The sequence below is a fragment of the Haliotis cracherodii genome, unplaced genomic scaffold (assembly GCF_022045235.1).
Source record: "Haliotis cracherodii isolate W230 unplaced genomic scaffold, xgHalCrac1.p SCAF_1, whole genome shotgun sequence".
Lineage (NCBI taxonomy): Eukaryota > Metazoa > Mollusca > Gastropoda > Lepetellida > Haliotidae > Haliotis > Haliotis cracherodii.
Window position 1 is genome coordinate 72,625,240 of NW_027266264.1, and position 72,089 is coordinate 72,697,328.

Here is a 72,089-nt window from a genome sequence, read left to right on the forward strand (position 1 = left end):
CATCCCATTGTGCCCCTTGCCCCCCCCCCCCCCCCCCCCCCCCCCCCCCCCCACACACACACACACACACACACACCACCCCTCTCTCTCTCTCCCCCCTCAGGTGCACTGTCACCGCACGGTGTTCTCATGGCACCATGCCCCGTGTGGGTAAATTAGCTTCAACCCTGCCCCTGATATCCCCAATAACCCTAACCCCCCACCCACCCCACTCTCCCACCCCCACTCTCCTGCATTGTAACGTTCTCTGCGCGCAGGGTGAATGTGGTGTTGTTCCTGACGATGAGTGTGTGATAGTCGATCTCCCAGTAGCCGTCAGTGTTGATATATTAGAAAATATACTATATCGTGGTATCAGCAGTAGCAGTATAAAGTATAATAGTTTACTATTTGGAACGACTCGTCCCCTGGGTACAATTGTACAATACAATTTATGTTATCTAATCTATGGGTTTTCATGGTCAACTAAACTTATCTCGAATTTGTTGAGATTTATCTCCGTCACATTGATACGATCGAGATAAGAGAGGCCATTTGGAGGTGATAGTACTGACATGTATATATCTTGGTCTAGATTAAATTTTCCCGTTTATTTCAACCCTTATCTATTCTGATAGCTGCATGGTTTAAAAAGGGCGTCACACGCGGTGTGCAGAATCGACCAAGCTAGGAAAAATCTCACCAATTTCCCCATTATAATTCCATGATGGGGTGAGGAAACGCGTTTGCGGTATAGTGAGGGTTTATCGGACTTTAACTAATACCTTTTATCGATGGTTAACATAGAGCGTTTACATGACCATATCCCTTATCCTTTCAGAACTGGCCACTTGTGGACATACTCTTTCTTAATTTTATTATTGCCATTAATACCTTTAACCAACATTCCTTTATCCAGCTCGTAAGTGACCTCAATGTAACCTGCCACCAACCTCCCACAACCGCTCAAGTCCATCATTTCTAAACAGCATCCAGCCTCCGTGTATTATCTCAGGAATGTCACTTCATCCAGTGCTTCAGGACCTTCCTTTAATAAAACCATGCAAAGGCCCAACTCCCTGAGATGGCTCTCTCTGCCCCCTGAGCCCGCTTCTGGGGCCTCTCCCTCTCCCAAACCCTTTGGTTCTATTTCTGGGGTCACTGATCACAGAGCTCGCAATATAAAAAGGATCAACTTGTTCTGTTGTGTTTATCATTTTATTGCTAAGGGTATTTAGTCGTGATATTAACGAGGTGCCCCGGCCGCTTGAACTGCCTGGCGTTTCGAGAAGTAGGTTGTCCCTCAACACTCACCCGAATGTCGCCTCGGTAGTATTTACCTACAGCTTGGTCAGGTTTCCAATAAGAGTATTTGTCCACAGCCTCTGCGGGACCAGTTTGTCGAACCAACCGTCACTCGGATGTTTACCGAGGCGATTAAGAGAGTGTTGGTTGTTACAACACGAAGGCAGTGTGAGATCTCTTGGCATTAATTTGCGTCTTTGTTAAGACTGGTCACGCAACCGTAACGAACAGTTGACAAAATATTGTAAACGAACACTGCTTCTTGCGTCCAGAGAACAGATAACATGATAAGCGTTTTACGTATGTCACACTTTCTCACGAAATGAATATATAACCACATAAAAACAGAAAGTATTACGTTCTTATTTACACAAGACATGCAACACACTGTAAATGAAGCAATAATTTACCGACACAAGCTCCACATATCACATCTTATCAAAAGGTCAAATAATTTCCAGAATAGCACATAGTTTATCAACAGCTGTGACAAATGGACCTCATCTCCTTCACGTAATAAGGGATTATCTTTTCCCTCCACTAAGCTACTGGTGATATTCTTCCGCGTGGATACAGTGCGTTATGAGTTTGATGGATAGTTCTCTATATGTCCCCAGGCTTTCCCAGTAATACATCCGTCTCCGAAAAATGTCTGTTCTGATTGTCTGATTTGTGGAGGATGTTGTTTTAATGATTTAAACGATTGGTGCATAATTAGATCATATCATACAGATTCATAGGTTCAAGTTTCATGTAGTTAACATTTAAAGCGATACAACTTTCAGAATGACATTTAACGGAACGATGCGCAGAGTTATGAACGAATAAGTAAACACAATAACTGGCCTTTGTTCAGTTGATATTTTAATGTCTCGTGTTTATTAATTGTTGGTAAAAAAGACCAGATAAAGGCAGTAGCTTTCCTTGGTTCATCCCCAAGTTTTGTTCATCCGTTCTTCTCTTGTTTGTTTTTTTTAGCAAAGTGTAAAAATCATTATTCTCGCAATTTCAAAGTGTTTTGCTTTCAAAGAGAAGGCAACTACGAATTAGGCAACGATGAAGATCATGCCAATTCTCCTGTCTCTTTCCTACTGAAAAGCTCAAAGTCCACTCCAGCTGTATCACACAGATCATGCTCGATGCCCCGTGCTATAGCACCACCTGACATGTACAACAAGCAGATCGCTGTGTGTTCCATACACGTATCATTAATCAACGTCAATAGCGACACCCAGATCTCCGATCAGCATACAATAACACTGTATTAATGTCCTATCCTTCATAGCATTGAAAGTAATTGATTAGTATTTTAGCTTCTGTCATACATAATGCCTTTTGGAAGACACTTTTGTCACGTTACTTCATTGTTATTTCCAAACGGAAAGTGCAATAGTTGAGTCATGTCAAAGTTGAAATGAACATCATTTGTGTGAAACCTGACAACGGAACCAAAAATATTAATAGTTTACACATGCTTTTTTCCAAGGTTATAAGTTCATACTTTTACCGGTCTGAAGAATAGAACAGAATCGAAGTCTATTTACAGAACGTCCTCATAGGACAAGGAGTAATATAAATCTCAAGAATCAAGAATGTTTATTGTGTAGAACACCCTCGTAGGGCATGGTACAAACTATCTGCATTTGGGAATAAATAAAATTATAAACATAAGAGGTAGATGTACATAATGTACATTATATATATAGTTATTACATACTATTTTCATTCATAGTGTATAAATCATGAGGTGGCTGGCAGCGTATGCTTCAACTCAATGTCATTAGACATTTTCTCCTGTTGAAAACAACGCTTATGTGTAATTGTATTATTATTACTGTCATATGGGGTCATTATTGTCAATGGCGCTCTTCGGTCACGTTAGTTATTGTGATGAAGACATGACACATGTCATTGGCTACTTATGATTGTCCGTATTGTGCAGGGTCAACAAACGACCCCCTGTAGGTGAACAATTAGTTTGGTGTTCGGTCTCTCCTTCTCGACAATCAACCAAGGGGAAGTTTCTGGTTTCGGAGGACTCCGTTGGAGTTATAGAGATTAAAACCGTATTGATGTCCAGCTTTGCCCGTGTCACACCAAACAGCCATTGTTATTTGGTAGTTCAACCATGATATTTTATCCCCGGACAATAAGACTTTGAATTACCCGTCTCCCCCTTCCCGACAGCCAAGGGGTAGTAAATGGCCGGCTTAGTTTCGACGGATTCTAGAAGTGTATTTTATGACTTAGTCTAAATGACAGTGGATATTAACGGCCACTTGTTCCGACTCCTCGTGATGGAAATGCCCCGTTGGCCAATGGACGGCCGCAACAATGGTGTATTTACGTAGAGGTGTGATGAGCAGGAGTATTTTCCTCTTATCACATCTCGTAAACAAATGGCCACCGCCATCCTTGCCGTGTGCGAATCTGTGAATGTCGTAATTACAGAGCATCGTTCCAGATGCCCCTAGTTACGACATCTGAGTTTATCGGAGCGATTTGTCTTGCCTGCTTACGTTTGGAATGTGAAACTAAGGCTGATAAATCTTTACGGACAGACACATGAGAGAAACTTTGATAACTAGAGTGCATACGAGTTGCAAGTATATTATGAAAAAGTTAAGTAAATCTGTGCTAGGCGCTGCGATATTGACACAACAGACATGGCGAAGATTAGTCGTGATTTATCTGTTTATTCCGTTGATTAACTGTGCAAAATACAAATGTCTTCATATAAACATATTCTCGCTGTCTCGTTGAAGGCAGTGGAATAAATGAGCAACAGCGGCCATGAACGTTCAAGAAAAGTATGCTTGTTTAGGCTCCTCCGCGAGGGAACCTACTTATAGCTTGTAAATGCCTTCTTTTCTCTGAAAGATTGCAATATAAACATTTCAACATAGGATTGTGTTGTCAAATGTGTTGTCAGCTGTGTTGTAAATTAACCTGTTATGCGTGTCCGTGTTATAGCATTTGCACCTTCATTCATGGCGCAGATAGAGTAGGGAGAGGGGCGGGGGGGGGGGGGGGGGTGTACTTATACACACCCTTAAACCGAATAGTCCCTTTTTCAAAACTATTTGGCATTTCATTACATGAATGAAAAGTTTATGTATCTCATTTTCCCTCAGCAACCAGTGTCTATGGAATTATGTCAACTTTAGATATGACTGACATTTCTGTCATATAACATTAGACAGATCGACATTTTCAAAATGAACAAATAACTACAAGCTATCTATGACCCTCGCGTGTGTGTTTTCCAGATTTGGTATGTTTTATATTGCAAAGGCTGTTTCAGAGAGACTGATTTCAGATTAAAAGACATAAATAATGTTCCAGCTGTTTGTCACTTTTCAATATTTTGTTAGGAAACATTCATAAAGAAATACCCATTTTTGATTCACTTCTAAACTAAACTTCTAAAATATCTATTTAACTGGATACCTCATGCCAAGAGACCGATAGTTAGCAACTATATTATATAGAAATATGTTCAAATATGAACATACAAGTTTTTTAATTTCCTTCTCCCTGCCTTCAACTACCCCACTGATCTTTAGAGTGAGTCACTCTCACCCGGCCCTCTCCCTGGCTACGCAGATGTGGACAATAAACACCTCCCGGTCCGAAGGAAAACAGGTGCCCCCTAGATAAGGGGTTGGCAACCACTGAAGACGGGTAATAATAAAACCAAACAACTGGGTATTAGCATACGATTAAATTACTTCAAGGATATCTCGAGTAGGAACGGTTTACGGAGATCAAGAAATTGCATGCATTTGTTCTTATGTTCATTGCAACGGTATTAATATTGGTACATTCAGGTGAAGAATAAAAAAATAAGTTTATCTTCAACCTGCGTTTACCACTCCGACGTTTAAGTGGTACTGTTGACGAATGGTGTGTGAAATGGCTTCATCAGTTATCGAAGTCTGTCTCAAAGGTTAATGAGAGATAATTTCTCTCGCAAATAAGATTACTAACATCGTGAACTGCTTGAGAGCTTTACAGGAAATCCGATCAACACTAGATGCTAATCATGTATATTTTATTTCCGCAAACTACCTTGGATAATTTACACCAACAGGGAATAATACCATCAAATAACATCAAAATAGGCTTTGTGCAGAGTTAGTAAAAAGATGCGAGAAATCGGATAAGGCTGAGTTCACCGCTATTTATTGTTTAAACAGCAAAAGCCAATATACTTTCTTCTTCTAAGCTTAAAGCACGAGGTCGCACGTAAGACAAATTAGGACTAATCTTTCAAATGGTATAATCACCACGAAACATTGTATAGTAGAATGTAAGCCCGTATCAAGTTCGTGTTTAATGTCATTACAGCCGAATACCAGACCATACTGAACTAACCAAGCAGCATAGCAATCATGCTATCCTTTGTGAGTTTACCAAGCGTCAGCAATGGCCATGTTCTTTGAACTTGAACGAGAGGTATAGCTGAAGATTGCTTGACCCCTGAAGATTTCCGGCCCCCCCCCCCTCTCCCCCACCTAATACTCCCCCTAAGGCAAGAGGGAAACACATGCCTTCTCTGACTAGACCACGGTAGTGTGTTCCCAAATTGGGAACACGTTCTGAGAATCAATATTGACAAACGAGATGAGATGTGTTCATTGAATATTTGCTTTTGACATTTAAGTAAAGGGCAGAGAGGGGAAGATGCGATAGAGGTTCTTTTGCCTATCACGGAATTGTGTACTGGTCGTTCTATAGCGATGTTATGGCACATTTGTTGAACGCGTGTCTTGGTGTTAAAGTAGGTAATGAAAGCGTTAAATCGACGCATTGTTGCGTATCAACAATGGCATATCAAGCATCAATGAGTAGAAGAAGAAGACGAAGAAGAAGGAGGAAGAGGAGGAGAAAAAGAAGAAGAAATATAAACAAATCTGTATTTGCCTTGGACCATTAATACTGTGAAAAAAATAGACTAAATATTTCTGTGACATTAAGGCTTTCTAAATTATTATTTTGTATGGAAAGCTAATTAAACAGGGAGTGCCTTACATGTGACTATTTACAACAAGACATCGGACAGTGTTTTTCACCTTCAAGGACGGAGCAGAGACGTTCTTCCAAAGGTGTAGGGGGTCTTGTTCTTCTGCCCAGTTCGATTTTTAATCTGTGATCACTCAGCTTTAGCTGGGCGAAGTGGGTGTACGGTGTATAACAGCAACTATCAACATGGTATTGCAACTGTTCCCAACTGGAATATCATGGCAGCGGGTACCATCCTTGCATCTTATCTTATTTAAGAGCCTACTCATAGCACCAAGCACATTGTTGGACAAAGTCAATTTTCCCAAAGACCGTGAAATGATGTTGAAAAATAACAGTCGACGGATACTCTTTGTTAATTACAAGCTATCTGTTCTGATGAATAGAGATGCACACACGAAACCAGAATTTGTATCCAGCATCCCAATGTCTAACATATCATCACAGCTATCAAATCATTTATCGGTCTCTCATATCAAAATTTAATCAAACCGCAGTCATACTAATTAACATCATTTAAATACCAACTGAATTTGACCTCCCTCTGACCCGGAAGTAATTTGTCCACCTCTCTGCACGAGACCGTCAAACACACATTAGCAGTCTCATGGTGATGTCGTCTGCTAACGACATCAAAGATTTAATTACACCCTACCGTTCTGCTCACCCCTCCCCGCCCCCCTCCCCGCCCCCCTCCCCAGCGAGTCTGGGGGACACATGGGCAATGTGGCCATTATACCCAGGTCGGGAGGTTAAACTAATTGAGTCTGCCTCGATCCCACTGCTTCTGCCGAAATATCTTTGTCCTTGTGCACTGATCTGTCCATATCTAACTCAATATTCATTCTGCCACAAGCATAGCAGCCAGGGAAATGAACTCATTGTGTCGGAGTCATATCTCAAGGTTTCTAGCAACATCTATGCATCCGACCATTTGCCAGACCGAGACTAATAACTCAGTATCTGGACCGCCGTAAGAAATACAACCAGCCAAACCGACTTATGGTATTACAGCGAGGAGTGGTACCCTGGGGCAATGCAGGACTTTGGTCGATCTGACATTTTGATAAATCCTCGTGAAGTGATCATGTATTGAGAGTTCTTTTCAGTCTAACCACGAATAAGGGAACAATTCGTCTTCGAATGATTTTCTAAGTGTTTGAAATCATACCTCTTTCGCTAAACTAGTAAAGAGCGTTTATTTTTACTCAAGTGAAACTATCTCTTTTCAAAGCTAAACCAAGATAAATAATGCATTGCTTTTTATTATATTCCTTTGTGTCATGTATCTCAACGATAATGTGATGGTATTTATTAAAGTGGAGCTATCGTTCGTCCAAGCTGGTGTAAAATTAAATATTGATAGCTATATATAAATATCAATGACATTTACTTTAATACATTTTCTATAAGACATATCCGGACAATTCTAGGAAGTCAATGTGTATTTTTTATCGTAACTTTGCAAGAAACGAAAAACGAAATTTTCAAATTCTTATCAGCACATACTCGTGTGTTACCTTTTCAACTGGATCTGTACAATATGATTCAGCGTTATTGACTTTTTTGGAGACATGTAACTGCATGCCTGGCTAATGTATTGCATGTCCCACAATTCATAACAATATATTGCCCGTCGGCACATCTGCCGTGACCTTTCCCACACCGGCCCGGGGGTACATGTGTAGTACTGAGACTTTATGTTCAGATTATGATGATCTGGGCTAGTTTGAGGTATTGTGTGTAAATACCGTGGTATAATACCTGGTTTACAATGCCCTGATATGCCCACGGTATTTGTACAAGTCGACAAGGCGGATCAGCTATCGCTCTATATTTGACTACGGTAGACGCCATTCTGGTTTCAGTGTTGATTGATGTGTCAATTTCAGAATGTGTGAAATGCATGTCTGTCACGTGACGGTTTGTGTACTTTCTATGTATGTGCGTCTTATCGACACCAGTTGTGAACAGTCCTTTAGCAACAGTCCGATATACATGTATTCTTTAAATCTGATGTATAAATCTGTTACCAGCAATTGACGACAAATGAACATATTGTCTCGCTGTAAATCCGCCCCGGTGTTATAAACACGTTCCTTGTCAAAGGATCACATCACATGAAAGAAACTCGGCGACCCTTGCGCCTACAATGCCTGCGGTGCACGTTTCAGCGACAGGTGCGCGCCTGTCCATTGTACATGTCTGTGATGGATTCCACATTATTGAAAAAGTGGGTGGCATCTGGGAAATATTAATGAAAACTGACTTTCCGTTTGAGACGTTTTGATTGGCAGTTATGCAATACGGTTCGGTTGAATGACGTGGAATCAATAACACCCAGTCTTTATATCTCGGGTCATGGTAGTTTTAGTGAACCGAAACTGCCTAATAAAATTTATCTTGATAATTTTCGAATTTTACTCAATGAAATCGTGTCATCACTTTCTGTTGATTTACTTCTAATAAAAGACACATTAACGGGCGATGTTACAGATGAATATTTTTATCATTTGTGAACGTTAGTTATAAATTTTCGTATAACGAGAATGTCCCGTTATAAAGCAGACGCATGACAGTCTTGAAGATCACACGGGCTTTGTTTTCAATGAAATTAATTTTCCTTTTCAATAAATCAACAGGATATTCATTTTATTACTGGGATACAAATCACATTGTCAGAGCAAGGAGAATGTGAACTGTTGAAAATGTATACCTAAACAAGCATTCACTTGTGTGTGACAGGTGCCGATTGCAGGGGCATATGATATAGCTTGCATGGTAAGGCGTGATACATTTCACCTCGGTACAGTAATAATGTTTTCATGTACGTAGACATTCAATCGTCCACAGAGCTATTGGTCTGAACACTCTCTCTTGACGCGAAGACAGACAATGTAAAATAAAACATTCATCCGTTTCCAACAGTATCACAGCCAGACAATTACATGCATTAATGACTAAAACACTGCACGTGCCTGGAATTAGTATAAACACGAATAATAAACTCAATGACCTCGCCACATCACGTGACACTATTGATTTGATAATTGGATGTCATGCTTGGCATTTTGCCAGATTTCAGGAACAGGTAACGCGACTCTGCAAGTGATTAAAGAATTAGTGACAAACACGAATGTTGAACCGACGTGAAAGCAGGCACACGTAGAAAATATCCGGGGGGGGTTGAGTACCTGTAACTAACTTCCTTCTTTGTGACGTCCCCCTTTTAAATGTAATGTTTTTTTATGTATGACTCTTTTATGAATAGGCAATATAAAAATAAAAGTCTTTCTTATCAACGAGTAGTCAGAATGATAGTTTCAAGAAGAGAAAGAGAAACAGAGACTCAAAAAAAGGTAGTCTAAGCTAAACAAGGAACCATATAATTTGTGAAAAGTGATGTTTTAAACATGCCCAGTAAACAACACGTTTCACTTCCCTTACAAGCCAACAAAGCGCTATTGACAACATCGAAACACCGTTGACCTTTGGCCACAATCGCGTGACTGAAAAGCCGACTACTGCAAAACCACTGTCGTTAAATGTTTCGTGCAAAGTAAAAATAAGCATAATTTTGAAATATTTGTGAAATATCACAACAGACAATGAGGGTCGGAACAAAGCCAGCGCATGAACGCGCGTTAGGTGTTCAGCGGTCTGTCGGAACATGGATGACACTTTGATGGCGCCGTGGTTGGAAAGATTTTCTGACTGCTCCAAATCGTCGGGTTCACCGCGCCAGTGTTACCCAGTCTGACAGGAGCAAGTGAATAATCTCCGACTCCCTTGTCACATTACAGAGCAGTAATAACTCCTAGTCTGTCTCCATCAGTGGATGACATTGGTAATATACATAGATATATACACTATAATATTCCCGGAGGGACCGTGTCAAAAGTGCAGACATAAGTTAGAACTAAAAACTCCAGGTCGAGCGCCATGGGAGTTTGATAGTTGGAGATGGTTGCAGAAAGTGCTCATATACGATATAAATTATTTATCTCATAGTGCTTAAAGGCGGCGTGGGTTTTATCGGACAAATCATCTTTTACGCAGTGGAAATAGTGTCTGAATGTTTGACATTGTGTTAAATTACCGCCAAATGACATTTAATTCCAGGACAACATCCTTATAGATAAACCACGGGTCGATGAGAGTCCCAATTGTTTACATTGTCACTTAACCCATGTCACGCAACGACATCACCACAGCAACACATTATACAAGACTCATATTAATTTGGAATCTATGAAACATATAAATATAATATACAAAAAGGTATAAATCAGTTATCGACAACAATCCACAGATAGTTCATAGCGTTATAGCGGTCGTGTAGCCTTGTGGTTAAAGCGTTCGCTCGTCACGCAGAAGAACCGGGTTCGATTCCGACATGGGTACAATGTGTGAAGCCCATTTCTGGTGTCCCTCGTGATATTGCTGAAATATTGCTAAAAGCCTCGTGACACCAAACTCGCTCATAGCGGAATCAGAATAATTCAGGCACCCACACGATGTATAATTAATACTTCATCTCACAGTTAGAATAAATGGAAAAGGTTCGTTTTGTTATGATAATAGGGATTGTATAGGTTTTTAACTAATTCAATTTACATATACATGTAATCATCGTTCTAAAAAAATATGTTTAGAACTGTTAGCGTCCGATATTCTTTTGACTGAACTTGGTGCCATAATGTTAAAGCTGACCACATTATCAACGGTGTTTCCCACGTCAGCATGTGCGCTGTGATGACATCTTGACTGGTTCCGTAAGTGATTTGCGCATCTTTTTCAATATGCCGTGAAATTATTTTGAAAAAACGCATGTGATTCTATGTATCGTATCCTGCATTGTGTAAATATCTTTACTTAAGTCCTAACCAACAACTATCAACGTATCTTTTCAAACCCAGCCGGGTCTGTTAATCTTTTCAACAAGCGTTAGTTTTCAGTTTGACCACCAGGTGACGCTCTTCACCACGTGTTCTTACCCATCATCCTCTAAGTTTAACGCAGCTGCACAGAGAATCTCATCTCGGTACAAAAAACGTGGCTCACGAGTATCTGCTGAGATGATAACGGCGGTCCCTAGCGTATAAAACTCTAAGCGAAAAAACACAACTTTACATGCATTAAAGTCTAATTCTTTGTAACTTATAAGCCTGTGATATCAGCTGTGCATGAACTGTTGATAATTACGTTTCGTGGCCAACCCAGAAAGACAAACTTTGCACAGTGCTACAGAGAACAGGTTCTTATACCTCTTCTGAAACCGCCGAAGAAAGAGTTTACCCACAAGATGACGCGAATTGCAGTTTGGCGTAATGCATGGACAACGGCGTTTTTTGTCATTTTTTTAACACCTGACGCCATTGTCACGTGATAACCTTTTCTGTTTTTCATTTACGCTTGTGACAGATGTTAATTAACTACATTGTTTCATTCCTTCAGTTCATTTGCATGACAATTTCATTTGTTTGAGTTGTTTTTTTATGCCCTTGACAATTTTATTTGTTGACTGGGTTTTTTACCGTGATGATGAAAACTTACGTTCTATGTTGACATTGCTGTCAGACAATGATTGCACGAACTGTTTTGTTCTGTTATTTTACCAAAGTAAGTAATAGATATAAATCACTACCCTCCGCGAATAACCTCCGGCACTTTCATCTAAACAATAGCAGCAAGGTTATTTAGATGAACAGTTTATAAGCATACAATCATTCAGACAAGCAAAACATAAAGCAATGTTGTAATACCCAACCGTATTGTCCAAGGGAGGCTTACTCCAGTACATATCTACAAAGGCTTAAGGCTAATGTGTTTCACATACACAAATATTAGCAATATAAAGTTATTATAATCAGTGATGAATAGACAATGCCTTTTCAGAACAGTGCTCTAATGTAACGTATATTATATTGGGGATTACACTTTTGTAGTAAAGTACAAATTCTAGTACATTTTGGGGTGGATTCCCATCTGGGATTCGAACACATACTTTCAGAGTAAGGCACCTAATCGCCAGCACACAAAGTCAGCGACCTTACCTCTGGGCGCCGTTACGTTAGTTAGAGTCATCGACACTAAAAAAGGCTTATTCCAAAATTAGCATATTCCCCCCAAAAAAATAGAAAATATGATGCGGTTTCTCGGGATTTGAAATTGCAGACAGTTTTTTAAAAAAATTCTGAAATGTTGAATATTAATACAAGTATAACGCAAAGTCATTTCTAATCGTGCGCAAATAAGACGCTGACAAAGCACCACACGTCTTCTAAAGTGTTGACATGATCAAGACAATGGGTCGTTTAAAATGGGGATTAGCTTCGACGTTTACAAACTGTGATTCGCGTAAGACTTAAACAGATTATCCTTGCAGCGTTAAAATGAAATTAAGCCCAATTATCCTCTCGAGTATTGTTATCTAACATTCCCAAACCCTCAGGCAAGGAGATATCCTGGAGAAACACGTTACATAACCCGCCCAAAGCTGGTAGACCCCACTGATCAATAAGTCAAGTCAGTCATTGAGTGAAACCAACAATGTGTTTAGTTACATCTTAAGTGAGTCTTGAACCTTATTCAAACATTGGACCTTATCCTCTGTACTTTGCTCTGTAAACAAAGAGAATGGATAGATATAGACAGGGAAGGGAAGGTGAGAGGGCTCGGGTAGGGTGAAGGATACAGAGAAAAGTGAAGCTTGATGTATTGTTCATTTATTTTCTTGAAAAAGCGGTACAACCTTTGTCTCATACACTGAAACATATTTTGGGGGGATATTTTTTATGAAATTGTGTGCTCAGTTTTCACTGCAAAAAATTGTCCCCAAAAATATCCTTGATCCCTTTGTTATTTTGTCCTGTGTATAAAGGAGGCAACATGTGCTTGAATGCATTTGTTAAATTACATATCTCTTTGGACTTTTTATGGTGATGCAATGTGACAAAACATGTTCTAGAACAGGTTAACGTTTTAAAACAAATCAAAAGATAATAAAAATCAAACGAATGTGGACAACATTAAGGACAGGATTTATTGTGGAGTGATCACTTTCCTGCGTTGATAAACTGTAATATTCTTAAATTTATCGAAAAAAGAAAATCTCTTTTGAATTATGAATCAAAGTCAAAATTGAAAATAGTTGTCAAATGTATATACCTTAGCCCGTTCGTGTCAGTTGCCAAATACTTTCCACTTAAACTGAAGGCTGATGCAAGACTCCAGGCACTGTTTGTGTATAGGGCTCCACTGGAGATGTCTGTAGCTGATGCACTGTGTAATTAGCACGCACCAAAATAGACACCGTCAAGAGATTAGCTCTAGATGAATTATTAATGTCTCGCATTGTACTTCTGTGTCTCTTTATGTTTACTGAAAGGTTTGACGTACAAGATATTAATAATAGTTATCATTTAAAAAGCAAGATAATTTTTTTCATCAAAAGAAGTTTTTCCTTCCTTTTTTAACGCATTCGACCCCCTTGGTAACCAAGAAAGTTGTCATTAGTTTCATATACACAAAGGAAATCTTTCCACGTAGCATTTGTCAGACAACGGTATCTTATATGTTTGCACGGTAGAGAAATATGAGAGTAAATATTTAATATTTACATATCTCAATATGCAATACAATATGTATAAATGGATATACAACTTCAAAAATAGAACATTCAGATTCGAAGTTACCACTAAAAAAAGCCAAAATACATTTCATTCATAATAGCAATATGCCCGCATGTTCGGGTTGAATTATTCTCGCTAATGAATGTCTTACAAACTGTATTTGGTCCGTGCAATATTCCCATTTGGAAGCCTAGTCCCTATATTTATACACTGTCATAGCTGACGAAGCATGATCAGTGAAGTTAGAATGACAGCCGGCATTCTGTTGGAAACTGATCAATGCCGCACCGACAGCGAGCTCTGGTCCGCCTGAAGAAACACTAATTAAATAGAAACGGTGGCATTTGCACAGAGTTAATACTTATTCTGACCGTGACTTGTGGTAGATTTGCTTAAAATGTACTCCAATAACATTAATCAAGCGTATAATGAATGCCTTTCATGTTAAGTCTACAAGGATTTTATAATGTGGTTTTTGTAGATGTTTCAGCATGTCGTAATACACAATAAATATTTATGAAAGTAAATATGATTTGATTAAATGATTTGCGTAGGTAATTTAAGTACACATCGATACTCTACCGTCACGTGAAATGTAATATGTTGTCTTTTTGTTCAATACATTGACTGGATTTTTTTTTAAAGTGACATTTTTTTTCGAACTGAGCGACATTGATTGGTTTTATAACGGTCGCAATGGGCTATAGAAACTGCAACGCTCGCACAAGCTGGTAAACGCCTGTGCTCAGTATAGATTTTAAGCTTGGCACTGTTTCTACAATCACCTTTGTGAAATGTGACGCTTCACAAGCCGACACAACTCTTGTCACCACACTTAAATACTATCGGTATCAATCTCATGGTACAATGTGATTGAAACCTGTGTGGAAATTCAATAAGCACTGTCTACCTATTCCCACCCTGTGGCGAATTCGATGATCAACTGTGCGCGGAGCTCTGGGTCATGTATCGGTGTCCTTGCTGGCGACGTGCTCTAATGCCCGTCAAGAAGTTCGAGCTGGGCATGGAAATGTTCAAATGTCCTGGGGTCGAATGCAGCTTGTGTTGTTGTTTGGGTTGATCAATATCCCATGTTAAACGCAAATTGTTGAAGCGGGTTGATTTTTTTCCAGGTTCTTGGTCTCACGTGTGGAAACAATGTTTTTCTTTCAAGAAGGCAGTAACAGTTTCGTGGGTCATTTGAGAAGACACCATAACCGCTTCTCATTCTAAATTCATTACCTTAGAATTTCATTCGTTATCGCAATCACAAACGTTCATTTTACAACCCACATAGGATGGAATTGACTGAGTACACGGAGATAACGCATAAACTCACCTTCAATCAGATTTCACTTAATAGCCTGATTGTACTAAACTGCACAGCACTGGATATTAATGGGCGTTCCTTTCTTCATTAAACTGATTCAGCGTCAGTGGGTTTTTTATGTTTGGTAGTCATATAATGTGTTTGTCGTGTCGATCTGACGACTGAATCGTGACAGCATATGAATCCAGGAAAGTAAAAATCATTATTAAAGGTAATTGCTTATTCATACAGTGAACGATTCCACATACAATCTCAAGGTTTATGAACTATTAATATATTACTTTTCACAGGATAAGGCCCCATTAAGTATTTCGTTTCTTCTTTTTGAAAGAACAATGACACAGTGTCAAAACCCATCTCAGAGATATACAGTACCGGATACTGTCTTCTTTTAAAACATGTCTTTATAACGACGTGTTGATGCTGACTAAGCTTTTTTTGTAGTTGTCATTTGGTTACAACGCGAGAGGCGTTTACTTTAGGCTTAATCAGCAAGTCACCTCATACATACCGAACGTTAAAAAACACCTTGTTCTGACATACTACGAATGTTTCGTTGGCTGTTGGCTGGGCGCCAAGATGAGGTAATAACAATCGGCTCAGCTCCGACGGGATTTTATAGTCTGATAATAACAACCGGGGAGCTCAGATCCCTAAACGAAGCTAGCTCGGAATTGTTATGCAATGAGAGAGAGCGTTCAATTGTTCACGCTGTGTCAACTGTGGGATTCGGTCAATATAGATAAGAGGCAGATTAAACAGTTAAGCTAATTAAACATTGTCATTGGCCTTCAATGATATATACTAATTAACTGAAACCTTGTTTTAAGGATCGATAAGGCCACGACTGATATGTTGTAAATATGGTTGAAACTTGTTATTATGGCTGGCATTGTAAATATGGCAGACGGGGTCGTAAATATAGATGAAATTGTGGGAAATATAGTTGACAGGGTCGTAAATATAGCTGAAATTGTCGGAAATATAGTTGACATGGCCGTAAATAGGGCTGAATGTGTCGTGAATAATTTAGCTGCCGTACGGTTGAAACTATGGTGATATTTACCATGGTATACACGGATGAATTTATTGCTGATATTGATACGGTGGTAGACATTGTTGATACTTAGGGTGATCCCGTGGCCGCGTCATACCAAAAGATGTTGACAGTGATACCTGCTGTTACTCTATTTGATACTGGTCAGCTCGGAGTTACGACCCCACATCAACAGTCACATCTACAAATAGAACTAACCTAAATATGTATCACACAACAACCAGCAATTCAACGTAATTCACCATGCCACAAATAAATACGCGGGCCAGACTAGTGTCCTAATATGTGCAAACACTTCCATCTACACAAAAGGATTAAATGTACGTACTGGGAATGAACAAAGCAATTATGCGTTGCATTTTTTAAAAAAAAAGCAATGGCATTTAGAAAATTAGAAATATCCTCAGCATATCGCATGTAATCTTCTCCCATGATAGTTCATCTGTGTGTTTAATGTTAATGCGTGTATCTGTCACGCCAGCGTTTCCTATACATAATTGCCGGTTAATGTTCTACATACAGTAACATTATACGCCAAGTACGACAGGTTTCTATTTATACATGAATTTATATTTCGCATTATCATGCGAGATTAGTGTAGAGTTTCTTGAACTGGCTGACAGGACGCGTTTTGGAGTGAAAAAGCATTGTGAAAAGGCAATCAGTCTCAGGAGAAGGATTTACGTTCAAATGACACTTCCCTTGCAACACTGCACATAAAAAAATCAAAGAAATATTTTTTACGAAGCAGCGCATGCATAATTAAAGCGAAATATAGCGTCCTTCTAGAAGTGTCATGTGAAAACATTGAACAGTTGTTGAACATTAGAGCAGCATTTTTGCCCTCATTCATTCGAGAGATGTAACGTACATTGTTATGCCATTACACGTCTGGTAAAAGCATTGGAGCTCTACCGAAACCTGTCAGTCTGTCGCACTCAAGGGAAAAAGTTAAGCGAAGCCTGCGAAAACAACCTTGCATTCAGCTAACTCGCAGGTCTGTCGGTAGTTACTTGCGCTTAGTTTTTGTAAAACCAGTCCGGTTTGATGTAAAAACCACGATTTAAGAAATACAGACAGTAGAAGATATGACAAGCTGGTAAAAAAAGTCATGAGAATATTTAAGCACTTAAAGGCATTCTTAGTACAAATCCATAATGTTTTTTACGAGATTACAAAAATGATAAACTTGGGTTTCATTTTCAAAAAGACGTTGGCTGTTAAACTAATAAAACACAGATGGTATTCGGTTTTATTTTCATTCATAAATATGTCTAATTTTTGTAACACCTTAAAAAAAGAACGAAAACTTGGAATTGGAAACTGTTAGTTAACCCGAACTGAAACTTCCGCTTAAAAAACAATTCCTCGCAGATGAAATTATGGTATCCTAGATACACTGCGGTGTGTATTTTGGCTTGGAAAAAGATTAGATATAATGACATGTATGTAATATTTCAAAATCGTGGGAGAGAGAGGGTGAGAAAGTGATTGCATGGCATGTGTTCGTTCTGTGTGCATGGGCGCATTTGGGAGCAATGAGGGATGTCGATAAAAGTCCTACCAGACCTGCCAATTCGCCGTTGCACTGCTCTCGGATAGGGTTGTGTAGCAGCCGGGCAAGGTTAACAGACGCCATGTGTCTAATATCTAGATCTGCTGCTCGGAAAGAGCTTCATTTAAACATTTCTAAATTTAAAGGGTGTAGTCCTGTCGAGTAACATCGAAGTTTTTTGTCACAGGTGGCGCCATCAGAATAATTGACCAATTAAATCAAATTATAAACTACTGTACTAAGAGAAAGACAGACATGCAGATCGAAAGACAGACACAGCGAGAGAAAAGAGAGTTAAATGAATGGATCTACTGGATACAGAGGAACATTGGGCTACACTATATACCGCATAGCACAACGGATGTGATTAAGTCTTTTAATTCAGCAACACCCTTCCTCAGAACACCAACTTCCTTTATCTTAGGAATGGCACAATGTCTCCAAGAAATCATCATAGAAATAATACAACTATTTCTTTGAAGTGTGACAAATGCGCAAGTTCTGCATTCTGAGTGCATGAGTGCGCGGCCCAAACATAACGTGCAGCAGATTCTCACATGCTTCGAATGGACGTTTAAGTGCGCTCGAATTATAACTCTTTCATGGGCGCAATCAATCCACTAAACCAATAAGTAGAAACACTTGCATACACGTGAAAGAAAAAACAAGCAACTGCCATTTTGCCTTGGGCTGAGCCTGTAGAATTCTCCACATTAGGCGGTGTAAACCCGTTATTAGTCGTGACCGTGGTGTTTATGACTGCACTGCACCACATGCTTGAGTAATCTCTAACACAAACTTTCATCATTGGATGAAAGCGGCTTTTGCCTTTGTTTAGTGGCTGATGTGTTCAGCTAAGTATGAACAACGTGCCATTGATGATAGGAAACGTTCTTTGGATATGCCCAATGGGGGTTGAATCTGCTCTGACAGGACATGTTTGGCAGCGATGGTCATATAATATATTTGCTGGAAAAGTTAAAACGTTTTTGACAAATTGGTTGCTCAGGATAAAGATTTAATTGCAGTGGGAAAATATTTTGGAAAAAAAAATAAAAAGAGATACACATGGGATTATTGTGGATTTAGTGAGTTCATATTTCTAATCACTTTACCCGAAATTCAATAATTTGTTTGATTGGGTTAATATTTCATTTATTTCACCAGCAGCGATGATGGTTAAATGTCTTTAAAACAGTGTTTTCAATTGGTTATCAAATATTGACGCGGTTTGTTTTATTGCCAACGTCGTTTTGAAAGAAAACATCGATAACAACCACATTTGTAACTGCTTACTCTAGCCTGTTCCGTCTACCCCTATTGTGATTCGACAACTGTCGATGTTTGTTCAAGCCCCTTCGTTTTTGTCTGGTTTGTGGAAAAAGCATATGCGTCACCGGAAACAAAATATATCAGTCTAACACACTCTCTGTTTTGATCTGTTTCAAGTGTATGCAATAAAACCAAAATACCCGCACTCAAGAGCCGCATTGAGCGAGTGCACAGGATAAATTCTAACCTACAGACGTGAGTCGTCTATTCTTAGCCCAGAATGCTTGAGTACAAGGAACGGTAACGTTTATATTCAATAGGTGTTGCCTAAATGAAAAGCGTCGGGTTTCAAAGCTGACATTTGTGGTTAAGTGTGACTAGCGTCAAGCACGGTTTATCTTATAGTGTACTTCATTGCTTGTAAGTAAAAGTAAACAATACACACAGCAGGCCATGAGACACTCCTATTATCTTGGCTTCCAACATGAAAAGAGACGTTATAATGTAGCTGAAACATTTTATTAAGAGGTATAGGGAAGTCGATAAATGTGTCTTGACGAGTCGTGACATATATATTGAACACACAATAATGACCTTAATATGTGCACAAGATTTATTCTGTGTTATTTTCATAAATAAAGAATACTCGCTCGTCAGATACGAGAACTATTCACTCGTTTCATAGAATTGGTATTACACGGGAGCTCATTTAGTATTTTATTTATTACTTGCCGTTTATTACCTTTTTAGAATTTGACTGTCGTGTGTAAATAGGCAGACATTTACGCGATCCACGGTATGATCCAATTGAGATAAGATAATAATACTTCAAAAAGGTCAAATGTTGATACTTATTAGTTTCATACCATTCATCGGCCCATCTTTAGAATTCAGGATCCGTTTCACAAAAGCTATCGTCGAGCTAAGATTTTTAATAACTCGCATATACGAGTTTCGTTGCGATACGATCGCCTTGTGGAACGGGGCCCTGCACCACAATGTTTACAATCACGTCACAATACCCTATGACGTAATTTGTGGAATTTTGTTGTAAGATCCACCAGCGAAACAATGCAATGTGACGTCAGCCTGGCAACAGGGTTGCTGTGGTCTTCAAGTGTGCACAACTCATCTCAGTGTTCTATTTTCATCTCTACACGCAATGTCGTTAACGTTGAGAGTTTTCAATGTTTGTTCGTGAAACTTTTTCCCGCAGTACATCAGCATTGGTATTACACAATTTGTAACACAGCTGTGTGTTTATTAAACAAGTAATCTCTTCACTGGCAAGTAATAATTATGTTTATTGACTGCATGGTACTAGACCTGCGCCATGACTGCGGAGTCTAAACCTGATAAACATAGGCAGTCTGAATCAGCATTAGAAAAAAAATAGAAAGACTTTTTTTGTGTACTAAAGGAATGGCGCCTTTGTCTCGATATACAGTTCAAGGCGGTACAAAAGACGGTACAACTTCATGGTTCCGGCACTCCGCTTGTCTTGATATACAAAAAGGTTTGTGATCATGAATATTTTAGATATATTTATGTGAAATTGTGTGCTCAGTCTCCACTATTCCACAAAATATTCATGATCCGTCATTTGTTGTTCAGTGTATATTCGACCGCCTCCGTGGTCCAGTGGTAGAGCGTTCGCCCGGAGAGCGGAAGGTCCGGGGTTCGATCCCGCGTCATTTCAAAAGACGTTAAAAGATGGTACTCGTAGTTACCCTGTCTGGCGCTCGGCATTAAGGGGCTAAAACAAGGACTGGTCGGCTCAGAGTCAGTATACTGTGTCTGAATGGGGTATTCATGTTAAACTGCGGCATGGTATCTCAGTGTGCTAGCACTATATATCGGCATCAGCCCGGACAAGTACAAGCAGACACACGTGCATGTACGTCGCTATATAAGTGCAATAATCTTGGACGCGACGTTAAACCCAATTTCACCTCACCTCACCTCAGTGTATATTCGATGGCCAAAAGACTGAGTGAACGAGTTTTCACTGTATGTTCATATCATATGTTCATTTTTTACATGATCTTTTATTTCATCACCCCATACGAAGAAGAATTGAACTGCTTATCATTACAGAAGCTGTATGCAGACTGAACCTACTCACCTACATGACTCACATCCTACTATTGTATATGGTATTGCTTTATGTTACAGGTGTTTAGTCAGGGAGGAACAAGCAACGCACCGGTATACCGAGTGCGTTTTGCTCAACTGCGAATGGACTGTTATAACACGGCTGCAGGATGAGGAGCCAAGGACTGTGTCTGCTCCCCAGGCAGTTTAACTTGTTTCATCATCCAGGAGTTATCGCTGGGGCGAGATCACGCGAAATCTCTACAATGAATTTGCATCACAATGCTTTGCAGGCCATTGTGATGTCATTGGTTACCATGACGTCAGAAACAAATGACATCGCTTTTCTTTCTGTCACTGAAGCTTGTTAGCGCTACATTAGACTTACATCTAGTCTCTGAAATGAACATATCGTACAGAAAAAAAACCAGTTGTTCAGTTATCTTAATAAAAATATAATAAAAAGGAGCCCAGTGACTCTCTTCATTTTCAGTTACTGCAATGATCTAGACTTGCCAAACATTATAGACTTGCATGGGCTGTATTTGATATATATTTGTATCATGGGCTGTAAGACAGACTAGCGCTACATTAAACATGTGGGCAGAATTATTTGGGATGGTAAATAGAATCTTACCCTTGTGTTTGATATCAACATCAACACTCGTCGAAAATAGTTAAAAGCCTTGGCAGGCCTCAAAGTTTAATACGTTTTTTACTCGTGTTGATGTACATGTATTTGATCTCAAAAGATACAAGAGTAAGAGTCTCTGTTTAGCCTCCCAACCACAGCTCTGTGCTGTTGATTCCATCGTTCACCTGGAGAACGTATTTTTAGAGGCTGTATACTGTATGTCTCCTACATAAACTAAGTGATATTTTTTTCTTTAAAAAACATCATTTGTGCATCTTTACAGTTTGGCCAGGGTACTTGTGTTATCTTCAAAGTTAAACTTAATCCTTGTTCTCTCAGATTGTATTAGTGAGTGAGTGAGGATTCGGGTATAGCTTGAAAGTCATAACCATTATTATGCTCATACTACCGGGTCTTAGATATGGATAAGAGCTAAACATAACCAGTTAGATATGGAAAGGAGCTAAACAGCAAATTAGATATGAGATAAACATGACCAGTTCGATCTTAATTAGATCTAAACAAAACCACCAGATATTGAGTAGACCTAAACAAATATGAGATAAACATAACCACTTATTTATGGATAAGAGCTAAACATAACCAGTTGGATATGGAGTAGAGCTAAACATAACCAGTTAGATATGACATAAACAAAACCAGTCAGATATGAGATAAATAATAGCCAGTTAGATATTGAATAGAGCTTAAACATCAGCCGTTAGATATGAGCTATAAAATAACCAGTCAAACATGGAGAAGAGCTAAACATAACTAGTTGAACTATGATAATAGTTTCAGTCTTCATGTTGGCAGGAAATCCTTTGTGTTCAGCGGAGGTATGCCGATAATCTGGAACAGACGGATATAAACACTGGATGGCTTTGCGTTCTTGATTAGTTTTGTGTTTTTGTTCCTTTTTATTTCATTAAATTATCATGTTTCTCCTCTGGTTGAAACATTCCTTGCATCATGCTTAAACAGTTATTACGTACTGTTTATTTTGTTAAGTTCTCATTTGTCATATCGAGGTCCTCCCCGTGTATATGCTGTGATGGGCGTTCCGTTTGGAAAATGAGTTCATATTGAGTTATGTAAAATATGCTGTATTTGCAGTACAAACTTGACCCTGCCCCGTGAAAGTGTTTTGCACAATAACATATCTTGAAGCCATGGGCGCGTTTGTGGTAATGATTGTTTCACTGTTAATCCAAGACTGATTCTTCAACACCAATAAATATATTTAGCTAATTGGTGTAGCATCAAGAGTATTCGTTATTCCTTGCGCATCGTGCGTCATTAAAAGTTTCTGAAATGAACACAAAGGACACTTGGCTGAATGCCAATGGCGCATTTCAGAGCTGTTCATTGTTCTCAAGCTGCCTTAATCTTTATTGTCGCATGTTTATGACTGAACACTAGTTTCTTCGGTAAAGTGTTATTCAATACTGAAAAGGTTCAATACCTAAATTTGCAATGCTCAATTATTGTTAAAGATTGGATGTTCAAAGGAGTGCGAGTCCAGGTTACAAACATCTATTTAAAGACTCTGAATCACCTTCAAAGTCTCCGAATGATATTGTCCCTGATGTTGAATGTTCGGGTTCAAAAAATTCCAAAATCTAATCTTCAAAATTTCAGCTCGACCGCGTGCACAATGACCATGCCTCGGCACATGTGTGTTCTGTATGTGTGTGGGCCTGTACTTCACACACTGACTATCCTGCCTCGCGGCATGTGAAGTTTCCCAGCTCGACAGTAAAAACATGGTAAAATCCTTCCCACAAAAACCAGTCATCCTAGGGCAAACCATTCAAATCCTTAAAAGATCCCAGATACCGAAGAAGTTTCCATTTCACTGAATTCTCATTTGGGTTTACATCTTTCAAGGAAAAAACAATTACGACCTAAAAGACAAAAAGTGAATATTTTACACGCTTTCGAAGAAATTGGATCTGAAAAGAGACGCAGAAGGTCGGATTGCATAAGGCGCTGCAAGTAGCCCCGCCATCGACCGCGTCTGATTGCTTGACTCTATTGTTCGGTGGCGGCTAGGGAGCGGGTTGTTGGGAAGTTGGATGTAATACTACCTGCTAAAGTGTTTGAAGTACCCTTAGGAAGTGAATATTAACAGACCTGTCTGGCTGATAGGTTTAGAACAGTTTCTGTTTTATCAATCTCGGTGAAGATTGCCATCACACCCAGATTCTGTGATGGGAGTTATTTTAGTTCACATGGTCATGTGTAGTTCCTAACAAGGAGAGTGTGCGTGCCATTCTATCAATCTCTTTATCTGATCTTATAGCATAGCACATGGAACTGTCTAATCCTCAAGACTGTATAAAAGGGGGCATCATGATATAAATCCACCTCATAGGTCGGACAAACAACTAGATTTGGGTAAAAGCAACTATAGACCTTCCTGATTTTCACTGGTCTCCGACTAGTGGTCACATGTTGAAAATGAACGATGAAACCAATGGTTTTATTTCATATCATCTTAAATATCATGTTCAAACACATATATTTATCCGAGGTCAAATCCTTTCCAGGAGTAATTATCTTTCCATATGTCTCTGTGGAATTCAACTGACCCTTACCTCTGGCCCCTCACAACACAAAAGCCAGGCCTTGATTTCCACCTAACCATATTACCCCAAAGCTTCGATAAATCACCCTGTCGTTTCAAAGTTAATATCTGGTGGCACTGAATAAGCAAATAAATTAACTTTCAAAGGATTGACACTCGTGAAGGATTTATTTCAGAGCAGAGACTGGATATCCTTAGGTTATCAGCGTCTTTGGAGGAGCATGGCTTGAGGAAGGTAATTAAAGGCCTTCCAGGTGGCGAAATGTCACTGTAAGAGCAACCTCATAAAAACAACATGCACTGTGTGTAGATCTCAATAAAGTTTGTTTATTATACAAACAATGTAGAACTCATTCAAGCAACTTAATGGGCACTGGGGCCCTCAACGGGTGGCAAAATGATGAAATCTTGACTAATGATTAATGTGCCTAGCTCACAACAGCCATACATATATACACACCCACTCACACCATTCACACTGGCAAAACATTCTAAATGTAAAAACAATAGAATAATACACAAATAAAACGTCTCTTTTTTCTGATGTACATACTACAGCAAAGCTCTATGGCCTATAGACTTATATGAGGATATATAAACTGGCTCTACTTGCCAGGGAACAAATAGTACGAGCTGCCACAGAAATCCACTCGAACACAACCACCACAAATAGTGACGGCCATATTGAAGTTATTTCAAACAAGCCTGTATGGGGTGGTCCCTTGGAAAGAAAAAATGTTTCATGATGTTATGCACTGGTAAATAAGTGACATTAGTCAGTCGATTGATGTTTTCATTACACCTTGCATTCTTCAAACAAATCATGATGAAAGCAAGCACGTGTCTCTAGCACAGCACTGCCTCCGATAACACATTGTGAAGCCCCTCTCCAAGGGACGAGTGCGGGTAACACCATAGAACTGTGAGTTACAATAAAATGCTGTTTGTTTTTCCTGAACACAAATGTACACAGTTCTAGAGAAACAGGACCCACGTGTGATTAGAACCACACAGAGTTCACAGATAGCCCAGGGCCCATTGTTTGGAGTCCTACTCAGGGTAAGCTCACACTTTCAGAAAGGAAGATAAAATGGCTGTCATACCACCAGCTCCCCAGGCCACGACAGACAAACCGGTATATCATTCCTCCTTCAAACTGGCACCCTGTGTATAGAGTTACATGTCCCACAGTAGAGGATACGCTATATGCTTCACCGGCAATATATTATTGTCCAAATATCCCAATATGAGCACACTCAGTCCATCCTCGATAGTCCGGGGCTTGTCCAAAACAAGTTTTGTTCCTGTAAATTGTTCACAGTCATTTCTTGTCCAATATGTATGTAATCCCAGTCCTTTAATCATTTATTCACAGTGTGATAGAGATAAGTCTCCACAACGTATAATATTCAATATTCAATTATTTAAACTGCTCCTGCAGTTTAAGTGTGTGATCAAAGTTTAAGCATCCACAGTCCCTGGCTGATTAAATTTCACAGCACAGTATTTGAAATGTGCCCATTTAGATTATGGCAGTAATAAAACATTTATGCACAAGTCAATTAGGACATAAAATATTATTCCTCCCCAGAAGGATGATATACTTGAATTGGCTAGCTGCCAATTCTTCAAGCGTTTCTCTGCAGGCATTGCGCCTTCTGCACCAAATGTAATGTTTTATCACAATATTCGCCCCTGGATCTTGTTTACAGACCACACAGCACTCTTTAATACCAATCCACAATGAAACCAGGTCGATTCAAAATCAAATTCAATCATTTTCATCGCAAACTTGATTTGCCACTTGCTCAACAATCTCTTAAACTTTAATGGAATCCAAATAAATAAGCTTATCACTTAATGCTGGGATCATTTTCCATGTCAGAAGTAGGTCCATCAAATTCCACAATTTGCATGCAACACATCCATCAGCGTAGATTATCCACAGGGTAATATGGTACTCCATTATCCATCAATCTTGTCAATTCGTGATGTTTTCAATTCCACTTTTATATTCTACCAAACCATATTTGGAGGTTAGGTTTCACTTTTACATCTTTCCATGCCCTTATTTGGAGTTGTATGGATGCTGCATGGCGGCAGTTGCAGCAGCTGAATGAGACATCAACATTGGAGCTGTAATGAAAAGAAGACAATTAAGAATAATGCTGAGCATTCATTCTAAAATAAAATTAATTTCCAATTTATTACCTCAACTGATTGAAAAAAGCCATGAAAGCATTTCAAAATAATCGGATAAAGAAGTGCAAGGTTCACTGACAGTATTGATTACCAAATGTTAACTGGGATATTAAAATTATGTTTCATTTGATATTTAGTTAAAAAACTGAAAGTCTTTCTTCCCTGGTTTGGGATAATGAGTTGATAGAAGTATTGATACACAAAGGTGGACTCCAACTCACATTAGCCACTTGTCCTTATTATATTACATGTAGAAAAAAATCAATTAAGATAGCAATCCTACCAATACCTTAATCATTTAAAAAAAGAATCGTGTACTATTGCTTGTTTCTAACATGATATTGTGTGGTAAAGTATATAACAAATTAAAAATATATGTATATTACTAAAAAGAAGTATAAGAACACCCAATTCTTTCACATTACATCAGTTGATCTGTCATGGCAGGACAGATTAACTATAGTAATATGAAAGAATCAGATGTTCTTTAATTTCCTTTGAGTAGTATATAATGCTAGGAAAGAAATGGAATTTTTGAAAGAGACAAAGCCTACAATAGCTAATGTTGAGTAGTGGTAAGAATATAACAATCTAAGCCCTAAAGAGGAAAGTTGATCATTATTTCTGCCTTCTGGGGCAGGTTACTTGAAACTGAGCAGGAAGTGTTAGGTCAGAACAGTGACAGGAATCCGGCAAGTGAGCCAGAAGGCCTTGACAATGGAGGAAAAAGCACTTGGTAAAAGCACCTACTCCATTGCGGTGGATTCGTCTCTTGCCAAGATCAAATTAACACATGTCAGTCTACAATCAATGTCTCCTTGATTTAACACTCTACCAACTTGACAAACATGCAGTCCTATCAAGTCTGCTTCGGTGTTAGCAAAATTACAACACATGCAGAGAATAATCAATAAGTCGACACTGACAGTGCCTTCGTGTGTGACTTATTCATCAGCTCTGTTCACACAAAAGCATACAAAAACCATCCTCTCGTCATAGCATTCCGCATACAGAACATGTTTACTGATTGATGAAACATTAACTGTGTCTTTGGATACGACAACTGCCTGTTTTAAATCCTCTACGCTAACTCATCATTCAGACGATGTTTGGAAGTATGTTTTTTAATGTAAAGCTGATGGCGAAGGCAATATGGTGATATGCAATAGTATGCAGTGGAAGGTTGAGGCCCGAGCATTAACAATAACACCCTAGCGCTACTGGAAACCTGACTTCCCTCCCAAAATAAAAATGTCTTCCCATAACAAATCGTTAGTTTGTACAAGCCAGAGAACATAGGAGTTGAAAGGAAAGTGGGTGTTGAGCCTCAGGGCACCTGCCAGCCAAATGAATGTACTTGGTAAGTGTTTATTTTAAATGTGATCCCTGGACTGGTTGGTGGGATGGGGAGCTTGTGATTGCTTCCATTGCAGCCTACTGGGCCTGGTGTCAGTGCATGGAGCTCGCTCATCACTCACTGGTCTGGCTGGTGTTGAGTGTCAGAGAAGCAAGTGTTGTGCTTTCGAATTATGTAACCCAGGTTTACAGTACTATCAAATTATGTTGCTAAGGGATAGTGAACTGGATGAAGAGAACATGGTGAACATACAGTAATCTAACCCAGATTGTGGAAAAAGATAGTTGGCTGTAATGTGTGAAAATGTAAAGGATTATTTACTAAAAATAACACTCATGATAATACTAAAAATAAACAGTATTTCTCTTCACTTAAGGCAATTCCTTTTTTTGGAAAGAAAGAGCATATTTCTTTACCCTGAAATCAGCCATTAGTTTATCTTCACCACTATTTACCATGTAAATGGAAAAAAAACAATCATTCACCAACTGAGGGCAGAGAGGGTATACTATCATCATCAGTACACAAAAATCTTCCAAACTCTCAAATCAACTCAAAATTCCAGATCCCTGAGCACAAAACCAGCACAAAATGCACCGAGCTATTATAGCCCACTATTTAAAGTCCATGTTTAAGTATGGGAGCTGGCACCAGAATCATGTTGTGGAAATGGCCCCTGGTGCATAGATCAGACAAAACATTCAGAAACAAAGGCATGATTAGAAAACCATTTCTTCCAGTTTATCAAAAATGAGACTAGACTGTTATTCTATCTGTACCCATCCAGACACCACATGGATGAACAGTCCATTTCAGCTCCCAATCTGCACTCCAAAGTCTAAACCAGTGAATATCCTATTCTAGAAATAATAGGCCCCAGACATGTGCTGTAGGCTTGAGTAACACGAGAACATCAGATGGATATGATAAGTGGCCCTCTTGCACACAGCCCTTCTGACAGGATATACTGCCTGATAAGCTCTCTTACCACCATTTCAACATGTAATATGGGCGGAGCATCTAGTTGTGATAATATCCAGCTTGTTACAGCATTTCCACAGTTTCCCTCCTCATCAGATGAAAAGGACCAGGGCCTCAGTTTATTTATCTCATAAGTGAAACATAATTATTGCTGTTCAAGGCAAATATCAAGGCTGCAACAAAGACCTTTCCTTTCATCTTTGGTTTCCGGACGTATGTTATTACAGACAGCAAATAAACCACATCCCATTTCATCTGCGTCTATTTGCGTTGATAATTCAATTTGTGCTCCAATTCATGTTTGCTGGATATTTGAACTTGATAAATTCAGAGGTAGTATAATCAAAAGAATCTTCTGGGCATGATACTGAATCATATTTGCATCTGATGATTAAGACCCTATCTGTCGATTATTAATTACAAAAAAGCATTTTCTCGTGAATTGTAATATTTTCTGTGTAGAAATGCTTCATTTTTTAACCCGTATGCTAATGGTGTCAAATATACAGTAGATCCTGTAAGATAAGATAAGATAAGATAATATTTATTGCAGAATCGTTCCATTACGGGACAGATGCAATTTTAAGAGACAAAACATTATGATCAATATAAACATATATATAGACATACATAATTTACATTCCTGTAGACACAAACAAAATAATCAATATTATATATGTGATGATATTCTTTTTTATACATAAAATTGTCAACGGTTGATTATGGAGGGGTATTTATTGTTTGAAATTATAGATGTGGAAACAAATGCAGTTGATATTGACTGCTTCATTATTTGATAGGATGTATTGAAATAATTTATCTTCATGACTGTGGACATTTACATTTACATTTTGTCTAGATAATTTTCCAAAGAGTATATTTCTTTCTCGAGTGTGTTTAATACAGTGAAGTAAGTAATGTTTTTCGTTATCAATGATTGAACATGTAGAGCATAGCCTCTGATGTAGTGGGGTTGGTGGCTTTGTGTGTCTTCCAAGTTCAATATTTAATTTATGGTTACTTAATCTTAGTTTAGAAAAGTGAACTCGATATTTTTTTACTTTACAGTGACTGAGATAAGGTTCTAATTTTATTTCATTTTTAACTATCCTATATGTCCTAAGTTTGTTTCCTGTGCCTCTTGTTGTATTTACATCTTGGAGAGATTCCTTGAAGAGGGAGTTGAATTTAGATTTGATTGTCTCTTTAAATATCGGTGATAGGAAAGCTGAAATGCTCAAATTGTGTTTTCCTAAGAACAGATTTAGCTGGTAAACCCATCCTAATCGTTTTTTCACCAAATATGTACTTTCTGTAAAAGCGTTCTGAAGTATTATGTTTTTGGAAGAACAGACATGGTGATAAAAATTTGCTATTTTGATTAATACTGTGTAGATAAGGGGGTAGAGTCCTAGTTCAGCTCGGCTTGCCCAGTTATGTGTTGTTTTGTTGACACCTAATATGGATTTACAAAATTTGAGCTGCAGTTTTTCGGGGATAAATGAATCACAGTTGTTCAGTAGGATTGATTCTACACCCCAGATTTCACTATTATATAAAATTACTGGCTCGATTAGTGTCTTAAATAGTTTGCAAGCAAGAGCTATTGGTATATCTTGGTTAAAAATGGTGGACTGAAGCTTGTGGTAGGCCCCTAGGCCTTTTTTCAAGAGAGGTTTAGCGCTGTTTTTAAGTTTACCATTTGCTTCGAAGCGTATTCCTAAATAGTTATAACTATTTGTAACTAGTATTTTTGTATCACCCATGGTCCAAGTATTCTTTTCTTCTGTTTTAATTGATTGTCCAAACACTACAACATTTGTTTTATCACTATTCCTGTATGCGGAACTAAATTGGATGTTTAACCATGACATCATGACCTGACAAAACCTTGTTTAAATGGCATGTTTGGCTCAACAAATGATTAACTGGGTTTAAAATCAAACAACACTTAGGACTACACCTAAGGTATACACATCACCAATTCAACAGGAAGCTGAACACACTGAACAATTTCAATTAAGTTGATACCGGCAGCGGGTACTGTCTACACAAACCCTAATCAGCCCTGTTCTGCTAATAGCACCACTTATTAATAATAAATACCACAATCTTATCTGACTAGCGGGCTCTCAATGGCAATCAATAGGCTAGGCTGAAGGAGAGTTAACAATTGACCAGGCTGGGTGGGACAAGACATGTAGCTAACAGCGGTGGAAGTCCTTGGCTGACAATAAAGGCTATAGCAGCTGCCGGTTCGAATCAGCCATCTGTGTGAGGCTTCTTCCAGCTTTAGTCTTTACTGCAGAACCCTGGAGTCAATATGTAGTCCAAAAAAGAGGAATTTCTAATTTACATCTTGTCTTGGAGAATAAACATTAAAGCCAGTCTCTAGAAGCCATTTGGCTCATTGGTAATGTAGAGGTTTTTTATCACTGATTGCTTGGAGCGAGCACTGAAGGTTATTTTTATTCCTTGTTTGCAAGGACATGGAGATTAAAAAAGGCAGTTTCAGTGTTAATGTTAAATGTTTGTTCATTGGCATTTGGCAACCTGATGTTTTGAGTCTGTATCTGAACCAGTTTGGCATAAGATATAAAGAATTCATTAAGCTTTACTGAACTCATGTTAATGCATATTATATGCATTTGATACAGGCTCACTTTGGAACTCATAAGCACATGAAATATCAGCACTGCCCAAAATAAGAATTTCATTTAATTAATCATGTTCATTAATGTACACATGAATGTACAAAGAGATAAATTCAAATATCAATATCCAATTACAACTTAATCTATCACCCAGGACCAAACAAAAGATTTCATTATTTAGAACCAAGCAAATTAGCTATCCATGTAGCAAAATTTAACATGTTCAAAAGAGGAATCATAAATTTTTAAAGATGGAGAACAGCCAGGCCAATGATGTAGAAAAACTACATTACTAGAGGTCTTCCATCAAACACAAATAGCTTCAGCAAACACCTCCTGGCTAGAGTGTTGCTACAAACTCCCTGCCCTGTTAGAGGACTCCCAAACATTCCTCAGACACCAAATCTACATGGGTCAGAGGGCCGATCGGCCAGGCGTGAAGTGACTGCCTTGTCATACTAGATTCAATCACTTCAAGCTCCACTGCACTAAAGCTTCACTTAATGTCTTTGAAGTGCGAATTAAATGGGCTCACCATGTAGAGATGCAAACCTCTGTATTTAATTATTCAGAAATTGGTAATTTGCAAATTAACTTTTGAATGCCCTTGCTAACATGACCAATCAGGTGTAATTGTCAGTGGTTTAATTACCATTCATGTCAACATTTAGATAGATGATGAAATATATTAAATTGTAGAATGTTGTAACCTGATATTTGATTTCATGGTTAACAAAGTCTATTTTGGACAGAATATATACTGAACAAAAACAGTTAGGCATGACTACTTTGGATGATATTTTTTTAAATTGCACGCTCAGTCCTCTACAAAAAATACTCCCAAAAGTATTAATGATCCCTAACTAGTTTTGTTCAGTATATTTGGAAATCTGACTAATGACATGTGATTAACTTGCACTGGCAATTAACATTGCCATAATCTTCATGTGAGTAGCAAGTATTTGCTGTTCCATAGTGATTGTAGATGACTAACTGTTCCCATTCATTTTCACTTCTCACATTTTCTCATAAAAATAGAAAACTATTTTTCAACAAAGGAAAACTCAGATCATGAAAGAGATGAAGGATAAATATTCTTGTACGACATGTGCTAGTAATTTAGAAAAATATAGCTGAAGAGAGGCAGTATAGTGAAACCTTTCCTTTTCGCGTTCTTCTCGCGTTTCACTCAGCCTGGTGATAATTTACTTCAGCCAGGATTAGCTTGTCAATTACTGCGGAGCTTGCACGGCTCAACTTAATATCCTCACTGCTTCCTCAACCCATGCTGGCATTATTCAACCTGCTTTACAGAAGAATCTCAGTGTAAAATAGCCGATGATATTGCTGGAAAATTACCTGAGTTTAAGTCTGATATTAACTGACACATGTCCTTCAGGATGACTTAACAACCTTGAAACATCTAATGAACATCTTCTAAACAATTATTGTTGTCAAATGTTCGAATTGTATTGTTTACACTAGTTTTCAGATTAAATTGATAAAACCTTTTACATCCATTCTACAAATGCTTCACAAAACATCTATGTCCTTCACAACTACAAATGTCTGTGATTAATAAACTATTGATTTTTCCTCTTTTGAATTTGACCCCAATATTCAGAAATAAAATATTCCCCTACAAATATTATCAAAAAGAGTTTAAATATTCAAAGATAACAAAATACAAATTACAACACCTAAATGAAACATTTGTCCTTCAAAACTATCCACTGTGCACATCCCCTCCACAACCCCAAGGCTGTAGGGCATCACCCTAACATCTTCTTCCCCCGGGTCAATCCCATCCCTGCTGGAGTCGGATTCGCCTGACCACTTCAACTCCGTCTCTCAGCCAGGGAGATTAGCTCTGTCAATTATTGACAACAGCTTCAGCCAGATCAAGCGACCCCATGTGGGGAGGTCAGTACAGTGAGAGCTCACTGCCAGGGAATTACTGCCCACTGGCCAGCTCGGCTTGACCACCTAGTGACTGCAAACATCAAATGGTTCATCTCCCCAGGGACTCAGCTGTATTGATTGGAATCATTGAGACAAGCTTTTACTTTGTCCTGACTAAACAGGCTAGCTGGTATCCCTGTGATAAACATTGAGCTGTATGTCGAAGGTAAATGGCATGGAAATAGCTGGCAAGCGACGAGCTGTTCCTTTTATTGGACCATCTTACAGATGACATAACAGGATTGATCACAAATCAAATAAAATCCTCCAACTCAATCTTGAATAATTGTCCGAATTTAATTTCATTTTCACCAGCTTTGTCTTAATTAAAATTTATTACCGAAAGCAAAATTTTCAGATTGATGCCATGGTAAAGCAGTAATCCTATTTGCATGATCAATCAACTGGGAGATTGGGAAAGAACGTAATATGTTAAAGCTAACGACTTGATGTTCCAAGAACAGGAGAGCAAAACATTCCTGATGAAAAGATTACAGTGGCAAGTGCCTGGCCATGGAAGTAGCTTTATGTACAGACAGTGAGTATCTATGGAGTCGAAAACAGAGAAGGAAGTGGACTAGCATGCTTTCAGCTTGAGGAGCTTCCCCTGGCAACTCTCCAATTGCTAGCATTGATTGAGTGGCTGATGGGGGAAGCATGCACTGACTCAATAAATCAAGCTAGGATGTTACAGCAGAAAAAGCTAAATTAAGTACACAGGTCTCCACTGACAAGTTTCTTTTCTCAGCGGTTTCCCATCTGTTGAAATCATCAACCTTTTTCATAATAGGGATCAAATTAATCAGATGGTGAATAGTATCAGTTTTTAATTGTCCTTTTGATAAGCAGATGTTCTCTGATCAGAAACATTGATGGGCTGTTGCAGTGTTCTCGGGGAGAATCTGTTAGATGTGGAATAATGCTGTTTTTATGGGTTGGGATGATGATGAACGTATTTGAGGAGATGCCTTGCTCTTGAGATGAATTGTGTGCAATAAATTCACCATACTACAGCAATTTTATATTTTTGTTGCCATTATCGTCAAGCAAATGTTTATTGGTGGCTGTTTCAGCCGAGGAATGTATCAGGAATTCTATTGTGATAAGGGATGGCAACAAAATGCTGGCTGTAAAATATTCATGCTCATGAATAATGTATATTTACTTCCATAACACTGCAATTGCAGGCATACCGTTCAATCAGCACAATATGTTACCATGAAAATGATATATTTTGGCTTACACGATGATTATTTTTTAGTCTCATTAATCTTGCAACCTTATTTGCATGCTACTCACAGTACAACTGTTTATTATTCATGCTTTCACAACTCATGTTATTTCCATTTTCCTTTGTGTAGATGTTCGTACATGTAAGTTTATTGTTTATTTTTCAGTTGTTATGTGGATATTTTCACAAATGGAATATTAATGCAACAGATATTATATTATCTGAGAACTTGCACTAAATACAGTGAGTGTACATTAACATCAATCGTTGTATCGATCAGAAAAAAAGCTCATTTCTATATTATCATGGTTTGGTTGTGTAATGGTGCTGGCATCAATGACCCATAACACACTCTACATATGTATGGGATGACAGAATTCTGACAATTATCTAACAATGACTAGTCTCCCTGACACTGTGCTGAGATACAGAGCGAGAGGAAACAGCCCCAGCCCCAGCCCCAGAGATATCAAGAAATAGAAGAATGCTATTATCCTCACCGAAAAGGCAATAAAATGAAAATTGGTACTTTAATATTTTTTATCATTTTCACAAAAACTGCATTTAAAAGGAAATAAATGCTTCAAACAATACACTTAACAGCATGAAGCATTTATAACTGTCCATACAAATACTAAGGTTGGTTGGGCAATTGGAAACTAGCCTAATTTTCTAAGTTTTAATGCAAACAACACTAGACTGCACCCAGTCACCAGTTCATTTCCACACCGCCCAACAATACACTTCAAACCCTCGTTTCCAGGTGGAAAAGAGAAGGCTGATAAAACTCAGTCAATCAAGGCAGAAATGTCTCTGCGACACGCCATAGCAATTATGACTCAATGATAGATCAACTATATTCATCCAACTATCCAAGCCTTCCTCTAAAACGCACAGCCCTTTCAGACCATCAGTGTGGCGGGCTGCAGGTTTCTAAAGGGCTTTCGCTAAACTTGTCAGGTTGAACATTGAAGGCAGATGGGAAAATTTTCTCTATGGGCTCAGGAAAAAGATGGCTTCTGAGTGTTAACTACATTTAATGAATCACTTTGTTGACGGATGAATATGGTTTGAATTGGTCCAAAGAGCTTTCAATGCCTCTCTTAGACTGCCAAGTTGAGTAGATGAATTGATTTCAGGACATTTTAAGGAAAGCATTTGGATTTCAAAGACAAGTAGTGAGCTTTTAATAAATGTAAAGATTGCTAATTTTTCCTCCGTTGAGAGACAACAGATTTTAAATGGTCCCGCCCAAAACTGGTTCAGAGTTCCAAGCCTGGATCAAATTAACATTTACAAGCTGAGAAAATACTTGACAAAGTCCATCAGGTTCAAATTGACCAAAGTGAATATAATACCTAATTGGGTCAACATGAAATATGTCACACTTCCCATGGAATGCAAATTAAACGTTTCAACTCCTAAAATCCAAAAGTGTCAATTGCCTGAAATTTCAACACAAAGGAACTGATCAATAAATCCATCAACTGTAGCAGAAGTGAGATTTACCTCACCAAATATGTACAACTCTGTGTGGTAGCAAGAAGATCGTTTACAGATTCTAAATATTGGCGAGTCCCCTCACAACTGACTGTTTACATCCACAATTCAACTTCAAACAACACCCAACCAGGCCTGTGTTTAAGCGTTCAGCTAATTTAAATTATCCTCTAGCCTCTGTCAATATTTTTCCAGTCCGACCCCAAACCTGCATAGCTCAAGTTCAGTGTTGATTACATAACGCTGAACAAAGACTCCAATTTGGTGTAAAAAATAACGGCCGTGATGAAAAAGTTGTTTGAAAAATAATTTATTTTTGATACAGTCAAAACATCCTTAAAACATACATGATATCCTCAGTAAAAACTTCACATGATATACCGTAATCGACCGAATAAGCACATGTTATATTATTGTGATAATGGGGGGAGATTATGAGGGGCATGTTGGTAATTAGGTGGATTACGGTAGTAATGAAGTGTTTCTGATCACCAATATGGAAATCACTCAAAATGACTAAGTCATTAATCACTTTCATACTTTTTTCATTATATGTGACAGATTGAATGAAAATGGCATTCAATGAGGCTATTAGTATGTGTGAAATGATATTTACATTGTTTGATTGTGGTATGCATTCAAACTATTCGCACTTGAAACTGACTCCTCTGTTCAAGGCTTTGTACACTATTTACAGTATCCACAGGGTATTCTAATGCCATAAAATATATCAGAATGTTTTCACAGCTTATGAAAGCATTTGGCAACAGCCCACATAGGGAGGTATTTATCACATGTGTTGTATTTTCAAACACCCAACAAAGAAAAGGCAACATACCTTCATACAGGTCAAACAAAGAGGTCCCAATGTTAATTTATCTTAAAAAAGGATGAACAGAAATCTTGTCCTTTGTATGTCGATATTTCATAAATATACTGGGCCAACTGTCTTATTTAGCACTGGACACAGGGGGGAATTACATGGCCTTCATTCGTATATTCTAACATTCATAACTAAGTTAACATTTGGCAATGACAATATTTGCAAAAGAGGACAATACAAAAACTCCTTAATGTGTCCATTGACACTTTCGGAACATTTTCATTTCAGTCTCTTGCACCTCTTCTGCAACAAGGTAAAGACGGTCAAGTCAGCACTTACCATTATATGGTATAGGTTCGTACATAGCGGGCCCATATCCACTGACCACGTGAGTGTGATGGTGCGTGTGTAGATGGCGCTGGGTGGGCGGGGAGTTGGAGTAATCCCGTGCCTTCTCCCCCACCCCCTGATGCACCTGTAGAGCCGTTCCAGGAGACTCCCCCGTCCCAGGCTTTTGGGGAACTGGGGAGGATCCATGAGGGCTTGGTCGTCCTCGTTCACCAAGTTCGTGTATTTTATGCACATTGCTGTAGAATTGAGATCCTTGAGGAACACTCTCACTTTTCCCTTCACTTTCTAAGGATTCTGGGTTTCCAGCACTACCACTTTTGTTTATACTAGAATCCAACTTTTCCTTGTCCCCTTCCCCCCCACCCCCAGGCCCCCCAACTCTGGCGTATCCCAGCTGAGGGGAGTGGAGGTACGGGGTACCACTGTATCCCATGACCTGAGGGTTCACAGCCCGGTATAGTGGGTTGTTGGGATCGTAACCCATGTGTCCATAATGGGCAGGAGACTGCATGTAAGGATACTGGAGGTAGGATTGGTAAGAGGCATTTTGGGCTGTGGAGGCAGGGGCATTGTTAGAAGGAGATGACGTACTCACACTTGAGGACACAGAATGAGGGGGTTTGGTCTTGGACACATCTAAAGGTCCTCTGTGTTTATCACTATTTCTGGACTTATCGTCCATCATTTTCACATCAGTACTCATTTTCCCCATCATATCATGTCCATGAACATTTTTCCTACCATCGATCACCTCTTTCTTTGTATCCCTGAACTGTTCAATGCCCTTCGGCCCCTCCGGCCTGCCCAATGCCTGTTTTTTGTTTCCTGCCTCTGTGCTCGTAAGCTCAGGAGGTTCACTACTCAGGTCCATCTTCCTTTTTTGTTGTTCATACATTTTCTGTTGCTGAAACATATGCTGTCTTCGGATTTCCTCCTGGTTGCGGAAGTCATACTGCATGTCAAAGTGACGAGGACGATCCATCTGAGACTTCAGTTCAATGTTCTCCTTCAGGATCTGGTGGTTCTCATTCTGTTTCTCTCTTAAATTCTGATCCCGAATTTCTCTCTCTGTTGGCCTGTCTGAGATGGCCTTTTTCATGTCCTGTAACCTATCAACCTGCATGCCCTGAGGACCTCCCATTGTCTGACCAGGCTGCGGCTGCTGAGGAGGTTTGGACATCCCAGGATGCTCAATAGGCTGAGCGCCATGTTCTTGGGATGATGGACGGGTTTCAGATTGTTTATTGCCATCACTGTCCTTCATTCCCTGTTCCTGCTGATGCCTCTTCTCCTCGGCTGCAGCCTTTTCATATTGTTGTCTGGCGTGAGGGTCCTGAGCCATCATGTGCATGTGATATTGGTTAGGATCAATGAGCCCGTAGGCTGCTAGACACTGATACTGGGCATGGTGAGGGAGATGATGAAGCTGAGCATACACTTGCTGCATGTACTTCTGATAGTCTGGATGCATTTGCGGAGGAGCATGTTTAGGCCCACCAGCTTCAAGTTTCACTTTAACATCCTCCTTATCATCTGGTTTCTTTTCACCAGCTTTCCTGTCTTCTTGAAGAGCAGTCTGTTTCTTGTCCTCACTACCTGAGCTACCTTCCTGCCCAGCCATGTGGGTTTTAGGAGCACTTGGAGACAAATGAGACCCTGCAACATTGGGCATCATATACTGCTGTCCATAATATGAATACATTCCATAATGTGATGACATACTACCATCACCTTGTGGTCCTTGTGGTGTAGACACCTTTTCTTTCTTAATGGAAACTTCATCTTTCTTAGATGGGCTCTCATTTTGTTGAGGAGAGCCAGACTCATTTGCATCAGAAATGTCAGAATAAGCCGGACTCTGGACATCCTCTGTCACAGGAGTTTTCCGATCATGATCAGGCGTGGTTACCCTCAGTGGAGAGTTGACCTTCAACATGTTGGGTGGCTGATTCAGCCGTGCTGCCTGTTGCTGATCTACACCTTTCATAAGTCCTTGAGTTGCTATTACAGAAGGCCCTGAGGGAGATGGTCTCTGAGACTCATGAGATGTCTTTGGCGTCTCATGGATTGGCACAATATTGTCTTTGCGAGGAGGTGTCTCCCCAGGTCTGGACGGACCAAGAGCAGTTTTTATCACAGCTGGACGCTTACAATTTGACTGATCATCTTTTAGCACTTGTTCTTTGGAAGATTGTTTATTATTATTCACAAGAGCACTACCATTACTCCCATCTTTCTCTTTCTTTATTTTCTTCTCGGTCTCCCTTCTTCTGGGTTTTCTGTCCTGCCTGAGAGATGCCAGGGCAGGGTTTATTCCTGACGGTTCACCCATAATGGTAGGCTTGGGCTGAATTGGCCTTATTGAAGGAGACATCTGTGTGGAAACTGGGGATAGATTGGAATGACTGACAGTCCCACTACTTGACAAAGCAATCACTTGAGGTGGTGGTGCTGGAACAATTGGACGTGTTGCACTTTTTGTTTTCGTTTTATCAGTTTTGTCCTTTGAGGCTTCAGTTTTGATAAGCTCTGCTGCCTGAGGTTGTGTGGCCATGGCTGTGACGGCTACTGGAATCGGTGCTGGGGAAGGGCTGCTGGCTGTTATGGCTGTAGTTGTCACTGAAACAGCCTGTGTTACCACTGAGGCAGCAACACCTGCCAGACATCCAATAGGAGCCCCAGAGATCTGATATACCTGGGTTGTTGGCACTGAAATTTTGGCGGATGAAGTCACAGGTGTCACGGCTGAGGTGACGGAAGTTTCTCTCTTTTTAGATGACCCTGATGTGGATTCAGATTTTGAACTATCTGATTTATTGCTATCACTCTTGGCAGTGTTCTTTTCCTGATTAGAAGCTGAAGTTGAAGCTGCAGCAGCGGCAGCAGCCGCAGCCTTGGCTTTGCTGGAAGCTGCTGCTATTTCATTAAGTGGAATGTTATCTTCATTGTCCTTATCACTGGAAGCTTTTTCTTTGCTTTTCTCACTTTCACTTGCATTGCCCTTTTTACCAGCCCTTGTGACAGGAGGTGTCGGGGCATCAGTGTCCTCGCCATCATCATCATCGTCATCTTGGTTTCCACCAAGATTATGATGAGCATGTGTCTGGTGATACCGTAGTCCATTGATGTGTTTGTATTTTTTATTACAATTGGGTTCAGGGCACTCAATAAGCACGGGAGATGGACTCTCAGTGCCAGGAGTTCCTCTTGAACTCGAACGACACCGTTTCACTTTAGCATTGTCGGACAAGTCCAACTCTGGGGGCCTCCCTTTCCTCTTCACCCCGCCAATGGACACATCAGATCGGGCAGGACTTGGAGGTGCCTGGAAACTAGCACTGCTGCCACGACGAGTCTTTGTTCGGAGCTTCCTTCCCTCGGAATTGGCTTTTTCGTTAACAGGAGTACCTGCAGCCCCTCGTATCCTCTTTCCACGACCCTTAGGTGTCCGTGTCTCGAAGTCACTCACAGGTGATTCACAGTTAAATCTGAAAAATAAGATAAAACATTAAGTCTCACATGTTAAACTTTCACAAGTTGACAAACATGATAAGATACACATTTCCCATAGCTCAGTAGACACCACCACAACCAAGGACTAGTAGTAGTAGCCAGACCAGCTTATAGGGTTTCACTGTATCTGATGGCCAACCAGTCTCTGAGGGTCAAGTTCTATCCTAGACACTTTGATTGAATTGAATTCCTAATGGATTTACTTCAGCTGGTTCTTGGGGCATCAGGAGTACACAAAGACTCTCAAATAACAATTCTCACCAGCTGCTTTCAAGATTTAACAAAAACCAACCATGCTTACCTAGCAAGCCTGAACTGAATACAGCTAATTATCCCTAACTTACTAGTATTTATTTAAGTGTTATTTACCAATTAGAATCAAATTGCACATTTCCTTCAATGTTAAAATTCCAAAAATGCCTTTGTAAGTATAAAACCATTTTAAACTGATTACCAATCCTGTGTGAACCATTGACAGTGAATATATGCTTTAAAACAGAATAAAAATTCCTAAGTGTATTTCAGCTGTTATTTCATAGTCGTGATTCCATCTGTTCCGCCACTCAAATTCTCATAAAACCAGTAACAACAACCATTGAAAAATGAAAAAGATGCTTTCCTTGTGATGTATTGATGCAGCATCAGGTAACAATATCATCAAAGTATGTTTGCCATTTCTCTCTTCTCCACACCAGAAATCGGAGCCATTCAGCCTAGCATTTCTCCCAGCTTTTGTTTTCACAGGTTTGTTGAACACATTTCACATATGTCAAACAAACCACACAAAGGTTTCCACTATAGGTAAAATGTTTCCGATTCTTTTTTTAACAATGTTTTTTTTATATTTAACCCAACATAATTCAATATGAAGGACCTTTTGAAAGTCTGAAATTTTAAGTCATGTTTATAACAAATAAAAACATCTTTGTTATTTCAAATAACGAGTATTGATGTACTTAAATGTTGAAATTGGATTAATGTTTGACACTATGAAAGAGCGTGCAATTTACATCAATGGACTCTATTATTTCGACACAACTTTTATTTTATCTGCATTGCCATTTATTAACTGCAACTAAAACTTAACAGTAACAGTAACAGTTATGGAGATAATCCTGTTCCTGTTAACATCACATAAAATTTCATTTGGATCAGAAAAAACATAATTTGATAATATTTTATTTAACTGATTAAAACAGACCAAGTCTGTGTTTCGTCAATGTCTGCAGGCGAGAGTGCACCAAGCGTTGTTAGGTGACCTTGCAGCTGCACCACAGTGTGCATTCCAAAACGCAGACTTGCCGAATCTCTCTGCTTGTTGATAATGCTATGCTTCCAAGTTATCTTGGAATAGGATAACATTTGACTGTTACATTAACTTGTGGATATGTAATCTAAATGAATGTGCGCTTATGGTGTGCATATGTTGCCGTCAGACGAGGGAGGAAATTGATCATCCGGCCACTTCCTAACTTCGCCAGGGGGCGCTAGCTCATCTCTTGCTCTGCCACTCAAATACACTTAGGTTTGCAAAGGGAAAAAATAGCAGGAGGTTTTTTTTATCTGATGATGAAGAAATTTAAAATTAATCCAAACTATACAGCTAGAATAGGAGGAAGATGAAAGAGAATACTTGTAAAAACATAGATTACATTAAGATCTGTATTTTTCTTTGGAAAACCTAGCCTTGAAGTAATTACCATAATGTCTCAAACTGAGGATGAAAAATAAGATCAAATTTGCCTTATAAAGCAGAAGCAAAAGAGTGTTATTCTTTTAAAGGAAATCATATACTACTGAAAAAAAGTTAAGGACCACCTGATTCTTTTAAATATTACTGTAGATATTATGTCAAACCATGACAGATGGAATAGCAATATGAAAAAATCAGATGATCCTTAACCTTTTTCAATCAGCATATATATATCGAAGTCATTACGAAGTGTTTTCTTGTAAATAGAATACAGACAAAAAATGTTAGGCTGATCATTTTAGAATCCGAATTAAGGGGTGTTTACATATTTTAAGGTGAATTCAAAATTCATCAAAGCAATATCAACCTTTATGACAGTTTTAATCTCTCAACTCTTATGGAAGAAAGAAAGAGTGAGTGAGTTGAGTTTAACGCCGCGTTTAACAGTATTCCAGTTATATCGCGGTGTGTCAGCTTAATGTGGGAGGAAAGCCAGAAGTGATGCAGGTCACAGACGTTTACCACTTCGGTGAAACCCACGAGCACGGGTATGGTGCTGACAAACCTACAAACATAATTGGGGCGAACCGGGATTTGAACCCACAATCATAGGTTTCTGGCGTGCCCAAGGGACGCAACTCTGCACAGCGAATCACGGCGCCTCAGACAATTGGGCCACCCGTGCCCCTATGGAGAGATAAAACACAATGATATTGTCTGCTGGTATGAATTACTTACAGGGTCTCACTGCCTCGATACCCCATGCTGAAACTGTTAACATATTATCCATGATGAAGTAGGGAAACTTAAACATTTCTAATTTATACCGAAAAGATTGACTCCACCATAATAAAATCCACACCACTCTTTAGAATATTCTTTTTGCCCTTGTCATCACTCACTTGTCAGTGTTTAGTTTTGAATGAATCAAAGAAGTATGTAATTTTGTTGTTTTTTTAAACCATAATTTATTATCCAAGTTCATTCTTAAATGAATTGATGCATGAAGTTGTAGCAAAAATATGTTCATGGCTGACTGCAAATGGCAGTCTAACTGAAAGATAGCTATATGAACTTGTTCACACTCGTTCACCTTCAGATATTTGTGAAAAAGTGATCTCATAAAAGTAACACTATCGGTTTAAATTAAAGCTCCACAAAACCTCATAACTCAATCTTGATCAATGTTTGTTGTGGTGTTTCCAAGACAAATTGGGTTAAACTGAATGTAAGTTGTTCTACATGGCTGATCTGGAGACATTATCTTATAATAATGAATTATCACAAGAAAGCTTATCTATAATGCAAGACACTCAGCGCTGAATACATAAACCATACCATACAGATAACAGGATAAAGTAAATCAAGTACAAACATAGTCCATTATTTAGTTGTGTCCATGGGATTAAAATTCCAATCTTCTTGGGAAATCTAGCACTTTGGCAGCCATATTGGATTAAATCCAACATATTTTGGTAGAAGATTTCAGTTGGCGATGCAAGTTTGGTTCATAAGAAAAACAAAGTAAATCTTACCATTTAACATTTCATGTCTTTTGATAATGTCAAATGACATAATGCTGTCTCATACAACAAAGACGATTGACATTTGATTTGAATATTGAAAGGAATCTTTAGTCTGATGGACCATGTGATAAGAATTAATCATGTTACAAATGTTTGAAATGCTACACAGTGAAGTACAATTAACACTCGCAAGGCATTTGCCAGCAGTATTTAAACATTATTTCTTGTAAAACAACTATCACATCACAGTAATTAGTCTTAGTTTCACTCGAGTTTATTTCTAGAGGCTCTCGATGGGGATAACAGATGGTCACCTAGTGAATTACAAGCACAGACAGCATCACTGAAGAGCGAACTTCCATTTACAGATGGCCTCAACATACAACCTGGTATGTTTTTTTTCAATATTTGGTTAATCTATTTGACAGACTGTATTCAAAACCCACCAAAAGACACTCATACCGATGTTGTTATAATATACAGGGACATTCAGACTACTTCTGAAAGCTCAACATCTGTTAAAGGCATCTTCATCGGCAACCAAAATACTCCAGCTCTAAGATAACACCATCCTTTCCTGCTCAGTATTTTACATGTTTTTAATCAAACACTCTTGATGCATGTGAAATGTATTTAAGAATTTTTAAAAGCATGGATCGTTATTTAGGACCATAAAAAATGTAATTTGTTGTTAGAGATTTGCGATGGAGAGAACCCAGTAGGCTTGTTTCTGTTCGGACATGCTGAATAATGTGTAGGAGCTGCTAGCTTAGAAAGCTATTCTGCCGCCATGTGGAATGAGCACTCTATTCCTCCAAGAATTCCTTGCCAACTTACTGAGTGGCACCATCTTTGCCAAGATTCTATATCAGTTGCTTACCCATCTCAACATGCTAGTTTGCCCTGATCTTTTAACAAATATATGTTTGGTTGTTTCTCGTTTTTTCTAGTTACACGTCAACAGAAAAATGCTAAGATTCAATACTGAATTTTTTGGTTGTTTTTCAAGATGTGAAAACATGATCCATTGTTGACTCCTCGGTAGAAAGAAACAAATTTGTTGTCGTAGGTCGAATTCTGGGACACAGAAACAAACAACATGACCACAAAATAATAGATCATGTCCCCCCCAAAAAAATATTGTCAACCTCAGTGAAAATTAATACAGCAATGTATTCTTCAAACTGTCAAATGTCCTTGATTTTTTAATGTTTTTATTAAAGTGTGTTCTGATAAAGCAATACACAAAGTTCACTGCTGCAGAGTCCATTTGTAACCTTATCAGCTGGTCTTTCTATGCCGTCTATAGCAACATTTGGTCCTGCCTGGTTAAAACTAAATCAATCTTTTCACATAATTGCCAGCTCGGACAAATTATTGATTCACTCAGCACTGAAGGCATAGAGGCAGTAATACTCGCTATTGCTTGTGGAGGCTAGCAAACACAGTTGAGGCAATCATTCCTGGATAAATATTTACCGCATGCATCTGAACTTGGAGAATGAATGGCTACGGTAGAAAGTCATTACAGTTTATGAAGCTATGAAACATGAGACAGGTTAAAACAAGCCCTTACCACATATTTCAAGATACTGATGACAAATAGATTGTAAAATACTTGGATGAATGGCATACTGTGTGATAAAAAAATGAGAAAGATAACATCACAATCTTAGTCTGTTGCAAGGAAAACAGCTTCTAAGTGAGTTTCCTAAAATGAGTTATAAATATACACGTGAATGGATCTAGCCGCGTAACAAGATTAATGACTTCATGGAACTGTTGATACAAAAAGGATTAAAAATGTTTGACATTCATATTTTTTCGTTTCTACGTTTCATTTTATTTGAATGGAAATGAGATCCAGAGCTTTGTGTACGGTCTACCGTCTTTCAAATGAACTACAGGCCATCCAGATCAAATGCTTTGTCTCTATAGGAAGTTTCTGCATGATTGATGTCTAACTGATACTTTCAATACCCAAACAATGCCCCATGCTTCACAAGCAAGATAAATGTCTGACCCCACAGGCAGAGAGATAACCATGGGAGGAGAACTACTTCAATATCCCATGAAATAGGCTAGTCGTCGAGGCGACACATAGCCTAGTTAAAGAATTGTGTCTTCAGCCAACCTACTCATGCAATCATGGAGTGAATACGCATTGTATAGCTTCCCATCAGTGTCCTTTTAATACCCTGCTAAATTGTGCTAACAGTTGTGAACCATCGGTAGTGCTTAGGAATACCTTCTTTACTACCTCATGTCAACTATCACCTCTCATACATACAAGTAGTAGGTATTACTTACATTAACAAACATCTATATGCCAGGACACTACAACTCCTCCTGAATGCAGTAACTATCTCACATAGTAATTATTAACAGCATGTCTTTTCCTGGCCAAAGCAAACAAAAACACTTAAATTTGTCAATGTGAAAATATTATCTTTGTTCATACCAAGTAGGTCTGTGAAGGCTGCGTTGGTTTGTCTGCGTGGTTGACTGGTGTTTTTTTCCATGACAATGAGTAATAGGGCGTATTACGAATATGACAGCTCTCATCGTCTGATCAATCTTCAGTTAACTTAAGAGGCTCGACATTCTTCCTATCTGAGCATTAACCTCACAAATTTGATCTAAAATGGCTTGATGACTGTCATTTAATCCTCAATGGTTTTTATTATTCATTTTATCAAAATACGCTTCAGCACTTAACCTTTATGAAGTATTCCACACAAAGAACAAATGGGAAAATCGCTGTTTTTTGCAAAGTACTAAACGATCATGGAGTCAATTTAGAACCTTCCATCTCAATCATATCCTCTTAAAGTGATGTCTTTAGTTTTCATGCAAATCGATTATTTTTTACAATAATGTCAGAATGTTTTAGAATGACATTTTTGCCCCAGTTTTTTCGTTCATGTTTCATCAATGTTTGTTTGTTTGTTGCTTAACGCCACACTTAGAGACATTCCAGCTATATGAAGGCGGTCTGTAAATAATCGTGTCTGGACCAGACAATCCAGTGATTGACATCATGTGCATGGACCCATGCATTTGGGATACGATGATAAACCAAGTCACCGAACCCTGACCACCCGATCCCATCAGTCACCTCTGGCAACAAGCATAGTCGCCTATCATGGCAAGCGTGGGTTGCTGAAGACCTATTCTACCCCGAATCCTCACCGGTCTTCATCAATGTAAGTTGGTTACAATTTAAGTGGTCTTACCTTGGGGGTGCCCAGTCGTATCGTGTGGCATCTAGCAGAGTACCAACGTACGTCTTTCCCCTCCATGTGACATTCACAACCAACACTCCTGAAAACGAACATTCAAAAATCATTGGCACTGTGTTGGACTCTTGAATATTGTTCTTTATACATTATATCGACATATTTATTTTTTAAGTAATATCCATTTCAATAATTGCTGTATCCATGATCTCAAATGGCTCCAGTGTCGCTTCATCACATGAATGAGTGTGCATACTAATACATTATTCCCATCAAACTATTCTGCCATAGTAAAGGCTGATTAATAACCCTCTTAATCTACTGGAAGCACTGAACACAACATTGCAATTCAGCCAATCAAATTAATTGCACAAACATTCTACTGTAGAGTTCAAAGCAATAGCTGGTAAACATCTTGTTCAAACAATCCCTCAGATGAATTTGTTTCAAATTGAAGACCTTTTCCCAAAACATGGTTCTGATTAGCAATATATTTTTTTAATGTTTCAAGTGCTTTCCTAAAAAAACATCTTAGTGATACCCTAACGTACTTCAATCTCCATGTAAATGCACGGGAAAAGCAAAAATTGTATCCTAAGTTTACAGTGGAATAAATGCTTAGTTTATTAACTTAGACACAAAACTGACCATTTTCAGTCTCATGCCAGACAAGCCCCTCCAATGTGATGCTAGTCCCAGGCTCACATGGACCAAGGCAGTCTGGATCTGTGGCGACGCCCACATTGGACGTTTCTACACCCACATCGGAGCAGGATGTCTGCATGGGAGAAGATGCAGTTTCAACCTGAAAGAAAGATTTACATTTATGTTGGAGATTTGTTACTGTGTTGTTTCCTCTTGAGTTGTGTACAGGTGAAATGTTACACACGCAATCTCATGATATCAGGGCCTCGTTCCACAAAGGGATCGTAGCGCTACGACTGTCATAAGCCTATGCTAAAGAATGTGACTTGCGATCATCTTAGCTACGATTGCTTTGTGGAACAGAGCCCAGATCATAATTCCTACTTTTAGCAATTTGACAGATATTAAAATTCAGGTTACAACTTGTTGTGTAGCTAAGCTTAATCAGGTCATCACTTGGTGTTACCCAGTCCATCTATTTCCTCTTATTGTGTCACTTTCATCCTGTTTGAGGGTGATTTGAGCGTGAAAGTGACGTCCGCCCTAGGTAAGATTATGACAGAAGCCATTTGGTCTTTAAAACAAAATCATAAATTTTGCTGGATCAACTTCACATGGGCATGTTGAGGGAACATTATTAAGGATTATTATGAGTTATAACTGAGAAATATTCTTCACCATGTAAACCTTCACCTCCCTCAAACCCTCCTCCTCTGCCCATAGGGTATGATCAATCTATATAAGCTTTAAAACTTGATTCTAAATAGCCAACTTCTTACCCTGAACATCAAGCAACCGCTAAACATCCATTTACAACAGTCTGACATTGAAGATTGTAATTTATTTCAGTCCACAACCAAACACCCATATGACAAAACAGTTTCATATAATGGCTCTTGTGGATTTCAATGGAACACCATGGGACGCCTGTGCAGTTCAGACCATGCCCAGAAACACAGTGTGAACAAGACCACCTATGGTACTTTCAACAACGCTGCCTGCGAGAGTGAACAAACAGCCCCCAGAATGGCTGCCCTATAGCCTTTGTGTAACTATCCCCTGAGTGGCATAATCCTAAATACCTAGGACTGCACTGACAGCTATTGTTCTCATATTGTCTGACCAACATTGAGTGTCCATATTCAGTTAGGGCTTGGGTTGGGAGTCACAGTACTAGAAAAGGGGAGGAGGGGCCTGAGGGGTGGGCAATGGCGACATTGATTTACATGTTCTGTCAAACAAATTAACAAGCTCAAGATTTGGATTTGATTAAAATCTTTTCTCTTCTGCACTAATATGTATTTTCACTTTCATCAAAACCTTTGTCAATTTAATAACAAATGCTCCAATGGCATCCTAATTCTTAAGCTGTTTTTGATCACAATGTCTAGGATCAAATAAAATACATACCATGGTAATTGAGTTGCGGCTTGTATCATATGAAATTTTAACCAATCAGGGTAAAATAATGATTCCATTAGGTGCAAATATTTTTTTGATCATTTCAAACTGATATGAATCATTAAAAACCTGAACAGTCAATCATAGATCTTATCTGTCCGAAAGAATCAATTAACCACTGAAATGAGTCACTAACATTTCATGTATGTCAGGAAGTGATCAATATTAAAATACACTGCATCAATACAATATGCCTCCTAAAATTGTCAGCATTACCCTTAATATACAAAAAAAATGTTGAACACCAATGATATAAGAAAGAAATTCTTGTCTCCTAAAACACTGATCATCATATATGTTCACACACTTTTTAACTTTGTGTTGGGATAATCAAATACGTCGTTCTATTTCAATATCCACTTGGCATATGAGAATCACTTTAAAATATCCATATCAAAGTGGAGTAGAATATATAAGCAAGAAACATTCATTTCAACTTGCAAGGTATACTGTTATTACTTTGATCTTTGTTTCTGATGGATCAAAATGAACATATTCTATTACAGTAACATTTGGCTTTACTCACAAGATAATGGGAACTGATAGGCCCCGAAGGAAATATGAGTCACAGAGCTTTTTGCTGGTCTAACCTGTCAACCTACAACTTAGTTCAGTACATCACAAGAAGAAAACTACATTCCCACTGGAAATCTTGATACTGAGACTATTATCCCTGCAACTAGTATTATCAGAGGGATACTTCTCATGGAGTTAGGCCTATCAACCATGCTGAGACTTCTTTCCTTTCAAAACTCATTAAATACCCATTTTCCTTGTTTGCCCTGAGATTCAATTACGGGCCTTGACTATCAACCTTGCTGGCAAAGTTTACAAATGTGGAAAGTACATAAAGCGGTGTTCAAGGCCGGATTACTCGACTAGTCAAAGCTCTACATAGCAAACATGGGGGCTGAAAAATGTTCAGCTTTCACCACCAGACAAAAAGTATCCTTGCTTCTTTTGGATAAACTATTCAACATTCTCTGATTGCAGGTGACCTTTTCATGAAAGACAAAAGGTCTACAGATAATGACATTTTTTCTTATTAAAAAATATATATTAAGTACTTCAGGATTAAGCTGATAAAGACAGCATTTTATCAATGATAAAAATAATACACGACCATCTCATGCAGAAATCAATAACCTGGGCTGTATTTTTTTAAGAATATCTACAATACTATAAAAATGAGAACATAAAAACTGGGACCTGTCTATATTAAGCCATGTGTTCTATTCACTCACAGAGCAAGTTTCACTTTGCATTCCTTTCGTGTCAGATTTGAAAAGTCAGTTGGAGATTCTGCTTCTCCTGTTCAAACATTTATGACGGCTTTCATCTTCTGAGTGAACGTTTACAACACTTGAGCTGGAATACACTCTCGCTGGCTACAAGCTTGGTCGGTAATTAACTTACCACTAGGCTTTGAAGGGAAAAGTGTTTTCCTTGACGAAAAAGCAATTATCATCCAAAGTAATGAGAAATCATACAGACCCATAATGTTCTCAACAGAATGTTTAGGAACGATCTAGTGTTATAGTATGTGCTTGATTGATCCTGCGAGTGTATTTTTTATGATTTCACAACTGTTTCATATTACAATGATAAATGTGTTTTCGTTCCACGCTATAGGTTTTATGCTGTGACATGGTTAAATGTGTTTTTGAAATACTAGATTAATTCAGTTTGGTGTTCTACTGGGACAATTGGCTCGAAAAAAATAAATTACTTGTAAGTTCACTGACAGCAGAACAATCAATCAGTATATTTTAAATGATATTCCATGTCAGGTATTAATGTTTTATTCATAAATATATGTTATATTTTTAGAAGTAAAAGCAATGTTAGTTGGGTTTTTTAATCCAGCAAAACAATAACTCATAGAATCCATGTACTTCTTAAGACATCTGCACTAGAGCATTCAAACTCGAACTGTTTAACAGCTGTTTTCTCTTTACATACATCCCATGCTCAACAGCATTGCATTCTGCAGAAACATTTGTCAAAAAATGTCCAGGTTATTATATTGATGATTGCACATTTTACACAAACCCATTTACAGACCATAATATTTAACACTAATGTGCTTAACTCGCTCAATAAAATATCACATGACCAAGATTAATATCAATTATTGTTTCTTTTAATGGTTTCTGAATTCACTATATTGACTTTGTTTTAGATGCCGTTACAAAGTAATTAATAAGGATGATAAGTGTTATCCAAACCACTTAATTACACCAATTAGTCATAATTTCAAGACATGCATACCGCAAATGTTAGATGTGCTTATAGCTACGCCCTAATTGCCATATGTAGAGAATAGTTGCCTCACAGCCGTTATTGATTTGATAATTGCTCAAAGTGTATTGATTTCCATACTGGCATTTCAACCACAAGTTTGTTGACAAGGAACATCAACCACATAGAAATATTGAGTCGTGATCATACGCAAAGCATTTTCAAAAAAGATTATTTTTATCAAATAAAAAGGACTTGACTCAAACCAAGGTGGTGTATACCACAATGAATTTTTCCTTATGAAAATTAAACCATTTCTACTTCCTTGTTAATAACAATGTCATCTGTCACTCACATGACACAACAACTTCATTATAAAAAAAAAAATCATCAATAAATGACAAATGTCCATTACTTGGGACAATTACCCAAGTATAGAATCCGATCAACTATTAAATGTCAGTTTATGTCTCAATCAAGTATATTGGTTCTCTAAATTTCAGCTACTAAAAGTCCTCAAAATAGCTTTCAACAACTTGTTATTCGACAATACTCACTGTCACTTGAGTGTGTTTAGTATATATTGGAAATAAAATTAATGTAATTATGAAACAGGCAAACATACAGGAGGAACTCACTTTAACAACAAGGGGCACACAAGTTTATAGTTGCACATGTGGAAACATTGAATAATCAAATCAGGTACTTCAAAATCAAATAACATTTAAATATAAAAGTCAAAATTTAATTGACTATTAATATTAAAGACACTAAATTATTGATCAGAGTTTATGATTTGTGAAAACCCTTATCTCAATCTGATCATAGTAATAGTTTCAACAGCTGCCCCAACAATACTAACTACCCATATTTGTTATGTGACATTAACACCTTGCCAGGATACAGTAAAAAATGCTGCCTTTTAGAAGGCATCTACTACATCTAATCTTCTTGTAAGTACTCATCATGCAAAATCCACTCCATCTTTTTAATCTCCCAACTTACTTCTATCCTCCTAACAACTACCTCCAACACTACAAAGGCAAAGACTCTCTTTGTCTTCCTATAAGTTTGAAAGCCCTCGAACACATACCTTCTCACTTTTCATCTTTTTCATTGGTAGTTCTATCCCTGGACCTGCGTCCTCAAGTTTGGCATTAAATTCATAAGGATCACTAACTGTTTTTTCCCTTTTCATTTGAGCACTGTCACCGACTCGAGGCTCCATAGACACTTGGTTGAGTAGGGCATCCAAACCGTTACTTACACTAGAAGGTCCGGCACATGAAGTGCCTCCGTTTAAAATGTTCCCACTCTCGGTTTTACCCTTTTCTTTGGTTTTCTTTTCTCCCTTGTGAGACCCCTTCATTTTCATAGGCGATCGGTCTCCCCTCTCTGATAGCAAACAGTGCTTTGTCGATTTCTCTAACACTCCGTTTGAGTTCTGAGTTGTTTGCAAAGTATTTCCTTCAGAATTTGACACAGCCTTACAGGCATCCTTTTCAGTTTTCACAATTTCGTGCTTCTGATCAGTTTTGTTAGAACTTTGTCCCACATTTTTACGCTTAATCTTCATTTTTAATCCCCTGTCCACTGTAGCAGTGTGTTCGACAGAACTCATCTTCCCGGTGTCCTACCAAGAAGACCCCCGTGATTTTTTGTTCCGCTCGCACCACTTAAATGTCCGGCTCGGTACGCCAGTGTGGCTAGTTTACGGGTGTGCAGCCAGTGTGCTCATGAAACACTCAAACAACTGTAAGTTAATACAAAATCCATAAGAGAAAGTACTCCATGGGAATGATCACAGAATAATCCATAGATCCATGAGGATCCTTCTGAAACATAAAGACACACTGATTAACACATCATCAATTATAAACATAAACATCAATAAATGCACGTTAGTTAAATAATCAATGACGCAGAATTCCGCATATCGGTGAGATTTTCAAACAAATCACACGCGTACAATCGATTGTTTCATTAGCGACCTTATCATCGGAACAAGGAAATCAACTTTACATGGTGTAAAAAAGATCCGGTGGAAAAGTGGCCAAATTTTATCACAAAGAGTAAAAATCCAAGACGAAAGCACAATACACAGTTGACGAAGAAAGGAATTCGTGAAATGAGATCGGTGAGGCACTGAAAATGCTGTAACGCTATCGGTCGATCTTTCCTCAGGGCGAGAAAATAACGCGACCCACAAGCTGAACACCGAAAGCCAGTATCAGAACGAACACAACAGAATCAGTGTTTCGCTGTCCTCGCCGTCAAACAACATACTCAAGTTTGTGTAGAACACGTTTATGGAAGAAACGTACTCGTCAAATGTACGATATGTTCCAAAATCTAAGGCAGAAAATCCATAGTCCCGAGTTGTAGCAACTCACCACGATTAATTCTCCATTCAAACTGCATAGCCCATGACTGTGGACTAGAGAGACGCACACTGTGAGAGACAGGCGGTTGGTCGGTAGAGTACTGTACCTTCTAACCCGACCAGCTAGCAATAATAAGCTGATAGAGCCTCGGTCCTTTGTTCGCTGGCGAGCCTTTTTGATTGACAGCCTTAGAGAGTGTAGTGGTCGAGAAAGCTCCGCCCCTAAACCGTGTGTGTCCAGCCGGTCAGAAACTCGAGTGTGTAATCAACACTGCCCCTTGCTCGTCACGATTGAACGTGAAAAGAATGTATGATTTTAGTAGCTGTTAGCAGCGCGATTCAATGAGCATTGAACCGACTCGTTCCTTCTCGCGGCAAGTAAGAGGTGTGACTACCTTTGGCAGTAATTCGCCTTGCAACCCTTTGTTCATTTTGAATCCCACTTTCCAGACTAAATAACTATTTAGCCAAGCTAATGGCCTGTCTACTTATATAGCGCAGGTATATACACCGACAGCGAATAAGGAGTTTTCTGCTAAATCTATATAACACTGATAATAGGCACTTACCATCGATGTGTTTAATATGTGACGCGGTCCTTTACGAGATAAATTTCCCAGTAGATAGTATGTAGGCTTGGATCCCCCGGGCGATAAAACTGTTACCCGAGAAATGACATGCTTGTTTATCAAATTATATCTATATATACAACAGAGGAACGGTATTTCAATATGGTCTTTGTGTTTTAGGGAGGGATGTACACCCGCTTTGGCGTAGTCGTTAAACCTCGGGATCTGCCGGCTATACAAAGGGGCGTACAGTAGAAGCGAGATTTATGTGTGGGAAAGCTTAATCCAGATAAATACTCAGACTAGTGATTTACGTTGTGTAAAAGTAAGTTGGACACCGACAAGGCTTATAATCCGAGTTCTCAGTCCAGCCACACACTCTAGTCAGTTTTTCTGATCATTTTATCATAGTGTTCAATACGTGCAAGGGAGACATTAATGGCACAATAAACTTGGAGGCTCTAGAGGTGAGGGCGCGGATGTCAGTAATTGATTTTCAACATTGTTATTGAAAAACGATTTCATCAAGTATTATTGAGTACAACCAATTTGCATCTGTTGGTTATCATTGGCAACACGGAACTTGGCCTACGTGTTGATTCACACGATAATCATGGTGTTATTAATTTGATTAATAGAGCAATAACGTGCCGGTAAATTGTCGTGGATATCATAGATTGAGACAAATAAAAATGCATTTTTAGATTTGATTACTTTCGGTGGCTTTGTTGGTATGGCTTTGCTCTCATTGTTGGTATGTGTTGAAAAAATACTTCCTCTTATCTCTTCCGGGTAATGTTAGGATTTTAATTATGGGGTCAAATCTTATTTCCTTAGTGCATTGATTTTATAGGGAAGGATTTTTTGTAAATTTTTCTTTTGCTATGCTATTTTCCTTTAAAACGTTTTCTTTTTTCAAAGAAGCAGCTAAGGAAATTGTATTATCGTAGCATTATGTAAGAAACTGAATTTAAATTAAATGTTTATATTCATGCTTAAAGATGCTATTTTTTAAGTTATATTACAGTGGTTTTAAATTAATGAAAACTGTTTATGATAAGATATTACCAGCGTTGAACTCTCACACCACGACACTGCGCCCCTAATTTGAATAGGCCGTACATGAAGCGTTTATTGAGTTATTATCCCACAAGCTAAACAATCCTGGGTGTCGCTTTAGTGAAAGGAGTCACTTGGTTGGCATCGTTCAGCTCTGTAAACACTATCCGTGAACAAAGCAGGGGTTTTCGTTACGCCCGAACGCACCCACTAATTGCCATTCGTTAATAAGGAAAAGATTAATGGAAGTTATTTGCCATATAATCCCCAAAGACGACACAAGGGGACAGACCGAGGGAATATTTGTCACGGACCAATCAAAACGCGTTATTTCGCATAACTCAACCAATCACAGCATGGTATTCTTTGGGACTGGGAGTTTGCTGCTATCAACATCAATTAGTGTGAAATTTAATATGCTGTCGTTCATGACTCGCCTTGTATGCTGATGGAACAAAGAGTGGACTGTTTAAAAATGTCCGCACATGGACCTGGAAAGGTCGGGGGAGGGGGGTGTCTTTTTTATTGTAGAATCCAAAGATTTTAGTCTATTTACATATATTTTGTAGATCAGCATCATATCTTTATCCCATCTTCATCGTGACTCTTAAGTAAACATTTTAAAGGCTGCTGGTACCTGTGTTCTGTGCTCAATGATACTGTTCCATGCTGTATGGCTGAAGGGCAGTGTCATGGTATAGTACTATTTTAGTCTTAAGAGAAGGGCAGTGTCATGGTATAGTACTATTTTACTCTTAAGAGAAGGTCAGTGTCATGGTATAGTACTATTTTACTCTTAAGAGAAGGGCAGTGTCATGGTTTAGTACTATTTTAGTCTTAAGAGAAGGTCAGTGTCATGGTATAGTACTATTTTACTCTTAAGAGAAGGTCAGTGTCATGGTATAGTACTATTTTACTCTTAAGAGAAGGGCAGAGTGATGTTATAGTACTATTTTACTCTTAAGAGAAGGGCAGTGTCATGGTATAGTACTATTTTACTCTTAAGACAAGGGCAGAGTGATGATATAGAATTATTTTACTCTTAAGAGAAGGGCAGTGTGATGGTATAGTACTATTTTACTCTTAGGAGAAGGGCAGTGTGATGGTATAGTACTATTTTACTCTTAGGAGAAGGACAGTGTGATGGTATAGTACTATTTTACTCTTAAGAGAAGGCCAGTGTCATGGTATAGTACTATTTTACTCTTAAGAGAAGGGCAGTGTCATGGTATAGTACGATTTTACTCTTAAGAGAAGGTCAGTGTCATGGTATAGTACTATTTTACTCTTAAGAGAAGGGCAGTGTCATGGTATAGTACTATTTTACTCTTAAGAGAAGGTCAATGTCATGTTATAGTACTATTTTACTCTTAAGAGAAGGTCAGTGTCATGGTATAGTACTATTTTACTCTTAAAAGAAGGTCAGTGTCATGGTATAGTACTATTTTACTCTTAAGAGAAGGGCAGTGTCATGGTATAGTACTATTTTACTCTTAAGAGAAGGGCAGTGTCATGGTATAGTACTATTTTACTCTTAAGAGAAGGTCAGTGTCATGGTATAGTACTATTTTATTCTTAAGAGGAGGGCAGAATGATGGTATAGTACTATTTTACTCTTAAGAGAAGGTCAGTGTCATGATATAGTACTATTTTACTCTTAAGAGAAGGACAGTGTCATGGTATAGTACTATTTTACTCTTAAGAGAAGGGCAGAGTGATGATATAGTACTATTTTACTCTTAAGAGAAGGGCAGTGTCATGGTATAGTACTATTTTACTCTTAAGAGAAGGACACTGTGATTGTAAAGTACTATTAGACTCTTAAGAGGACAGTGTGATGGTATTGTACTATTTTACTCTTAAGAGAAGGACAATGTCATGGTATGGTACTATTCTATTCTTAAGAGAAGGGCAGTGTGCTGGTTTAGTACTATTTTACTCGTAAGAGAAGGGCAGAATGATGGTATAGTACTATTTTACTCTTAAGAGAAGGGCAGTGTGATGATATAGTACTATTTTACACTTCAGAGAAGGGCAGAGTGATGATATAGTACTATTTTATTCTTAAGAAAAGGGCAGAATGGTGGTATAGTACTATTTTATTCTTGAGAGGAGGGCAGAATGATGGTATAGTACTATTTTACACTTCAGAGAAGGGCAGAGTGATGATATAGTACTATTTTACACTTCAGAGAAGGGCAGAATGATGATATAGTACTATTTTACTCTTAAGAGAAGGGCAGTGTCATGGTATAGTACTATTTTACTCTTAAGAGAAGGTCAGTGTCATGGTATAGTACTATTTTACTCTTAAGAGAAGGACACTGTGATTGTAAAGTACTATTAGACTCTTAAGAGGACAGTGTGATGGTATTGTACTATTTTACTCTTAAGAGAAGGACAATGTCATGGTATGGTACTATTTTATTCTTAAGAGAAGGGCAGTGTGCTGGTTTAGTACTATTTTACTCATAAGAGAAGGGCAGAATGATGGTATAGTACTATTTTACTCTTAAGAGAAGGGCAGTGTGATGATATGGTACTATTTTACACTTCAGAGAAGGGCAGAGTGATGATATAGTACTATTTTATTCTTAAGAAAAGGGCAGAATGGTGGTATAGTACTATTTTATTCTTAAGAGGAGGGCAGAATGATGGTATAGTACTATTTTACACTTCAGAGAAGGGCAGAGTGATGATATAGTACTATTTTACACTTCAGAGAAGGGCAGAATGATGATATAGTACTATTTTACACTTAAGAGAAGGGAAGAGTGATGGTATAGTACTATTTTATTCTTAAGAGGAGGACAGAATGGTGGTATAGTACTTCTTTACTCTTAAGAGAAGGGCAGAGTGATGATATAGTACTTCTTTACTCTTAAGAGAAGGACAGAGTGATGATATAGTACTATTTTACTCTTTAGAGAGGGGCAGAATGATGGTATAGTACTTCTTTACTCTTAAGAGAAGGGCAGAGTGATGATATAGTACTATTTCAAGCGTATATTTTGACACTCTGACTTCGGCGTTGTTTATTGAGTAATATATTATTACCTCTGATAACAGTTTTACTGCCTGATGATGGCGAGTCAATAACACATACAAGACATGGGGCCTAGGTCAACATTTACAATGTGTTAAAAAAACAAGACTTATACGCAAAACCACTATTCATCCTTCCATACACTGTAATGTAAAACTGTGTATCCTTTGTTGCAGCGTTTTACAATATTATGTTCCACGCAAACCGTTGGAAACTTGTTAAAGAATGATAACTTTATATTCACTTTTATTCAGTCTTAAGCACTACAGTACTTGAACAAAATCGATAGCAAAATACTGATTTGAAATCTAAGTCAAAATGGGTTACTACCGACAAAGAAGTCAATATTTAGCTAATTAAAGTCACTTTGACAATATTCACCATGGCTTCGGAGCAGACAACATGAAATATGAATGACAATCTCGTCCGATTGCGTGCGACTGATACCGTGTAGCTAGTTGTCCGGACGATATGACCGGTGTTATGTCTCAAAGTGATTGATCAAAATCGGCCAGCTTTCAGCGAGTGATGGCCGCCTCTCCTGTGTTTGGCCCAAAGGAGATTAGAGAATTGATCTGTTCCCTCATACAGCCATTTCTATGCTAATAGGCGACTATGGGGAAAAAACTGTGATCACTCCAATAACAGTGGGTCGGCTGAATTTGTGTATTTCTAATAGAGAACACACGGACCATGTATACATACATTGTTTTAAATGACAATGTGTTCATGTCTCGATATTGATTATAGATCTGGTGTTACAATCATTGTTTTGTTGTATTTACATGTATGGTGGATGTAAACGTCAATAGATTAGTATCAATGTTGGATATTATTAAAATAATAAAAATAATAGGGTTTTTTTATGAAGGAGTAATGGTAAATAGAAACAGATTTCATTTGAATGTAGAAAATTAATCCGTAAAGGTACTGCTAAATTATCAATACTCTGAAGGGAGCATGTTTTACAGCTAAAAACAGTTGTTAGATTATGACACTTCATTTTCAGATACTGATACTGCAGTAATCTAGACTAGCCAAACATTATAGACTTGCATGGGCTATATTCGATATATTTGTTTCAGGGACTGTATGACGGACTATAGGGTACTGCAGAAAGAAACAATTTCTTCCGCCATTTTTAATAGACACGACCTTTAGAGCTGAAAATCTGTTCTACATGTCCATGTATTCCTTATCATATGCTATAGTGTAAACTGACAGAATCTTGTATGCCTCATTTCACTCTGTGCTGCTTGAGGTTTTTGTGTTTTTGTTTCATGTGTTTGTTACTCGATCTTAAAGTAGTTATATAATAAAACTACTATGCGTATAATCTCGTTCCTTCTAATTTATTTAACCAATGCGACTTTTTATTTGAAAAAATAATAGGAATGATTTAATCAACAGAGGTTTAAAAGCACGGTTGCTCAAGGGAAGGGTTTCATGATTAATTCAAATGTGGTTACTTAGTAACCTAAACATGTACTTTGTCTGGGAAAATGGAAAACGTCGTTAAATCACGAAAACCTGTCTGATGTAAAAAAAATCCATGAAATGAAGTTGGATTTGAAGACGAAACTGATATCCATTGCCGCACTTTCGTGTTCCTGGGTGTCTGCACAAATAAAAAGACCAACCAGCAAAAGGCCAATCAGTTTAAAGTAAACGTCATGTTGCACGAGTGTATATTTTCTTAACAACCATCATGATTTAGCAATGTGGTATGAATAAAATCGAAAAGTGCCAACTTTCCCATCGCCTAGTCGTGATGAACACGCTGCAAAATCGATTGTCCCTTACCTATTTCAGCGTTCGTGGTTTACATGAAACATTGAACGCAATAATGTGAATTCCTCCATCAACTAAATGCCTGCGGGAGGCAAGTTTTCACGACGCACTCAATCACAATCGTCCATTACAAGCCCGTTGCGCGTATTGGTGATTTCAAATAGATATTAATGGGTTTTATTTGTGGAGATATATTAAGACGATTGGCGTATAGATTTCTCTAGTAGGGAATTAAGATGACAAGGATTAAATATGTTTTGAACTATGAAACTCGTTTCAATACAGGCGAGCAACATGAAAGGGAATTAGAGATGGTTTGATCTGTGTCTATTTTTATAACCCAAGCGGAGTACTAAATGTTAAATTTTGAACTGATATGATATACTATATGTTTATACTGTTCTGCCGGTATATGATGAATAAGGAGTCCTTGGGTAGACCAGTAGAAAGGGCGGTAGCTCGTCATGCCGAAGACCATGGTTCGATTCCGCACATAGATACGATGTGTAACACATCTTTCCGGTTTTCCCTGTCTGATGCAATTGAGATATAGCTTATAACGGCTCACGAGTACTTAAATGTGTATGAAAGCTTATTTTGTGTGCATTTGAATTCTTAGTATATCATGTTTAGTAAATTCCTAAATCAAGAAACATATTGTACATATTTGGCTAGTCTTGTCAAATAAGGTATCTATCTTATCACAAAACAGTTGGGTATTAACATTTTATTTGGAACTCAATTTAAATTTGAATAATTAAACAAGGGTGGATTGAATAACACAACTTATGTGTGTGCAGTATAGCAGTATACAATTTATGAAAATGTCACGCGGATATAGGTACATAAGATATTTTACAAATTCGGTTATGAGACACATTTAAATACTTTATTACCAGGTTTATGAAACCATGGTGTAATATATTCCAGCTCTATGACAAACGATCACTTAATCATGTCATTGTGTAAACACTCCGACCAGTCGAGCGCAGCGCACAGGACCCAAGAAACCAGGTTATCTGTTATCGCTGTGACGTTTACAAAGTAATACCTGATTTCATAACCCGTTGTCACCGGCGGGGAATTAATATGTGTCTACGATGCAGAAAATGCGCTCATTCTGTGTGTATTTAAAAGATAACGAGGTCAGACGGTTACAAATAAGCTGACTCGTCATCTGTCTCGCGCCTGGAGCCCAAAGCCAGATCCAATCTACTTCAAGTTGAGGCCGACATGCAAGTCTCGCGATATGATGCCGTGACGAATCAGTGGGGAGATTTATAAATCAAACTATACTGAAATATTTGTCATTGTCCACATGGATTGCCCTCACTTGCCGGAAAGGTTAGTAAGTCGTCTCCAATTCTTGTTTTGGCACCCCTTTTGACATCCCATATTATAACGGTCAGGCGTTGAAAGGTCACTGAATTAAACTCATCAATATCAAACTGATAGATGCCCACTTTGTAACCAAACACGTATTAATACATTGCACACACTACCAACAACATAGAAAAACTCTCAAAACTACACAAAACCACAACAATCAGATGACAAAACAAACTCTAATAAACCCCTAAATAACTTACAAACCTATTAGGCACTAGGCACATACCCAACAGGCACATACAAAACAGGTTTACTCGGCCGCACCTAAAGTAAACAACAATCTACAAATAAAACAAAAACCCTAAATCTATATAAAAAAAATAATTTAAAAACACAAAACGACACAACCTCCTCTAGTCCCTCAACCGTTTGTATGGCATATTTCAAAATCTAAATCACCACCATCAACTTAGTCAATTAATAATCTATATCGCAATCCTTTTATAATCTCCACCTAAATCATCCATGATTCATCGTGTCCATCATCTGTTCCACGATTAGCATCATCAACAATTCTTATTTATCACCATCATCACCATTCATCTCCATAATTATCCTGCTCATAATATATTGAGACACACTATTCACCACAATGGGAACTGCTTCCTGATACTTCATTTAACCAATCGCATTAACTCATAGTACCAGCTAACACCTGCCCCCACCCCCCCACCCCCACCCCCCCACCCCCCCCCAAAAAAACCAAACAAACAAACAAAAACAACAACAACACACACACACACACACTACCTCCCTCCCCCACCTCAGAACATCCCACCAATAGGCACTCTACACGTTCTATTCTGTTAATAGTCCGACATTCATGTTGATATCAACACTCCCTCCACTGTACCCTATGTTGTAATGCTATCACATACCCAGTGTACGTATACTATGTATATACACCACTTAACACGCATACATCCACATACATCATGCCCCTCCCATATGTGGTCTGTGGTCAAGCGTTGCGTAACGATGTCCGCACCAATTCAGTGTAATCATGTGTTGCGGTGAAGATGAAAATTGCTCCACCGTGTCATATGAACTCTTACACAATAGGCGATATTTCGCATTACGTATCAGGGGTAATAAACCGCCTTCTCCTACCTCAATATGTCTTATTACGCCGCCCGCAGCAAGTTACATGTACAAGCAAATAGTCTACTCTGTGGTCCATATGAACAATGAAGGATGATGTGGTTTAATGAAGATATCATTGATCTTCCAAAACTGTTCTTTTAGACATATGATTTATAGCACGCTTGTTTTCTAAAACATTATTTCGGTAATCTAACCATGTTATTAAAGGTTGAAACATTTGAAATTATCGTTGATGATGCATACTTGTATGAAAAGCAATGATGGTGATAATTATGATGATGCTTTCATGTTATTATTATAACCATCAGGTGTTGATTTTGAATGTCGTCACTGCATTTGTCATTTTTGCTTGAGTTGTGTGTTTTTCTCATAACCAACCATGTATCCAACCAATATTCATAGTGGCAATTTATCGGCACAGCGTGTCTGCCCAGTCATGGTTAATTGACCCTCATTTTCGAGGTCTCCATTAGGAGGCTTTGCAAGTTGTACATCAAGTGTCATGGCTGAGTGTAGCAAGCCCATCTGTGCCATGTAGTAAGCAAAGCTGTTGTGTCTCTGTTAGAGCCCTGCTGGGTAGAGCACTCTTGTCTCCACACAAAACATCTAGGAGGGTGCTACATATATAACAGGAGCACCTTTAGCTTCCGGCTATATGGGACAGTCACTGGTCAAACGTACACTAGAGGTTAGACTTGCACAAGTCTCTGAGGCAATAATTATTAATTTAAATCATAGTTTCTAGATTATATAAATAATTAGAACAGGTTGTTCCTAAAGGAGAATGGCGTCCTTACTGTCCACATAGACTTGTCTATTAGGAGGATAGAATTAGTACGCATCCATGGATTTAAACAGGGCTTAACCAAGGCTAACCAGAGGCCAGATCACATTGGTGTAAACACAGCATGACACACGATTCATGACAGGTGACTCATGTTCAGTGATCCGTAGAGACATGGTTCCATCATGGAGAGTACACGTCAACGTGAGCAGAACAAAAGCTGTTTCTACTGAGTACGCTAAGATTTGGTACAGTTCCATGTAGTGATGGGGCTGATACGAACAAAACTGAAGTTGCATGAGTTTTTAAACAAGTATATGCTACAAAAGATCACCCTGTGGTTCTGGGCCATCACACTGTATCCGTATCACGTAGGCTAAACTATAACTTGGCTCTGAAAACATATAATTTTGATAGAAACAAACAACTCCTTTTATATTGGAAAGGAGCCCCAGTGAGATGGGAGATTAAGAAATTAAGACTGTATAATACAAAAACGCCAATTTGGACATGGTTCAAAAATAGAACATTTATATGACGCAGTGACAAGAACATGGCAAATAGACACAGCATTAATCCATGAAACGTGATGAATAAGCTTCCAATGCATATGATTGTACAAATTCAAAGTCATTTAATGTTCTTCAGTGAATGTTTGGAAGATAATGGTATCTGATTATGATTGCTGCACAGATTTAAATAACAATGTACATGTGGCCATCAGATCGTAAGCTTCATGTTCACGATGTTTCTTTATACTTGGCTTTAATCTGTCAATGCAATATGTTACACGTAAATAAACCATTTTCTTCATATACAACAACAACACAGCCGCGCATGGTTAATATATGCGCTCAACGAAATGAAACGTTGGTTTTCCTTATCTGTTTCAGATGAAGAATTGCATCACTTATGCTTCTTGTTGACATTTTCACCCCTGATCGTCGATCGCTGCCTTAGGCTGAGAAACTTATTGTCATTCAATTGCTATGTCATCCGCTACCAGCTTGGGGCGTGTTACGTAATCCCTAACCGGTGTGTCGCTAATTTGCACCCCGTCGCGAAGATTACTCAATACGCTGAAATAGATTTATTACCTAGGACGGCTCTCGCAGCGGTGTACCGGTAGAATTTACAAAGCGTTTCAATTATTGTAACAGTTTACGTATAGTAAGTATGATTAATAGATAATAAATGGGATTTTTTTCAAATTTGAATGTACTTGTATATATCGCTCTTGGCTGCAAGGCGTACCTATTAATCATCCCAACGATATCAAATTCCAAGGGAGTGTATTAAGCATTACATAGAAAGCCAGACAGACGTTCCGCTCGTGGCTACCCAGTCGACGTTACAAATATTCAGAATATAAACGAACCATATACACACAGCTATAGAAACTATAATTCAATCATAAAATGTTTAGATTACCATGTCAATATTACAAAAATAATAAAAGAAAATAGTTCAAGTCGAGAAAAATGTAATGGTATATCACCTCGTATATTTTCTTAAATTAGCACTAGATGACACTGTTTCGAAATGCCACAAAAACATGTAATGTTTCTACAAAGACTACTATTAATTATTACCCAACCCGACACCAAGTTCGCATATCAAAGGACAAATAAAACAATGAGCACACTGCCCTGGCGAAGCCCCATTGCGGAGTAATTGCTCTCTTGTAGAGCGTAATGAATGTGGTGCTGGCAGCGCTCAATGGACACGCTATTGACCGAATCCTCAATCACACGAAAACAGCCAGTAAAGCAAGATAAATAGGCTTTTCGAAACGTTGGACAAATAAAACGTTCAGCAGCCAGAATGAGTGTTTAAACCCTCAGTCGAGGTTCGACTTGATTGGACAAAGACGTTTTCTTTACGATACTGTAGTGAATGAACAGTGGACGTGGAATAAACGTTATTTGCTGTTTTGGCCAGAGACGGTGACATTTAAACATCATACAGACCGATTTTATATCAGTTATACATATATTCATGACAGCAGGGCAGATTATTTACAATTTTCCACAAATCAGTACATAAATTATTTACCCAGGGGAGTTATATGTGAGCATTTGTGCTAAAAATGGTAGATAATCCTTAGCACATTTATTTTTGTACAAATAAACAAACTGTTGAATTTTTTAACACATTGGGCTTGTCGTCATAGCGAATCGTTTGATTTAAAGGTGCATTTTGTTACTCTTCTATGTATCACGCCAAAATGAAAATATATGTAATGTATTTGCTGTTATTCAATCAAAATTATTTATCATAGCATTTTTATACACAGCCCCACTTCCAACACGATCAATATCGTTACATGGGTAAGGGAATATGCTGTTTTTAAACTATCGTACCACATAATATTTACATGATATGTCCTTTATACGAATGGAAATACTTCAATAAGTCAATTACCTCAATGTTTGATAAGCAATGCATAGATTGGCTATGAAAAAGCGTTATCTGTATCGAAACCAATCATGTCGTTTCCAGTACACCTGGTTTTCAATCGACGTTCATTTCCAACTGACAATGTTTGGGGGAAAGGTTAAATGCTTTCGCTGAAGCCTGATTTGTTTGTTGTTGTTTTTTTCTTATAATTGATATAAAGGCACCACGTAGCCCCAGCAAGCGATTACTCCGTGTTTGGAATCAAGTCTCGGGTCCAATCTATTACACATTGTCTATTAGCTAGGGTCAAAATTCATCTCCGTGTAGCGAGTCACTGAACAAACAACCGGTCGAATCTATTAATCAGTGGTCCCGGTTGTGTTCTTACTGATATATGGGCGAATAAACAGTTGAAGGGCAATGAGCGGCGCCCCAAACAAAGACGTGTAAAAACAGCCTGGACCCAGCTATCACCGAGCTGCCAGACCCTGTATCATTACACAAGGGATTAGTAAACAACAATGGAATAAGGCTAGGATTATCTTTTACTGCGGCATCTTAAAATGTGTTCTGCACACGTGGATAGCGTACAAACACGAATTTCTAGACCTATGTTAATCATTAAAGAGATTAATAATATATTTCTTGACATAGCTTATATTAGAGAATATGGTATTTGTTTACATACTGGATTGATCAAGTCAAATGTATTCATTAAAACATCTTCATTTGTTTGTTTCATACCCATAATCTATTGTATGTTTATTCTTGCAAAATTTCGTGATGTGTACGCAATCAATAACCAGTTTATTAAAGAAGCTGTATTCATTTGTACAGTGAGCTTATTTCCTTTAATGTAATGACTAACTGCCTTGCGAGGTTGTACTGAAAGACACTTCAAATAAACTGTCGAGCAAAAGAAATTATACATTTGGAAATTGGAAATGATATAATATATAAACTTTATGAACGTTACTAAGCTTAAAACAGTTACTGAAACACTGCAAACTTAAAATACAACAATGACACCCGTATCAAATACACCACCATCGAGTAACCATTTCTCTTTTAGCCACCATCAAACATTGGTGTATGAATTCTCTTGCCTGGTGTATATTTAAACTAACAAGATATGTATAGCTGCAGCCTGTTGTATATTCACACAGGTTATATATCACAGCTCTGTCAGGTAGGCATGGATACAACATGTGCTGATTTGCACCCTGTGCACATGTCCATGTGTTCGTGTGTTTATTTGCCGTTGTGTGCGGATTTCTGTGCATGCACGAGCATGTCATGTAAATCTAAACGCGTTATTATGTTGATGTTACACGTGACCCTTCAGATCATTTTTGCTTAATTGCTGCCTCCTTTGTCTTCTTTTATGTTTTTGTGACATCTTTTAAAGTCTCTGAAATTAAAATATTAACAGGCGGTTTGTGGTTATATTGTCTTATACTACAAAATAGAAAGGAGCCTAGAATATGAACTGAAGAAATCTACACTTGCCAAAGTATTGTAGGCTTGTTTTTTCCCGGAAATTTCTGTTTCAGGGTCTGTAGGAGAGACCTCTCTTTCAGGATAGGTATCAGAGTCGCTGAAACGTTTGGGTTAAACAATATTTATTCCATGTTTTCACACGAGGGGTCGATGAATAGATACCTTAACATCTTTCCTTAAACATGTATAAAACTTTGCACTTTTACATGGTATCTAACGTGAAATAAATCATGCACAGCGTGATATATAGCGTGGTTAAAATTTGACACATTTTAATACCATACCAACCGATTTGGATGTCATGCGAGAGATAATAAGAACTATCAAAATGAAACTGACACATATCCCAAAAGATTGTTTCAAATTTAATCCCTCTTTAGAAATATCAAAGATATTAAACACTATTGTTGGCATGCTACATTATTATTTCATGAACACAATCGATATGAATTGTCTAAAACATTTAAGCCTTAGAATAATTAAAATTGTCCTTTTATCAGTAATGTTGACTACGAGGTAGCTAGTAATTCGTTTTGAGGAGCCTTTTCGTTGTTATATGAGTAGGGAACTAGAGTGTGTTTGATAATTCTGTTTAAATGTAGTCTGTCCCTTGACCCTAGAGAGAAAACATAAAAAAGGAATCCTTTGGCAAGTCTAGATTTCTGAAATTAAGGATTGTTCTGGGCTCCATATGGATTTTATTTATTCATTTTGTAGATACATATTTTTAAAGAAGATGACTTTATTTCTGACTAAAGATCATCCTGTTTTGAATTCACAATCCTGTGTTATGAAGGATAGAAACATGTTTATAGTGGGTGTGAGGGTTGGAGTGAGGGTGCAATGCTTATTTTCTCTCAGGTGTAGGTGTGAACAGGAAGAAGACACTCACCAAATGTCTGTCTTTTATATTCTTGTTTGCGAAGACTTACTTTGATCCAGCTCAAAAGAGTCACCAGTTTACCATGTAAGACTATTTATAGTTGCAAGCATATATGGATGACGGAGGATACACAAGACTTAATCTGCTTTGTGTGTTTCAAAAGCCCAAAGATGTTCTTTTTAAAAATTGTGTACCTGCATTAAATGTTCACATCACTTTGAAGCTTGTACCATGTATTATGTTAAAATTATTTATTTAATTGTGTAAACAATTTTTCGAGTCTCTCGAAATATAGAGAGTGGCACAGTGTATAGTTCAATCATATACAATGTATAACACCAAATCACTCCTTGTACATAGTACACATGAATATAACAAAATAAATAAAATGGCACAGTGTATAGTTCAATCATATACAACGTATAACACCAAATCACTCCTTGTACATAGTACACATGAATATAACAAAATAAATAAAGTGGCACAGTGTATAGTTCAATCATATACAACGTATAACACCAAATCACTCCTTGTACATAGTACACATGAATATAACAAAATAAATAAAGTGGCACAGTGTATAGTTCAATCATATACAACGTATAACACCAAATCCCTCAAACCAAACAACGTCCATTAATGTCATACAAGAATTATGTTCAACTAACAATTTAATTGATGGAATATATATTTTGTTTGTCATATTAAATCTCCTTCCCCCAAACCAGCAACAGTTTAAACATGGTAAAGCAGAGAAAACATATTTTGGTTTGAAAGCTGTAGCCGGCTTAATATTGCGACAGACTAGGTATGTCTGCTTGATAATAGTAGGTTCACCTTTGATAAAACCGACACTGTATAGATCTCTGACTTCATTAGATTATCTTCACATTAAACCTTTCATTGATATTCCCCTACAGACTACTAACACGGGCGAAATAAGCGGATCTCCATTGTATTCAACATGTGAGGCGTGACCTACCCCTCTAGAGCCCCACGTGACTAGCTGATAACAATCAGCGCTAAATCCTCGCACAAGTGTGCTTGACACTATCAAATTAATCACCTATTTCATAGCGACATATGTCAATATTTCTCGATAACCCAATGTTGTATTAATTTATCATGAACTTATCTTCTGTTGCTAATGTGAGTTTATATATGTTATTTAGCTGGAGCTGTATGTTTCATTTATTGACAAACCCAAACGAATTTGTTATATTACATGCCCGTAGACTTACGTGAAAAGAATGATTCTTTTTACGATGTAAGGTTGTGAGGGTGAAAAAAATATGTTACTCTTCCACGTAAAGAGAGTTATTGATTTCTTACCATTCAGCAGTTTATATTCCAATAACTTGTATTATCTCGTAATTCAATATATCAATCGAGTTTCGATAAAAACAACTTTCAATCTTCTAATTCAACAAAATAAAACAAGCCCATTAATCCCTAGACTAACAAATCAAATGTTTTCCAGTACATAAACTAAAACCATCAGGCGTTTATGCTTTCTCACGTCCAAAGGAAACAGGCATTTAATTTCATTTTGTTAAGGAGATTAAAAAGGGTGTTTTTAACCGGGGGATCAAACAATGGCGAGCTTGTGTTGAAAGGCGACAATGGGCCTTGCATTGATTATCCACGGGAACAAATCTAGTCTTACACCGGTCGTTATCCTGCGTGGCACGTCATTGTTGTCTCATATTGAGGCTCAAAGGCCAAGTGTAAAATTACTCTGGGTGTAGTACACCAGCTGCAGCCGGTGTGTCTGATAACGGCCGGATATTTTCCCTTGGTACAATCTTCACTCCACTTCATGAAAAACCCGGACCAAATAAATCGGGGAATAGTGCATCCCATTAAATGATTGAAGGGGTTACTGTTAGTCATAGTTGGAATGTATGTTCGTTTGTAGTCAATATGCCTACATTTCATAGTGTAAATCGTTACAATTTGAATGTTTACAGAACAGATAGTTTCAATATATCACACACCAAACTAATTTTTCTTAATGGCAGTTGTATGTTTGGCTGTAACAACTATAACCCTTTCTTCTAGCGAATTGTGTCTCGCATAAACATTTCACCCCTGTTTTATGTAATCTTACGCCTAAAGCTCTCCCATCCATCACCGGTATGTAAGCCATCACCTCTCTAACACATGCGGGCTGTTTTCTGTTTCATCTTGGGATGTTATTAATATGCCACGACGATGCATGTTTTCACAATAAGTTCACTGGGTAAAACTCGGCTATTTATTCGCGACTCGCTGTCTTCCTACACGGCGTCAGGGGCGGGTATTCCTCTGCCCCAACTATTTCACAACATTGGATCGGCCATGCTGTTTTCTTTTGAAAGATAACATACCGCGGTTTTGAATTTCCGTTTTGAAACACTTGACCCATTTACAAAATGAAAATATTTGAACATTTTTCCGGATACAAAAAACATGTTGTAACATACACAGCACGATATTACTTAAATCTCTTCAATTTGCAAGATATGTTTAAAAAACGTTTCACGTTGTGTCAACACGTACACATCTATCTCCTGTACACCAAGCCCCGTTTCAACGAAGTCTCGTTTAGTAGCGAGACTTGGGTTGACGAGAGCACATTAATACGATGAACTCGAATCTGGAATGTTACAAGCCACATTGATCAAAGTCGAACACTGAGCGGAGCGAGGAGGATGAATGGGGACCTTATATAGCATGAATAACCCAGCTTGTGGCCTACCAAGCAGAGGCCTCTCACAAACAGCTATTAACATTTTCGCGTAACTATTCCCTCTACAGCAGTGGAAGAGTGACTTCGACATATTTTTGTCGGTCTATGCTAAGAGGTCAGCGCAAACAGGGCCGCTCGGTCGTATCATCGTTGCGCCAATTGACACTTCTCTGCTAAACATGCCAGACCTCCAGATTACACAGTGTGTGAACGTTCGGACGGTTTCAAGGCGCCCCAACATGTGATCGTTAACACGAGAAAAAACTCCTCACCCTCGTCCGAAAACAGAGCACGACGCGAGCCTGCTTGACAAAACCCTGAATAAATACTAGGAGGCATTTTACACAATCGTGGCAAATTATCACGCGATCAAAATATTTGGGGAAATGTTGCTACGTTTAGCGGTTCATTATGTTATTCAAACTAAGTGAAATAACAAAACCTCGATTGATGGAGTTTCATTTAGCATCAACATTATAATTCGATTTGGGTAAAAACGCTATATTGACTATCTAGTGCCAGGTCAGTTTGATATTCAAAGACTGCCCCAACATAGAAACTGATTTATCTGTGACTCAAACACATGGATGCAGTGA

The 72,089-nt window shown here is 38.3% G+C and overlaps 1 protein-coding gene across 4 annotated transcripts; it reads right to left on the minus strand.

The window, feature by feature from the left end:
* Positions 1–24,836: 24,836 nt before the first annotated feature.
* Positions 24,837–54,337, minus strand: LOC139469429 (zinc finger protein 608-like). Of its 4 annotated transcripts, none has more exons than XM_071251632.1 (6): positions 54,248–54,337; positions 52,948–53,689; positions 48,156–48,312; positions 47,505–47,592; positions 37,525–41,024; positions 24,837–26,611 (listed from the first exon to the last, which is right to left on the minus strand). In XM_071251632.1, the coding sequence occupies exons 2-6, from the start codon at positions 53,473–53,475 to the stop codon at positions 26,544–26,546; spliced, it is 4,341 nt and encodes a 1,446-aa protein (XP_071107733.1). In that variant the 5' UTR covers positions 53,476–53,689; positions 54,248–54,337; the 3' UTR covers positions 24,837–26,543. The 4 variants fall into 4 exon arrangements, with proteins under 4 accessions (XP_071107733.1, XP_071107882.1, XP_071107809.1 ...); XM_071251781.1 differs by having other exon boundaries at positions 52,948–53,686; positions 54,248–54,321; XM_071251708.1 differs by having other exon boundaries at positions 54,179–54,248.
* Positions 54,338–72,089: the final 17,752 nt, after the last annotated feature.

Excerpts from the sequence above, each read along its gene's own strand:
- LOC139469429 (XM_071251632.1), bottom strand. The coding sequence starts at position 53,475 with ATGAGTTCTGTCGAACACACTGCTACAGTGGACAGGGGATTAAAAATG. Across the intron at positions 41,025-47,504 it reads TACGACTGGGCACCCCCAAG|ATTTAACTGTGAATCACCTG; the intron begins GTAAGACCACTT and ends CTTATTTTTCAG. Across the intron at positions 26,612-37,524 it reads CGAACCTATACCATATAATG|CTCCAATGTTGATGTCTCAT; the intron begins GTAAGTGCTGAC and ends TTTTCATTACAG.